This window comes from Oncorhynchus mykiss, chromosome 19, assembly GCF_057628025.1.
Source record: "Oncorhynchus mykiss isolate SJ-2025 chromosome 19, ASM5762802v1, whole genome shotgun sequence".
Taxonomy (NCBI): Eukaryota; Metazoa; Chordata; class Actinopteri; order Salmoniformes; family Salmonidae; genus Oncorhynchus; species Oncorhynchus mykiss.
In genome coordinates, this window is record NC_143040.1 from 72,373,845 (window position 1) to 72,445,933 (window position 72,089).

The following is a 72,089-nucleotide window of genomic DNA, read 5'->3' on the forward strand; positions in this document are numbered from 1 at the left end:
TAAATACACTGGCACAGAGAGACAGGAAACACAGGGATAAATACACTGGCACAGAGAGACAGGAAACACAGGGATAAATACACTGGTACAGAGAGACAGGAAACACAGGGTTAAATACACTGTTACAGAGAGACAGGAAACACAGGGATAAATACACTGGTACAGAGAGACAGGAAACACAGGGATAAATACACTGGGACAGAGAGACAGGAAACACAGGGATAAATACACTGGTACAGAGAGACAGGAAACACAGGGATAAATACACTGGCACAGAGAGACAGGAAACACAGGGTTAAATACACTGGTACAGAGAGACAGGAAACACAGGGTTAAATACACTGGTACAGAGAGACAGGAAACACAGGGATAAATACACTGGCACAGAGAGACAGGAAACACAGGGATAAATACACTGGTACAGAGAGACAGGAAACACAGGGTTAAATACACTGTTACAGAGAGACAGGAAACACAGGGATAAATACACTGGGACAGAGAGACAGGAAACACAGGGATAAATACACTGGTACAGAGAGACAGGAAACACAGGGATAAATACACTGGTACAGAGAGACAGGAAACACAGGGATAAATACACTGGTACAGAGAGACAGGAAACACAGGGATAAATACACTGGTACAGAGAGACAGGACACACAGGGATAAATACACTGGTACAGAGAGACAGGAAACACAGGGATAAATACACTGGTACAGAGAGACAGGAAACACAGGGATAAATACACTGGTACAGAGAGACAGGAAACACAGGGATAAATACACTGGGACAGAGAGACAGGAAACACAGGGATAAATACACTGGTACAGAGAGACAGGAAACACAGGGATAAATACACTGGCACAGAGAGACAGGAAACACAGGGATAAATACACTGGTACAGAGAGACAGGAAACACAGGGTTAAATACACTGTTACAGAGAGACAGGAAACACAGGGATAAATACACTGGGACAGAGAGACAGGAAACACAGGGATAAATACACTGGTACAGAGAGACAGGAAACACAGGGATAAATACACTGGTACAGAGAGACAGGAAACACAGGGATAAATACACTGGTACAGAGAGACAGGAAACACAGGGATAAATACACTGGTACAGAGAGACAGGACACACAGGGATAAATACACTGGTACAGAGAGACAGGAAACACAGGGATAAATACACTGGTACAGAGAGACAGGAAACACAGGGATAAATACACTGGTACAGAGAGACAGGAAACACAGGGATAAATACACTGGGACAGAGAGACAGGAAACACAGGGATAAATACACTGGTACAGAGAGACAGGAAACACAGGGATAAATACACTGGTACAGAGAGACAGGAAACACAGGGATAAATACACTGGTACAGAGAGACAGGACACACAGGGATAAATACACTGGTACAGAGAGACAGGAAACACAGGGATAAATACACTGGTACAGAGAGACAGGAAACACAGGGATAAATACACTGGTACAGAGAGACAGGAAACACAGGGATAAATACATTGGTACAGAGAGACAGGAAACACAGGGATAAATACACTGGTACAGAGAGACAGGAAACACAGGGATAAATACACTGGGGAAAATAAGTGACACCTGGAGGGGGTGGAGACAGTAACGAGGACAGGTGAAACAGATCAGGGCGTGACATAAGAACTTCATTAGAGTGGTCAAATGAGATCACTTGTGAGAAGGGTAGCCTAATAAATGCACTGAATAAAGTTGAAGTCGGAAGTTTACATTCACTCAGGTTGGAGTCATTAAAACTTGTTTTTCAACCACTCCACAAATTTTTTTGTTAACAAACTACTGTTGTTAACAAACTACTGTAGATTTGTCAAGTCGGTTAGGACATCTACTTTGTGCTTGACACAAGTCATTTTCCCAACAATTGTTTACAGACATATTATTTCACTTATAATTCACTGTATCACAATTCCAGTGGGTCAGAAGTTTACATTCACTAAGTTGACTGTGCCTTTAAACAGCTTGGATAATTCCAGAAAATCATGTCATGGCTTTAGAAGCTTCTGATAGGCTAATTGACATAATTTGACTCAATTGGAGGTGTACCTGTGGATGTATTTCAAGGCCTACCTTCAAACTCAGTGCCTCTTTGCTTGACATCATGGGAAAATCTAAAGAAATCAGCCAAGATCTCAGAAAACAATTTGTAAACCTCCACAAGTCTGGTTCATCCTTGGGAGCAATTTCCAAACACCTGGAGGTACCATGTTCATCTGTACAAACAATAGTACGCAAGTATAAACACCATGGGACCACGCAGCCGTCATACCACTCAGAAAGGAGACGCATTCTGTCTCCTAGAGATGAACGTACTTTGGTGCGAAAAGTGCAAATCAATCCCAGAACAACAGAAAAGGACCTTGTGAAGATGCTGGAGGAAACAGGTACAAGTATCTATATCCACAGTAAAACGAGTCCTATATCGACATAACCTGAAAGGCCACTCAGCAAGGAAGAAGCCACTGCTCCAAAACAGCCATACTAAAGCCAGACTACAGTTTGCAACTGCACATGGGGACAAAGATCATACTTTTTGGAGAAATGTCCTCTGGTCTGATGAAACAAAATTAGAGCTGTTTGGCCATAATGACCATCGTTATGTTCGGATGAGAAAGGGGAGGTTTGCAAGCCAAAAAACACCGTCCCAACCATGAAAGATGCCTACAGAAATGTGTGTTGAGTCACAGACACCTTGTGTAATATTCACTGAGCGATTAGTCAAAACACTGTTAACAATCAATGGCAAGAGGCAAGGAAAACTAAGAATCCTAGGATTACTCTACACTGATGACCTGAACTACAAAACTAAACAAATTAAGAAATGCTGGGAAGCTGCAATGGAAGGAGGAGAGGGATTGTAGGGGGGAGGGGACTTCCCCACTGAGGCCCATTCTGAAAACAGGGTCGGTTTTGTGGAACATTTAAAGTTGTAAACACAACTCAAGTGGAACATTTCAATCGTATGAAGGAGACATGAGATCCAAGACCAAAAGAGACATGAGAAAAAGAGAGATGGAGAGATGAGAGCCAAGGAGAAAAGTAGAGATGAGAGCCAAGTAGAGATGGAGAGATGAGAGCCAAGGGGAAAAGGAGAGAGAGATGAGAACCAAGGAGAAAAGGAGAGATGAGAGCCAAGGGGAAAAAGGAGAGATGAGAGCCAATGGGAAAAAGGAGAGATGAGAGCCAATGAGAAAGGAGAGATGAGAGCCAAGGGGAAAAAGGAGAGATGAGAGCCAAGGGGAAAAAGGAGAGATGAGAGCCAATGGGAAAAAGGAGAGATGAGAGCCAATGAGAAAGGAGAGATGAGAGCCAAGGGGAAAAAGGAGAGATGAGAGCCAAGGGGAAAAAGGAGAGATGAGAGCCAATGAGAAAGGAGAGATGAGAGCCAAGGGGAAAAAGGAGAGATGAGAGCCAAGGGGAAAAAGGAGAGATGAGAGCCAAGGGGGAAAAGGAGAGATGAGAGCCAATGAGAAAGGAGAGATGAGAGCCAAGGGCAAAAAGGAGAGATGAGAGCCAAGGAGAAAAAGGAGAGATGAGAGCCAAGGGGAAAAAGGAGAGATGAGAGCCAAGGGGAAAAAGGAGAGATGAGAGCCAAGGGGAAAAATGAGAGATGAGAGCCAATGAGAAAGGAGAGATGAGAGCCAAGGGGAAAAAGGAGAGATGAGAGCCAAGGGGAAAAAGGAGAGATGAGAGCCAAGGGGAAAAAGGAGATATGAGAGCCAATGAGAAAGGAGAGATGAGAGCCAAGGGGAAAAAGGAGAGATGAGAGCCAAGGAGAAAAAGGAGAGATGAGAGCCAAGGGCAAAAAGGAGAGATGAGAGCCAAGGGCAAAAAGGAGAGATGAGAGCCAATGAGAAAGGAGAGATGAGAGCCAATGAGAAAGGAGAGATGAGAGCCAAGGGGAAAAAGGAGAGATGAGAGCCAATGAGAAAGGAGAGATGAGAGCCAAGGGGAAAAAGGAGAGATGAGAGCCAAGGGGAAAAAGGAGAGATGAGAGCCAATGAGAAAGGAGAGATGAGAGCCAAGGGGGAAAAGGAGAGATGAGAGCCAATGAGAAAGGAGAGATGAGAGCCAAGGAGAAAAGGAGAGATGAGAGCCAAGGGGAAAATGAGAGATGAGAGCCAAGGAGAAAACAAGAGATGAGATGAGAGCCAAGGAGAAAAGGAGAGATGAGAGCCAAGGAGAAAAGGAGAGATGAGAGCCAAGGAGAAAATGAGAGATGGAGAGATGAGAGCCAAGGAGAAAAGGAGAGATGAGAGCCAAGGAGAGATGGAGAGATGAGAGCCAAGGAGAAAAGGAGAGATGAGAGCCAAGGAGAGATGGAGAGATGAGAGCCAAGGAGAGATGAGAGATGAGAGCCAAGGAGAGATGGAGAGATGAGAGCCAAGGAGAAAAGGAGAGTTATGATCCAAGGGGGAAAAGTGGGAGAAAAAAAAATAGAGATGAAGGAATCTCAGGAGTTAATACGAGTCTTCAGACAGGTAAGAATCACATTTACTCCTCATCCTCCTCCTTCAATCTGGGTTCCTTTAATGGGTGGCAGCATCATGTTGTGGGGGAGTTTTGCTGCGGGAGGGACTGGTCCACTTGACAAAATAGATGGCATCATGAGGAGGAAAATTATGTGGATATATTGAAGCAACATCTCAAGACATCAGTCATGAAGTTAAAGCTTGGTCGCAAATGGGTCTTCCAAATGGACAATGACCCCAAGCATACTTCCAAAGATGTGGCAAAATGGCTTAAGGACAACAAAGTCAAGGTATTGGAGTGGCCACCACCTAGAAAATATGTGGGCAGAACTGAAAAAGTGTGTGCGAGCAAGGAGGCCTACAAACCTGACTCAGTTACACCAGCTCTGTCAGGAGGAATGGGCCAAAATTCATCCAACTTATTGTGGGAAGCTTGTGAAAGGCTACCCGAAACGTTTTACCCAAGATAAAAATGTGAAGGTAATGCTACCAAATACTAATTGAGTGTATGTAAACTTCTGACCCACTGGGAATGTGATGAAAGAAATAAAAGCTGAAATAAATAATTCTCTCAACTATTATTCTGACATTTCACATTCTTAAAATAAAGTGGTGATCCTAACTCACCTAAGACAGGGAATGTTTACTAGGATTAAATGTCAGGAATTGTGAAAAACTGAGTTTAAATGTATTTGGCTAAGGTGTATGTAAACTTCCGACTTCAACTGTATGTAGAGAGATTAAGTTGAAGACTATTGTATGTTCGTTATTAAGGAAGCAATTGAGTCTACTGCTTGTTTGTTCTCTTTGTTCAGAGAAGGAAGCTTGTGGTGTTCTTCCGAGAATGTCTTGTTGAAGGGCATTCCCCTTGAGACAGAGTGTGTGTGTGAGAGCGAGAGAGAGTGCGTGCCAACACTGGGTCAGCCAGCACTATAATAGACAGGCACTAAGACCCAACACTATTCTGTGGTTCCAGAGGAGGCTTCCCAGATCAAAACAGACTGGGAGAATTCCCACTATTCCACCTGTTCTATAGAGAAAGATAGAAGTTCTGCGTATTCCCGGCGAGATAACCGCTTTGCAGGTAATTTAGAAGTTGTATTTTTCTGGTTGATCCGATTATTGAGAGATTATAATAGGTGTTTATTGTCATAGGTACCTTATTGTTACTTACATTTTCTAGATATTGATCTATTCTCATCATAAGATATAGATGACTACTGTCTATTCATTTCATCAAGTATTTTGTGGTCCAAAAAAAAAAAAAAAAAAAAAAAAACAGTCAGTTAGAAATGAATGAGTGTCGTCATGAGACTCTTTCAGAGGTAGTTTGCGTCCTTGTCCTGTGCTTAACGTTGCACTCTGCTTAAATGTTGACCCTGATTTCGACTCTATTACAGCATGGCAATGGAATGCATCAATAACTGTTGCAAAAGCTTCCTAGGCAAAGACAAGGCAATCAAACAGCAAGGTACATTGTTAACTTTATAAAAAAAAATGTTTTTAAATATTGTCAACTATACTGGATTATTCCGTGTGTTATAGCCTTATATCCTTCTGACAATTGTTTGTTAAATAAAATAGATTTCAGAACAAAATACCATTTTGTTTTACTTTCAAGTAAGTTGTTCATTTTTCCATTTCAAATAGTCAAATATAGGATATTGCCCAAATTACATGTGATACGTGATTGGTATGTGATGAATGTCCTGTACTCTGTAGAGTTCACATTGAAAATGCCCCCTGGTAGTTGAATTATCTCTTTCAATAAGTGGGATATAAACTATACTAAACTATACTGAACAAAAATATAAACACAACATGTAAAGTGTTGGATCCGATGTTTCATGAGCTGAAATAAAAGATCCCAGAAATGTTCCATAAGTCGCCTGCAACTTCGTTTTTAGAGAATTTGGTAGTATGTCCTACTGGCCTCACAACTGCAGACCACGCGTAACCACGGCAACCCAGGACTTCCACATCCGCCTTCTTCACATGCGGGATCGTCCTAGACCAGCCACCGAGACAGCTGATGAAATGGAGGAGTATTTCTGTCTGTAATGAAGCCCTTTTGTGGGGAAGAAAAAGTCATTCTGATTGGCTGGGCCATCGCTGGCTCTGCCCAGTCATGTAAAATCCATAGATTAGGGCCTAATGAATTTATTTCAATTGACTGATTTCCTTAAATCAACTGTAACTCAGTAAAATCATTGAAATTGTTGCGTTTTGATATTTTTGTTCAGTATATTTTAACTGATCTATCTATGTATGTCCTACTCTGTAGTGATAACGGTGAAGATGTCCCCTGCCAGAGCCATCTCAAGTGACCCCAGGAAGAGTGTAGGGGTATCGGAGGACTATCTCCTCTCTAAACTCCCCCCGGGTGGGAAAGACGTTCCCTTTGTCATCCCCACGTTCAAACCTTCCTACATCCAACCGCCAGGCTCACGTTACCTCGGCAACCAGACACCGTGGCTACACAGTACGAACCAATCAATCAATGTCTTTTATTGTGTGTTTTTTTTTTTAAACCGACCACACAGCTTTTCTTCCCATATAAAACTATATTTTATTACTAGAGGTTCTAAGTGTTCAGGTTTTACTATATATTGTCTTCCACATTGCCATATTTTCCTAGTCTTCTTATATGCTCCTTCCCTATCAAGTTGTTTTGGTACTTCTCTTATACACCAGGCATAACTCTATAGCCATCTCTATCAAATCAAATCAAATCAAATTTATTTATAAAGCCCTTCGTACATCAGCTGATATCTCTCAAAGTGCTGTACAGAAACCCAGCCTAAAACCCCAAACAGCAAGCAATGCAGGTGTAGAAGCACGGTGGCTAGGAAAAACTCCCCTAGAAAGGCCAAAACCTAGGAAGAAACCTAGAGAGGAACCAGGCTATGTGGGGTGGCCAGTCCTCTTCTGGCTGTGCCGGGTGGAGATTATAACAGAACATGGCCAAGATGTTCTATCCTGCCCTGTATCCATAGTGACAATAGTGGTCGGTGGATCGTTTGTCCAGATCGATCTGCAATAGGTTAACTGGCAATCATACCACACATACAATCATTCAAATATGCACACGTTTTCTATCTAACTCCACATAGAACATAGAGGACTAGCTGATAGGCAGCGGGAGAAGGCCAGGTGAGGCATTACGCAATTAAGAACGGTCGAAACACGAGAGAGACAGCTCAACAACAAAAAGCTCCCCTATTGATCTTGTTTAAGCCTTACACATTTCATTTACTATATATGCATAGGGTGTTTACATAGGGTGTTTACATAGGGTGTTTACATAGAGTGTTTGCCTTACATAGGGTGTTTGCCTTACATGCCATTGACTCGGTTTCACTTCCTTGTCCTGCCGTTTGCTACACTGGTGTCAGAAGTGAGAATGGCGGTCGTGCGGCCTTTGGAACGCACGGTTCTAGCGGGCTGAGTAGTCGAAGCACCGCGACGTGCCTTCAAGTACAGAGGGGGCAGTGTAGCAGAACTCGCTATAGGAGCCACGTTACCCAACTGGGGTGATGTATAGGGTGTTTTTGTTGTTGTTGTTGTTTAGCCTTTCACATCCGGTGACCCGAGTTATATTCCTTGCCTCAGCGTTCGCTACAATACCAAAAGGCTAAAACATCTCTTGGTCGTTAGGTGTTGTTTAGTATTACTACAAAAGGGTACAGTTATTTTTCTCACTGGCTCGCATCACTTTTCCCCAAAAACTAATTCCCTTATACAGTTAATTACATTTTTTATGGCGTTAGGGGACAGTAAAACTACCTTGACAACAACACCACATTCCAATTAATATTTGCATTATTGTTTTGTTTTTTCAAGTGAGTGCAATTCTACTCTAGACTTTTCCAAAAAAACTATTAACTGTAAACTGCAGGGAAAACACCATTTAAATAATGGCATTATTTGAATGTTTCGTTCCATTTTGGATCAGTTCTGTGTCTACTCTCGACAGATTATAAGGTCTAGAAAGGCACAGTAACAGGACCGTCTGTCTGTATTTTTTAAACTTCTGATACTGTTGCGTTGTCTGTTGCGGACCATCATTCTCCCGAGTCGTCCTATACAGTGTAGACACACAGACCTGTGGATCCAGCAGGCTCAGTTATTCAGGGGTAGTTTAACTTCCGTCCTGCCTCTTCTCTGATCCGAGCGGCTATTCCTCGACCTAGAACCTAAATATAACGTTTCAATACAGCCTAAATATTTGTCGTTTAACTTTTAAATGGCCACACCAGTAGAAATCAAAAAAAATGTCAAGCTTAGTCAAAGTATGACGTATTTGGTCTTGAAGTGACACCGGGAACTGTCAGCTTTGTGCAAATTCTTGCCAAACGTGAGTCTTTACCTATGAAATAACGCGTACATTATTTTTTTTTAGCTCACAGTACATTTCGTTTCAGAGCTGGAGTTTATTTGAATGGTACCACCCACTGGCATGGCGTTGTTTATTAATTAATCAGGGGCACCTGCAAAGTCGGCGAGTCGCGACTGAGTTGAGCAACATAACAGATCTTCTTTGGCTACAGCAAAGATGGGAGATGAATGAATTTAGTTCACTCAGGCCTTTTACCGTTCAATATTTTTTAAAGGGGCGGGTCTCCCATAGACACCAATGTAATAGTAGCTGGGGTCTGGTCTACTTAGTTGAATTGACTTTCATTGAACCAGGGGGGGAAAAAAACAGCTGGAGTGGTGTGTCTCGCTTCCTCTTCCTTCTCCGGCTACATTTTTTAGCCGTGGTCTACACTTGGCTCCTTCACTTTTTTTTTCACTAGCAAATTATAATAATCCTTTGGATAATTTGTCAAGTTACACTTATTTTTTTCAGCTAGTCTGTATTAAAAAAAAAGATATACACTGAGGATAGGAAACGCTAAGAACACTTGCTCTTTACATGACATAGACTGACCAGGTGAATCCGGGTGAACGCTATGATCCCTTATTGATGTCACTTGTTAAATCCACTTCAATCAGCGTAGATGAATCGGAGGAGACTGGTTAAAGAAGGATTTTTAAGCATTGAGACATGGATTGTGTGTGTGTGTGTCATTCAGAGGGTGAATGGGCAAGACAAAGTATGTACGTGCCTTTGAATGAGGTATGGTAGTCGGTGCCAGGCGCACACTGGTTGTGTCAAGAACTGTAACGCTGCTGGGTTTTTTCCCCCCACGCACAACAGTTTCCCGTGTGTATCAAGAATGGTCCACCAAAGGACATCCAACCGACTTGACAAAACTGTGCAACTCAATATAAGGAAGGTGTTCTTAATGTTTTGTACACTCAGTGTATATGACCATTTTATAAATGGTAAAATTGTGTGTGATATGATTGCATTTTGGAACACCACCCCAAGATGAATGATTTTGACCAGGGTCAAACTATCACAATAATGTACCAACTGTGCATTGATTATGTTGATAAACTCTGTGTGTACCCCAGGTTTAGGTGATGTGTTCTGTAACTTCTGACCTGTGACCTCTAAACTTTGTGTACCCCGGTGTCAGCCAGTAGCGCCTATGCAGAGAGGAAGGCTGAGCTGTCAGGGGACAGTCATATCATCTATAACCCTGACTCCTCCCCCAACATGTGTCCCGGGACAACACCACACAGCACCCTGAAAAAGACTCCCCGTGGATCAGGTGTGTACTGTGATGTCGCCCTAACACTAACCCTGTACTGTAAAATCACACTAACCCTGTACTGTAAAATCACACTAACCCTGTACTGTAAAATCACACTAACCCTGTACTGTAAAATCACACTAACCCTGTACTGTAAAAATGAAAATGCGATGGAATCTAAAAAAAATGTGTATTCGGTACATTAAAAAAAAAAGTTAATTTTGTTGGCACTATATCATGCACATATTTTTCTTTTTTAAACCTGCAGATTTTTGAATATTAGCATAAAAGTCTGGTACTGTTTTGCAATGTTTTTGTATCCGAGCTTCCGTTTTTGGATTTTTCAACATTTTCGACAGTTTGCGGTTATCTACCATTCCCATTATTTTAGCATTATGGATATAGTGTGAGGCGAGACCAGGACCTCTGAATCAGGTGTATAACTAGAATATCAGAAAAATAAAATAGAAAATCATTACACTAAGAAAGGTTCACAGCGTATGTTTTAAATGTAGATGTTCTTGTGTCTTTTAAGTACCGTTAACTGTTGGCTTGGCTTTCAGGTGGGAATATGAAGACTGGAACACAGAGTCTGAGTAAATCTATGTTTAATCTGTCTAACCCCAGCCTTCACAGCCACATACAGGTGAGGTTTTATGTTTATTGTCATATTGATTTAACTCAGCACCTGTGAAGCCACAGTAAACCAAGCCTAACGCCTAACCTAAGAGCTGTCGTACCTATTTCTGAACCTCTTAAATCATTGTGCGTCACTTGTACCGTCGGTGTTTTCATTGACCGTTACTCAACGCGCTGTCTGGTAAAAGACGGAGCAAATCTCTGTTGATTGTGTTAAATGAAGTGGAAATCAATCAAAACCATTTATATGTAGTCTTTTACAAAGGGTTTGGTTAGGGCTGTCCGGGTGGGGTTCTCTTCGCTGCATTAGTAAAGGATATCGCGTAGTTCTGTGTCGTATTCGCGTGTCATCAACAACCCATTGGTTACCAGGTATATATATATATCGATAGTGAAGCCGTTATGAATACTCCGTATCTCGTGTCTCGCCCCCAAAACCACAAAGAAACATTACAAGCTCTCGTACGGAACCTCGTCATAAATAACGCGATAAACTCCAGTGCTGCGCGTGCTTCCGTCTGAACGAATTAGTACTCCCGAGTTGTATTCCAAATGGTATTATATTGACCTATGGGCCCTGGTCAAAAGTAGCGCAAGTAGTTGTTTGGCTGTCTTTAGTGTGTTGTATTGTTTTTACAACGCCTTGTTGGGGAAACTACCTTTTTACAGCTGTTGCTGTGTTTAGTGTAGTGTAATTATGCATACAGGAAGATAATAAAACAGAGGCTGTTTGAGTATCCTGTTCACGTCCTGTTGACTTTCTCTTGATATCATGCAATGTTGTCTCTGTGTTTTGTTGCGACATTTGCGTCCAGTGGTTTACGTTGTGTGTTTATCCCGATGCAGCGGTATGACAGTGTGTCCAACGTCCAGAGTAGCAGTGCTTCGTCCTCTACGAGGGACTCCCTGGGGAGCAGCCGTAGTCTTGGTAACCATTACACCATTACACGCAGGCGCACGCACGCACGCACACACACACGCAGGCACACACACACATACGCACACATACACACACACACACACACCAGGGTTTGACATAAACCACATTTCAATTATGGTAATGAACAGAACAGAACATGCAACTCATGTAATGAAGCAGTCAATTTCAAACATATGTCAAAATGCAATTCACGTGAAAACACCATTCTAAACTGCACACCTGAAAAAACACCATTCTAAACAGCACACCTGAAAAAACACCATTCTAAACAGCACACCTGAGACTACACCATTCTAAACAGCACACCTGAGACTACACCATTCTAAACAGCACACCTGAAAAAACACCATTCTAAACAGCACACCTGAGACTACACCATTCTAAACAGCACACCTGAGACTACACCATTCTAAACTGCACACCTGAAAAAACACCATTCTAAACAGCACACCTGAGACTACACCATTCTAAACAGCACACCTGAAAAAACACCATTCTAAACAGCACACCTGAGACTACACCATTCTAAACAGCACACCTGAAAAAACACCATTCTAAACAGCACACCTGAGACTACACCATTCTAAACAGCACACCTGAGACTACACCATTCTAAACAGCACACCTGAGACTACACCATTCTAAACAGACCACCTGGAAAAAACACCATTCTAAACAGCACACCTGAGACTACACCATTCTAAACAGACCACCTGGAAAAAACACCATTCTAAACAGCACACCTGAGACTACACCATTCTAAACAGCACACTTGAAAAAACACCATTCTAAACAGCACACCTGGGAAAACACCATTCTAAACAGCACACCTGAAAAAACACCATTCTAAACTGCACGCCTGAAAAAACACCATTCTAAACAGCACACCTGAGACTACACCATTCTAAACAGCACACCTGAAAAAACACCATTCTAAACAGCACACCTGAGACTACACCATTCTAAACAGCACACCTGGGAAAACACCATTCTGAACAGAGGACGTGATAGCTGTTCCATATGTGACAGATTAAAATCTATGTTAGAAACTTAGAAAGTGGGGGAATCTAAAGATGCAACACCTAGGATGGGTTGATAATATGTCTAGGATTGTGCCTTTTGGTTTCTGGACAACGAAAGAAAGGTGATATGAAAACCAATAAACTCTTAGTTTTTTTCCCCAAAAAGTTGTATTTGTCAGTCTCCATAGAATAACCCCTTTTGGGTTCCATGTAGAACTCTTTTGGGTTCCATGTAGAACACTCTGTGGAAAAGGGTTTTTACATGAAACCAAAAAGGGTTCTACCTGGAACCAAAATGGGTTCTACCTGGAACCAAAATGGGTTCTACCTGGAACCAAAAAGGGTTCTACCTGGAACCAAAATGGGTTCTTCAAAGGGTTTTCCTATGGGGAAAGCCAAAGAACCATTTCAGTTTCTAGATAGCACCATTTGTTTATAAGAGTGTTAAACAGGAGAGAAATGGCAGAACAGTGGGTCCAATAGGTAAGTAAATGGAAATATAATTACTCCTGTCTATACAGAAATAAATTAAATCATTCATTAAATCATTCAAAATACAATGTAGAACCTTTTCCACAGAGGGTTCTACATGGAACCCAAAAGGGTTCTCCTATGGGGATAGCCGAAGAAACCTTTCGGAATCCTATTTTTCTTGGAGTGTAGGCTACGACGTTGTGTTTTCCGTTGAGCTAACGTATGTCTCTGTTGTGCTTGTCTTGTAGAGTCCATCACGTTGTCAGGCGATGAGAGGGAGCTGGGGATGGTGTGTGTCCGGCTGAGTTACCAGGAGGCCCTGGAGCAGGTGTGGATCACGTTGGTACAGGTACGGTTTCAGGCCGGGAGGAGGGGTGAGGATGAGGGATTTGGGGACTAAAAGGCCCATTGTACCTGCCTTCTAGGTGGCTGAATGGGGCCTCTGTCTCAGACTGTTGCAACAGAAACCAGGGCCCAGAATCTCCATCTCAATATCTCCTCTCTCTTCACAAGTCACTGCTCTGTTAACTTCTGAGAGGTTCCTCACTCAAGAGGAATAATGATGAGCAAATATTTCCTATCCAAGCAAAACTTAAAATGGTCATAGACTTCTGATCATATAACAAAACAATCACAATGTAGATACACTAACAAGTAAATGGCGACACAAGTCCCTGTATAATAAATACACTACGATACCGAGCCCTCCAACTCTGTAGCCAGCCGCCCAACTCTGTAGCCAGCCCTCCAACTCTGTAGCCAGCCGTCCAACTCTGTAGCTAGCCCTCCAACTCTGTAGCCAGCCGTCCAACTTTGTAGCCAGCCGTCCAACTCTGTAGCCAGCCGTCCAACTCTGTAGCCAGCCGTCCAACTCTGTAGCCAGCCCTCCAACTCTGTAGCCAGACCTCTAGATCTGTAGCCAGCCCTCCAACTCTGTAGCCAGCCCTCCAACTCTGTAGCCAGCCCTCCAACTCTGTAGCCAGCCCTCCAACTCTGTAGCCAGCCCTCCAACTCTGTAGCCAGCCCCCCAACTCTGTAGCCAGCCCTCCAAATCTGTAGCCAGCTCTCCAACTCTGTAGCCAGCTCTCCAACTCTGTAGCCAGCCCTCCAACTCTGTAGCCAGCCCTCCAACTCTGTAGCCAGCCCTCCAACTCTGTAGCCAGCCCTCCAACTCTGTAGCCAGCCCTCCAGCTCTGTAGCCAGCCCTCCAGCTCTGTAGCCAGCCTTCTAGCTCTGTAGCCAGCCTTCTAGCTCTGTAGCCAGCCTTCTAGCTCTGTAGCCAGACTTCTAGCTCTGTAGCCAGACTTCTAGCTCTGTAGCCACACCTCCAACTCTGTAGCCACACCTCCAACTCTGTAGCCACACCTCCAACTCTGTAGCCAGACCTCTAGCTCTGTAGCCAGACCTCTAGCTCTGTAGCCAGACCTCTAGCTCTGTAGCCAGCCCTCCAGCTCTGTAGCCAGCCCTCCAGCTCTGTAGCTAGCCCTCCAACTCTGTAGCCAGAACTCTAGCTCTGTAGCCAGATCTCTAGCTCTGTAGCCAGCTCTTCAACTCTGTAGCCAGCCCTCCAACTCTGTAGCCAGACCTCTAGCTCTGTAGCCAGCTCTTCAACTCTGTAGCCAGATCTCTAGCTCTGTAGCCAGATCTTCAACTCTGTAGCCAGCCCTCTAACTCTGTAGCCAGATCTCTAGCTCTGTAGCCAGATCTTCAACTCTGTAGCCAGATCTCTAGCTCTGTAGCCAGACCTCTAGATCTGTAGCCAGACCTCCAACTCTGTAGCCAGCCCTCTAACTCTGTAGCCAGACTTCTAGCTCTGTAGCCAGACCTCTAGATCTGTAGCCAGACCTCTAGCTCTGTAGCCAGACCTCCAGCTCTGTAGCCAGCCCTCCAACTCTGTAGCCAGAACTCTAGCTCTGTAGCCAGATCTCTAGCTCTGTAGCCAGCCCTCCAACTCTGTAGCCAGACCTTCAATGATTCTTTCTCTCCTTCTCTCAGTGTAAGGATGTGTCCCTCGTTCAGAACAGCAGTGAGCAGCAGAAGATGAGCTTTAGAGGCATCATCACTATGACCAAACCAGTACAGTTCAAGAGCTCCGTCAAGGAAGTTTCTCCGGTAAGTTATTTAACACATCCCAACCACATCTTAGCCTGGTATCAGATCTGTTGGCGCTGTCATACCAACTCCTATGATCAGTGATGTAGGAAAGACAACGCAAACAGATCTGGTACCAGGCTAAGATGTGGTTGTACTGTACAATACTATAACTCCAGTCACATCCAGACTGTCGTCAGCCTGGTGGTCCCATACCTCGTTGTGTTTGTTGGCCCATAGCAAACGTCTATAGTTGTTTGGAGTTGAAAAGACAGCACAAAGACATCTGGAACCAGGCTACTGTAGGATGACCTCACCTATCTAAAACACAGGAACCAGGCTACTGTAGCATGACCTCACCTATCTAAAACACTGGAACCAGGCTACTGTAGCATGACCTCGCCTATCTAAAACACAGGAACCAGGCTACTGTAGCATGACCTCACCTATCTAAAACACTGGACCACTGGAACCAGGCTACTGTGGGATGACCTCACCTATCTAAAACACTGGGCCACAGGAACCAGGCTACTGTAGCATGACCTCACCTATCTAAAACACTGGACCACTGGAACCAGGCTACTGTGGGATGACCTCACCTATCTAAAAACACTGGACCACAGGAACCAGGCTACTGTAGCATGACCTCACCTATCTAAAACACTGGACCACAGGAACCAGGCTACTGTAGCATGACCTCATCTATCTAAAACACTGGACCACAGGAACCAGGCTACTGTAGCATGACCTCACCTATCTAAAACACTGGACCACTGGAACCAGGCTACTGTAGCATGACCTCACCTATCTAAAACACTGGACCACAGGAACCAGGCTACTGTAGCATGACCTCATCTATCTAAAACACTGGACCACTGGAACCAGGCTACTGTAGCATGACCTCACCTATCTAAAAACACTGGACCACAGGAACCAGGCTACTGTAGCATGACCTCACCTATCTAAAACACTGGGCCACAGGAACCAGGCTACTGTAGCATGACCTCACCTATCTAAAACACTGGACCACTGGAACCAGGCTACTGTAGCATGACCTCACCTATCTAAAAACACTGGACCACAGCAACCAGGCTACTGTAGCATGACCTCACCTATCTAAAACACTGGACCACTGGAACCAGGCTACTGTAGCATGACCTCACCTATCTAAAACACTGGACCACTGGAACCAGGCTACTGTAGCATGACCTCACCTATCTAAAAACACTGGACCACAGCAACCAGGCTACTGTAGCATGACCTCACCTATCTAAAACACTGGGCCACTGATGGTCAGTTAACTAATAGCTTCACATCCAATCCAAGTAGAAGTTCTGATAACAGTATTCTCCTAGACATTGGTGCTCGGTTTGATAGGCAACGTGTGTTGAATAGAGAGGAAAGGTCTCTGGCAGCTGATCTCATTCCTTCCTCTCCCATGGCCATTATATTACCTGCTCAGGGCCTGTATCCACAAAGTGTCTACGAGTAGGAGAGCTGATCTAGGATCAGTTGAGCCTTTCAGTTCATAATGAATGAGATGATATGGACAGATCCTAGATCAGAATGAATGAGATGATATGGACAGATCCTAGATCAGAATGAATGAAAGATGATATCGACAGATCCTAGATCAGAATGAATAAGATGATATGGACAGATCCTAGATCAGAATGAATGAGATGATATGGACAGATCCTAGATCATAATGAATGAGATGATATGGACAGATCCTAGATCAGAATGAATGAGATGATATGGACAGATCCTAGATCAGAATGAATGAGATGATATCGACAGATCCTAAATCAGAATGAATGAGATGTTATGGACAGATCCTAGATCAGAATGAATGAGATGATAGGGACAGATCCTAGATCAGAATGAATGAGATGATATGGACAGATCCTAGATCAGAATGAATGAGAGGATATGGACAGATCCTAGATCAGAATGAATGAGATGATATGGACAGATCCTAGATCAGCACTCCTTCACTAAGATGCTTTGTGGATACATGCCCAGATCTGACCACCGCCAAGGAAGATAGAGAGAGAGAGAGATCTCCTCAAAGCTCTTATATTCCTTAACCACATCACTGGCTTTTTCATAGTTGTCACTTTATTCTCTTGTCTGGCGTAGTGTTTCTGTTGTTGAGCTGTTGCAGCCCTGAAGACTCAGACTGATTTATTAGGCCTAGAATGAGTTAGTACTAGTGAATAAAGTGTTATAGGGAATCTAAGTGAGAACGGGGTTCATTCATTTGCTCTGTTGAGGCTCTTTGCTCCGCCAGGAGCGACAAGGAGGTGGATAAAATAAGTCAAGAAACAAAGTGGTTCTCTTGTAGCAGACTATCGGGACAGAGCCAGAGTGGAATACTGTCTAAGGGCTGTATTCAAGCCTTACAGACTCTACAATATAAATGCAAAGGTCATTTCAGATTCGCCACGTTTTTTTACCGTGAATGCTGTCTACACTTAAGCTGGAACATCGGCTTTTACATTTCAACCACGCTGTTCAGCTGAACTCCCACGACGGGGATTGAATTGAGCCCTTATCTTCTATCTCTGCTCCCTCCCTCCCAACCCTCTCTCTCTCTCCCCTCTCTCTCTCTCTCCCCTCTCTCTCCCCTCTCTCTATCTCTCCCCTCCCTCCCTCCCTCCCTCCCTCCCTCCCTCTCTCTCCCTCTATCTCTCTCTCTCTCTCTCCTTCCTCCCTCTATCTCTCCCCTCCCTTCCTCTCTCTCTCTCTCCCCTCCCTCCCTCCCTCCCTCCCTCCCTCCCTCCCTCCCTCCCTCCCTCCCTCTCTCTCCCCTCCCTCTATCTCTCTCTCTCTCTCTCCTTCCTCCCTCTCTCCCTCCCTTTCTCCCTCCCTCCCTCCCTCCCTCCCTCCCTCCCTCCCTCCCTCCCTCCCTCCCTCCCTCCCTCCCTCCCTCCCTCTCTCTCCCCTCCCTCTATCTCTCTCTCTCTCTCTCCTTCCTCCCTCTCTCCCTCCCTCCCTCTCTCTCTCTCCTCCCTCCCTCCCTCCCTCCCTCCCTCCCTCCCTCCCTCCCTCCCTCCCTCCCTCCCTCCCTCTCTCTCCCCTCCCTCTATCTCTCTCTCTCTCTCTCCTTCCTCCCTCTCTCCCTCCCTCCCTCTCTCTCTCTCCTTCCTCCCTCTCTCCTTCCTCCCTCTCTCCTTCCTCCCTCTCTCCCTCTCTCCCTCCCTCCCTCCCTCCCTCCCTCCCTCCCTCCCTCCCTCCCCTCCCCTCCCCTCCCTCCCTCCCTCCCTCCCTCTCTCTCTCTCTCTCTCCCTCCCTCCCTCCCTCCCTCCCTCCCTCCCTCCCTCCCTCCCTCTCTCTCCCCTCCCTCTATCTCTCTCTCTCTCTCTCCTTCCTCCCTCTATCTCTCCCCTCCCTTCCTCTCCCTCCCTCCCTCCCTCCCTCCCTCCCTCCCTCCCTCCCTCCCTCCCAGGACACAGTCTTCATGGAGACCTTTGTGTTTACGTTGCGGCTGCAGCAGCTGCGTTGCAGTGCTCTGGTATTCCGGCTGCAGACCCACCACCCCAGGAAGAGAACGGTGGCAGAGTGTGTCCTCTCCCTCAGACAGCTGGGCCCTGAGGAGACACAGCACTGGATGGAGCTCAGCCCCCCCTCCAAGACCACAGTAAGTATGGATATATATATATATATATACAGCATAGAAATAGAATGTGTAGAATGTACATTCCAACTCAGTGTCCTCCCTGAGATTGGAAGGTTGTGGAGTTCGATCCCTGGCCGAGTCGTTTAGATTACGTTAATTTTATTGGTCAATTGTGCATAAAGGTCCAACCGAAATTTGTCTTCCACTTATAACCCAACCCTTCCAAAAGACACATAGAGGTTTTGGAAAGGCGTGGGGGGGGGGGGGGGGGGGCAGCTACGTGGTTAAGTGCCTTGCTTAAGGGCACAACGGCAGGCAATGGCATCTAGGATATGATACCAGCAACCCTCTGGTTTCCAGCTCACTTCCCGCTAGATTTATCCCGCCAGACCCGAGATTCGAACCGGCAACTATCCGGTTTCTGAATAGCCTCTCTAACCGCTACACCAAAGACTCTAAAAATGGGACCCGCTTCGTTCCTGCTTGGCACTCAGCATTAAAGAGATTAATTGGGGGTAAGGCCCTGCGATACACAAGCATCCTGTCCAGGGGGTGTCCTGTACATCAAGCTGTCTCACTACAGAAACAGGAGATGGACTAGTGTCCTGTCCAGGGGGTGTCCTGTACATCAAGCTGTCTCACTACAGAAACAGGATATAGACTAGTGTCCTGTCTAGGGGTGGACTGTACATCAAGCTGTCTCAGTATAGAAACAGGATATAGACTAGTGTCCTGTCCAGGGGGTGTCCTGTACATCAAGCTGTCTCAGTATAGAAACAGGAGATAGACTAGTGTCCTGCCTAGGAGGTGTCCTGAACATCAAGCTGTCTCAGTATAGAAACAGGAGATGGACTAGTGTCCTGTCCAGGGGGTGTCCTGAACATCAAGCTGTCTCACTACAGAAACAGGAGATAGACTAGTGTCCTGTCCAGGGGGTGTCCTGTACATCAAGCTGTCTCAGTATAGAAACAGGAGATAGACTAGTGTCCTGTCCAGGGTGTGTCCTGAACATCAAGCTGTCTCAGTATAGAAACAGGAGATAGACTAGTGTCCTGTCCAGGGTGTGTCCTGAACATCAAGCTGTCTCAGTATAGAAACAGGAGATAGACTAGTGTCCTGTCTAGGGGTTTGTAAACATCTATAAACACCCAGTGCACCTGAGCTCAATTTCGAGTCTCATAGCAAAGGGTCTGAATACTTATGTAAATAAGGTATTTTAGTTTTTTTTTAATTTGTAATATATTTTGCAAAAATCTCTAAAAACCGCTTTGCTTTGTCATTATGGGATATTGTGATGTCATTATGGGGAATTGTGATCTCATAATGGGGCATTGTGATGTCATTACGGGGAATTGTGATGTCATTATGGGGTATTGTGATGTCATTATGGGGAATTGTGATCTCATAATGGGGCATTGTGATGTCATTACGGGGAATTGTGATGTCATTATGGGGTGTTCTGTGTAGATTGATGAGGATTAAAATATATATATATATAATCCATTTGAGAATAAGGCTGTAAACGTAACGTAAACAAAAAAAATGGAAAAAGTCAAGGGGTCTGAATACTTTCCGAAGGCACTTTTCCGAACGTGTAGGTAAATCACATTCTGCCTGTAGTGTGGTGTTGTCATCGTCTACAGGTCTCTGGCCAAGAGGAAATGCCTGTAGAATGGGACAAGCCTATGACTTAGTAATTCAAATATGTAGTCTATTCTCTGTGCCTATGTGCTCTGCATATCTTCCTATTATAACTCCTTATCTCCTTATCAGAACAGTGTGTAAAGAACAAAACCAAGTCATGAAACACTGTTTTTATTTGTTGATACATTGCAGGCTGTTGGCATATTGAGGAACATGCCAATATTGATATATTGACGGAGCCTCTCTGGGGTTGCATAATCCGGGAGTAGGGAATTTTTTGAGAAGTTTAAAGGAAACAAAAACTGGAGGTGAAAGGTTTATTGGAAAAAGCCATCAGGCTGGGGTTGGTTGATGGATGGTGGAATTGTGAGGCCTGGAAACTAGGTCAAACCTCAAACAATTCAAGGGAGAAAGTGAGAGAGGCACAGAGAGAGAGAGAGAGAGACAGAGAGAGAGAGAGAGAGAGGCACAGAGAGAGAGACAGAGAGAGAGAGAGGCAGAGAGAGAGAGAGAGGCACAGAGAGAGAGAGAGAGAGAGAGAGAGAGAGAGGCACAGAGAGAGAGAGAGAGAGAGAGAGAGAGAGAGGCACAGAGAGAAACACAGAGAGAGAGAGAGACACAGAGAGAGAGAGAGAGAGAGAGAGAGAGAGAGAGAGAGACAGAGAGAGAGACAGAGAGACAGAGAGAGAGACATACACAGAAAGAGACACAGAGAGACACAGAGAGATAGAGACAATATTAGAGAGACATATTTCCCTCAGATTACACAGAGCCACAAAGATTTCGAAAACAAACCCAATTTTGATAAACTCCCATATCTACTGGGTGAAATACCACAGTGTTCCATCACAGCAGCAAGATTTGTGACCTGTTGCCACAAGAAAAGGGCAACCAGTGAAGAACAAACACCATTGTAAATACAACCCATATTGATGTTTATTTATTTTCCCTTTTTATACTTTCACTATTTGCACATCGTTACAACACTGTTTATAGACATAATGCAGTATGTGTAGTAGGATTCGATCTTCATCCTGTATTGACCTGTTGACTGTTTGATGGTTGTAGCAGGATTTCATAAGTTACTGTCCCACTCCTTGAAAGAGTTCTAGCCTTTATACTGTCCCACTCCTTTCAAGGAGTTCTAGTCTTTATACTGTCCTGCTCCTTGAAAGAGTTCTAGTCTTTACTGTCCCTGTTATGGTGAGTGAATGAGGACCCAAAAGCGAACTAACTTAAACAGAGCTTCTTTAATAACAAAACATAGGTAGGCTCAGATAGACCGGCAGATTCCGACAGGACAGGACAAGGTTACAGCAAACATGACGATAGTCTGGCTCAGGCATGAAACACAAACTAACAAACAAGAATCCGACAAGGACAGGAGCAGAAACAGAGAGAGATATAGGGACCTAATCAGAGGGAAAAAGGGAACAGGTGGGGAACGGGGTGAATGGGTAATTAGGAGGAGACAAGGCACAGCTGGGGAAAAAGAGGGGGAGAAAAGGTAACATAACAACGACCAGCAGAGGGAGACAGGGTGAAGGGAAAGGACAGAGACAAGACAACATGACAGTACCCCCCCACTCACCGAGCGCCTCCTGGCGCACTCGAGGAGGAAACCTGGCGGCCACGGAGGAAATCATCAATCAGCGCACGGTCCAGCACGTCCCGAGAGGGAACCCAACTCCTCTCCTCAGGACCGTACCCCTCCCAGTCAACTAGGTACTGATGACCACGGCCCCGAGGACGCATGTCCAAGATCTTACGGACCCTGTAGATAGGTGCGCCCTCGACAAGGATGGGGGGGGGGGGGGGAAGACGAGCGGGGGCGCGAAGAACGGGCTTAACACAGGAGACATGGAAGACAGGGTGGACGCGACGAAGATATCGCGGAAGAAGAAGTCGCACTGCGACAGGATTAATGACCTGAGAGATACGGAATGGACCAATGAACCGCGGGGTCAACTTGCGAGAAGCCGTCTTAAGGGGAAGGTTCTGAGTGGAGAGCCAAACTCTCTGACCGCGACAATACCTAGGGCTCTTAGTTCTACGCTTATTAGCAGCTCTCACAGTCTGCGCCCTATAACGGCAAAGTGCAGACCTGACCCTCTTCCAGGTGCGCTCGCAACGTTGGACAAAAGCCTGAGCGGAGGGGACGCTGGACTCGGCGAACTGAGATGAGAACAACGGAGGCTGGTACCCGAGGCTACTCTGAAAAGGAGATAGCCCGGTCGCAGACGAAGGAAGCGAGTTGTGGGCGTATTCTGCCCAGGGGAGCTGTTCTGACCAAGACGCAGGGTTGCGAAAAGAAAGACTGCGTAAGATGCGACCAATAGTCTGATTGGCCCGTTCTGCTTGACCGTTAGACTGGGGGTGAAAGCCGGAAGAGAGACTGACGGAAGCCCCAATCAAACGGCAAAACTCCCTCCAAAATTGAGACGTGAATTGCGGACCTCTGTCCGAAACGACGTCTGACGGAAGGCCATGAATTCTGAAAACATTCTCGATGATGATTTGTGCCGTCTCTTTAGCAGAAGGAAGCTTAGCAAGGGGAATGAAATGAGCCGCCTTAGAGAACCTATCGACAACCGTAAGAATAACAGTCTTCCCCGCTGACGAAGGCAGTCCGGTGACAAAATCTAAGGCGATGTGAGACCACGGTCGAGAGGGAATAGGAAGCGGCCTGAGACGGCCGGCAGGAGGAGAGTTACCGGACTTAGTCTGCGCGCAGACCGAACAAGCAGCCACGAAACGACGCGTGTCATGCTCCCGGGTGGGCCACCAGAAACGCTGGCGAATGGAAGCAAGCGTACCCCGAACGCCAGGGTGGCCGGCTAACTTGGCAGAGTGAGCCCACTGAAGAACGGCCAGACGAGTAGGAACGGGAACGAAAAGAAGGTTCCTAGGACAAGCGCGCGGCGACGGAGTTTGAGTGAGTGCTTGCTTTACCTGCCTCTCAATTCCCCAGACAGTCAACCCGACAACACGCCCCTCAGGGAGAATCCCCTCGGGGTCAGTGGAGGCTACTGAAGAACTGAAGAGACGAGACAAAGCATCAGGCTTGGTGTTCTTAGAGCCCGGACGATAAGAAATCACGAACTCGAAACGAGCGAAAAACAGCGCCCAACGCGCCTGACGCGCATTAAGTCGTTTGGCAGAACGGATGTACTCAAGGTTCCTATGGTCAGTCCAAACGACAAAAGGAACGGTCGCCCCCTCCAACCACTGTCGCCATTCGCCTAGGGCTAACCGGATGGCGAGCAGTTCGCGGTTACCCACATCATAGTTACGTTCCGACGGCGACAGGCGATGAGAAAAATACGCGCATGGGTGGACCTTGTCGTCAGAGAGGGAGCGCTGAGAAAGGATGGCTCCCACTCCCACCTCTGACGCGTCAACCTCGACAACGAACTGTCTAGAGACGTCAGGTGTAACAAGGATAGGAGCGGATGTAAAACGATTCTTGAGGAGATCAAAAGCTCCCTGGGCGGAAACGGACCACTTAAAGCACGTCTTGACAGAAGTAAGGGCTGTGAGAGGAGCTGCCACCTGACCGAAATTACGGATGAAACGACGATAGAAGTTCGCGAAGCCGAGAAAGCGCTGCAGCTCGACGCGTGACTTAGGGACGGGCCAATCAATGACAGCTTGGACCTTAGCGGGATCCATCTTAATGCCTTCAGCGGAAATAACAGAACCGAGAAATGTGACGGAGGAGGCATGAAAAGTGCACTTCTCAGCCTTCACAAAAAGACAATTCTCTAAAAGGCGCTGGAGGACACGTCGAACGTGCTGAACATGAATCTGGAGTGACGGTGAAAAAATCAGGATATCGTCAAGGTAAACGAAAACAAAGATGTTCAGCATGTCTCTCAGGACATCATTGACTAATGCCTGAAAGACAGCTGGAGCGTTAGCGAGGCCGAAAGGAAGAACCCGGTATTCAAAGTGCCCTAACGGAGTGTTAAACGCCGTCTTCCACTCGTCCCCCTCCCTGATGCGCACGAGATGGTAAGCGTTACGAAGGTCCAACTTAGTGAAAAACCTGGCTCCCTGCAGGATCTCGAAGGCTGAAGACATAAGAGGAAGCGGATAACGATTCTTCACTGTTATGTCATTCAGCCCTCGATAATCTATGCAGGGGCGCAGAGACCCGTCCTTCTTCTTGACAAAAAAAAACCCCGCTCCGGCGGGAGAGGAGGAGGGGACTATGGTACCGGCGTCAAGAGCTACAGACAAATAATCTTCGAGAGCCTTACGTTCGGGAGCCGACAGAGAGTATAGTCTACCCCGGGGGGGGGTGGTTCCCGGAAGGAGATCAATACTACAATCATACGACCGGTGTGGAGGAAGAGAGGTGGCCCTGGACCGACTGAACACCGTGCGCAGATCGTGATATTCCTCCGGCACCCCTGTCAAATCACCAGGCTCCTCCTGTGAAGAAGAGACAGAGGAAACAGGAGGGATAGCAGACATTAAACATTTCACATGACAAGAGACGTTCCAGGAGAGGATAGAATTACTAGACCAATTAATGGAAGGATTATGACAAACTAGCCAGGGATGGCCCAAAACAACAGGTGTAAAAGGTGAACGAAAAATTAAAAAAGAAATGGTTTCACTATGATTACCAGAAACAGTGAGGGTTAAAGGTAGCGTCTCACGCTGAATCCTGGGGAGAGGACTACCATCCAGGGCGAACAAGGCCGTGGGCTCCTTTAACTGTCTGAGAGGAATGTCATGTTCCCGAGCCCAGGTCTCGTCCATAAAACAGCCCTCCGCCCCAGAGTCTATTAAGGCACTGCAGGAAGCTGACGAACCGGTCCAGCGTAGATGGACCGACAAGGTAGTGCAGGATCTTGAAGGAGAGACAGGAGTAGTAGCGCTCACCAGTAGCCCTCCGCTTACTGACGAGCTCTGGCCTTTTACTGGACATGAAGTGACAAAATGACCAGCGGAACCGCAATAGAGACAGAGGCGGTTGGTGATTCTCCGTTCCCTCTCCTCAGTCGAGATGCGGATACCTCCCAGCTGCATGGGCTCAGCACCCGAGCCGGCAGAGGAAGATGGTAGTGATGCGGAGAGGGAGGCGACGGAGAGCGCGAGCTCCTTTCCACGAGCTCGGTGACGAAGATCAACCCGTCGCTCAATGCGAATAGCGAGTTCAATCAAGGAATCCACGCTGGAAGGAACCTCCCGGGAGAGAATCTCATCCTTTACCTCTGCGCGGAAACCCTCCAGAAGACGAGCGAGCAAGGCCGGCTCGTTCCAGCCACTGGAGACAGCAAGAGTGCGAAACTCAATAGAGTAGTCTGTTATGGATCGATTGCCTTGACATAGGGAAGACAGGGCCCTGGAAGCCTCCTCCCCAAAAACAGATCGATCAAAAACCCGTATCATCTCCTCCTTAAAGTCCTGATACTGGTTAGTACACTCAGCCCTTGCCTCCCAGATTGCCGTGCCCCACTCACGAGCCCGTCCAATAAGGAGAGATATGACGTAGGCGACACGAGCAGTGCTCCTGGAGTAAGTGTTGGGCTGGAGAGAAAACACAATATCACACTGGGTGAGGAACGAGCGGCATTCAGTGGGCTCCCCAGAGTAACACGGCGGGTTATTGATTCTGGGCTCCGGAGATTCGAAAGCCCTGGAAGTGGCCGGTGGATCGAGGCGGAGATGGTGAACCTGTTCTGTGAGGTTGGAGACTTGGGTGGCCAGGGTCTCAACGGCATGTCGAGCAGCAGACAATTCCTGCTTGTGTCTGCCTAGCATCGCTCCCTGGATCTCGACGGCTGAGTGGAGAGGATCCGAAGTCGCTGGGTCCATTCTTGGTCGGATTCTTCTGTTATGGTGAGTGAATGAGGACCCAAAAGCGAACTAACTTAAACAGAGCTTCTTTAATAACAAAACATAGGTAGGCTCAGATAGACCGGCAGATTCCGACAGGACAGGACAAGGTTACAGCAAACATGACGATAGTCTGGCTCAGGCATGAAACACAAACTAACAAACAAGAATCCGACAAGGACAGGAGCAGAAACAGAGAGAGATATAGGGACCTAATCAGAGGGAAAAAGGGAACAGGTGGGGAACGGGGTGAATGGGTAATTAGGAGGAGACAAGGCACAGCTGGGGAAAAAGAGGGGGAGAAAAGGTAACATAACAACGACCAGCAGAGGGAGACAGGGTGAAGGGAAAGGACAGAGACAAGACAACATGACAGTCCCACTCCTTGAAAGAGTTCTAGTCTTTACTGTCCCACTCCTTGAAAGAGTTCTAGTCTTTATACTGTCCCGCTCCTTGAAAGAGTTCTAGCCTTTATACTGTCCTGCTCCTTGAAAGAGTTCTAGTCTTTATACTGTCCCACTCCTTGAAAGAGTTCTAGTCTTTATACTGTCCCACTCCTTGAAAGAGTTCTAGTCTTTATACTGTCCCACTCCTTGAAAGAGTTCTAGCCTTTATACTGTCCCACTCCTTGAAAGAGTTCTAGCCTTTATACTGTCCCACTCCTTGAAAGAGTTCTAGTCTTTACTGTCCCACTCCTTGAAAGAGTTCTAGTCTTTATACTGTCCTGCTCCTTGAAAGAGTTATATTCTTTACTGTCCCACTCCTTGAAAGAGTTCTAGTCTTTATACTGTCCTGCTCCTTGAAAGAGTTCTAGTCTTTATACTGTCCTGCTCCTTGAAAGAGTTCTAGTCTTTACTGTCCCACTCCTTGAAAGAGTTCTAGTCTTTACTGTCCCACTCCTTGAAAGAGTTCTAGTCTTTATACTGTCCCGCTCCTTGAAAGAGTTCTAGCCTTTATACTGTCCTGCTCCTTGAAAGAGTTATAGTCTTTATACTGTCCCACTCCTTGAAAGAGTTCTAGTCTTTACTGTCCTGCTCCTTGAAAGAGTTCTAGTCTTTATACTGTCCCGCTCCTTGAAAGAGGCAGCTCTAGCCTTTAGCTCGGACGTTGAACCACATGGTTCTACGTACCGTCACTGTGGGGATGACGTCGTCCATGCACTTATTAATGAACCCGGTGAATGATGTGGTGTACTCCTCGAAGTTATTGTATGAATCCCGGAATATATTCCAGTCTGTGCTAGCGAAACAGTCCTGTAGCGTCCGCTTCATTGGACCACTTCTGTGTCGAGCGTGTCACTGGTACTTCCTGTTTCAGTGTTGTGCTTGTAAGCAGGAATCAGGAGGATAGAATTATGGTCAGATTTGCCAAATGGAAGGGCCTCTTGAGTGTCTAAGACACTGCATCGCAGTGCTAGCTGTGCCACTAGAGATCTAGGTTCGAGTCCAGGCTCTGTTACAGCCGGCCGCGTCTGGGACATCCATGAGGCGGCGCACAATTGGCCCAGCGTCATCCGGGTTAGGGAAGGGCTAAATAGTTCTGATTGATCATAAGGGCTCCCGAGTGGCGCAGCGGTCTAAGGCACTGCACCTCAGTGCTAGAGGCGTCACTACAGACCCTGGTTCGATCCGGGGCTGTATCCCAACCGGCTGTGATCGGGAGTCCCATTGGTCTAGCATCGTCCGGGTTAGCAGAGGGTTTGGCCGGGGTAGGCTGTCATTGTAAAGTAAGAATTTGTTCTTAACTGACTTGCCTGGTTAAATATAAATATGGAGAGTGGTACTCAGTGATGTGTTGTGTTGGATTTTCCCCAAATATAATGCTTTGTATTCAGGACATAAAGTACATTTCAGTTTTCATTTAGTAAATTAGGTTAGTATTGTGGATGTTGTTGATCCATCCTCAGTATTCTTTTATCACAGCCATTGAACTCTGTAACTGTTTTAGATTCACCTTATGGTGAAATCCCCGAGCTGTTTCCTTCCTCTCCGGCAACTGAGTTAGGAAGGACGCCTGTATCTTTGTAGTGACTGGGTGTATTGATACACCATCCAAAGCGTAATTAATAACTTCATGCTCAAAGGGATATTCAATGTCTGCCTTTTTTTATCTACCAATCGGTGTCCTTCTTTGCGAGGCATTGGAAAACCTCCCTGGTCTTTGTGGTTGAATCTGTGTTTGAAATTCACTACTTCGACTGAGGGACCTTACAGATAATTGTGTGTGTGGAGTACAGAGATGAGATAGTCATTCAAAAATCACCTTCATTATTATTGCACACAGAGTGAGTCCATGCAACTTATTATGTGACTTGTTAAGCACATTTTTTACTGCTGACCTTGTTTAGGCTTGTCATATCAAAGGGGTTGAATACTTATTGACTCAAGACATTTCAGGTTTTTATTTTTATTAATTTGTAGAAATAATTCCACTTTATGGGGTACTGTTTATTTATTTATTTATTTTACCTTTATTTAACCAGGTAGGCTAGTTGAGAACAAGTTCTCATTTACAATTGCGACCTGGCCAAGATAAAGCAAAGCAGTTCGACACATACAACGACACAGAGTTACACATGGAGTAAAACAAACATACAGTCAATAATACAGTATAAACAAGTCTATATACGATGTGAGCAAATTAGGTGATATAAGGGAGGTAAAGGCAAAAAGGTCATGGTGGCAAAGTAGATACAATATAGCAAGTAAAACACTGGAATGGTAGATTTGCAATGGGAGAATGTGCAAAGTAGAAATAAAAATAATGGGGGTGCAAAGGAGCAAAATAAATAAATAAATTAAATACAGTAGGGAAAGAGGTAGTTGTTTGGGCTAAATTATAGGTGGGCTATGTACAGGTACAGTAATCTGTGAGCTGCTCTGACAGTGTGAAGGCCAGTGGGTGTGAATAGTTTCTGAAGGCACTGTAGCTTCCTAACCAAGTACAGCCATTTGGGATAGGGACCAGTATGCTCAGCAACATGAATTTAGTATAATTTTTTTTCAACTGTAGAAATGTGAACCTACTGTCTCCAGCGTCTGATGTTCTCACTCCTTCTTCAGGTGTGTCACGCTGAGCTGCACCTGGCCACCTGTTTCCAGCCTGTTAACGGACGCATCCAACTGCAGGTCCTCGCTGCCCAGAACCTCCCTGCTCCACTCAGCCAGGGTAGGGGTCTACATAGTCTGTTATATATCTGTTATAACCTCCCAGCTCCACTCAGCTAGGGTAGGGGTCTACATAGTCTGTTATATATCTGTTATAACCTCCCAGCTCCACTCAGCTAGGGTAGGGGTCTACATAGTCTGTTATATATCTGTTATAACCTCCCAGCTCCACTCAGCTAGGGTAGGGGTCTACATAGTCTGTTATATATCTGTTATAACCTCCCAGCTCCACTCAGCTAGGGTAGGGGTCTACATAGTCTGTTATATATCTGTTATAACCTCCCTGTTCCACTCAGCCAGGGTAGGGGTCTACATAGTCTGTTATATATCTGTTATAACCTCCCAGCTCCACTCAGCTAGGGTAGGGGTCTACATAGTTTGTTATATATCTGTTATAACCTCCCTGTTCCACTCAGCCAGGGTAGGGGTCTACATAGTCTGTTATATATCTGTTATAACCTCCCTGCTCCACTCAGCTAGGGTAGGGGTCTACATAGTCTGTTATATATCTGTTATAACCTCCCAGCTCCACTCAGCCAGGGTAGGGGTCTACATAGTCTGTTATATATCTGTTATAACCTCCCTGTTCCACTCAGCTAGGGTAGGGGTCTACATAGTCTGTTATATATATGTTATAACCTCCCAGCTCCACTCAGCCAGGGTAGGGGTCTACATAGTCTGTTATATATCTGTTATAACCTCCCTGTTCCACTCAGCTAGGGTAGGGGTCTACATAGTCTGTTATATATCTGTTATAACCTCCCAGCTCCACTCAGCCAGGGTAGGGGTCTACATAGTCTGTTATATATCTGTTATAACCTCCCAGCTCCACTCAGCCAGGGTAGGGGTCTACATAGTCTGTTATATATCTGTTATAACCTCCCTGTTCCACTCAGCTAGGGTAGGGGTCTACATAGTCTGTTATATATCTGTTATAACCTCCCAGCTCCACTCAGCCAGGGTAGGGGTCTACATAGTCTGTTATATATCTGTTATAACCTCCCAGCTCCACTCAGCCAGGGTAGGGGTCTACATAGTCTGTTATATATCTGTTATAACCTCCCAGCTCCACTCAGCTAGGGTAGGGGTCTACATAGTCTGTTATATATCTGTTATAACCTCCCTGCTCCACTCAGCCAGGGTAGGTGTCTACATAGTCTGTTATATATCTGTTATAACCTCCTTGTTCCACTCAGCCAGGGTAGGGGTCTACTTCCTCTGATCCCAACGTGTATTATATGTAGCAAGAGTATGGGTTTGAGGCCAGGGCTCTGTGCAGGCCTGTCAACTTCTTCCACACCGATATCGTCAAACCAGTTCTGTATGGCCTTGCTTTGTGCACGGGGGCATTGTCATGCTGAAATAGGAAAGGGCCTTCCCCAAACTGTTGCCACAAAGTTGGAAGCACGGAATCATCTAGAATGTTATTTTATGCTGTAGTGTTGAGTTCCCTTCTCTGGAACTAAACCATGAAAAATAGCCCCAGACCTTTACAGTTGGCACCATGCATTCGGCCAGGTAGCGTTCTCCTGGCATCCGCCAAACCCAGATTTGTCCATCAGACTGCCAGATGGTGAAGCGTGATTCATCACTCCAGAGAACGTGCTTCCACTGCTCCAGAGTCCAATGGGGGCGAGCTTTACACCACTCCAGCTAATGCTTGGCATTGTGCATGGTGATGTTAGGCTTGTGTGCGGCTGCTCATCCATGGAAACCCATTTCATGAAGCTCCTGACGAACAGTTATTGGACTGACGTTGCTTCCAGAGGCAGTTTGGAACTCAGTAGTGAGTGTTGCAACCGAGGACAGATGGTTTTTACACCCTAAGTGTTTCAGCACTCGGCGGTCCCGTTCTTTGAGCTTGTGTGGCCTACCACTTCACGGCTGAGCCGTTGTTGCTCCTAGAGGTTTCCACTTCACAATAACAGCACTTACAGTTGACCGGGGCAGCTCTAGCAGGGCAGAAATTTGACGAACTGACTTGTAGGAAAAGCCACGTTGAACGTCACTGAGCTCTTCAGTAAGGCCATTCTACTACCAATGTTTGTCTATGGAGATTGCATGGCCGTGTTCTCGCTTTTATACACCTGTTAGTAACATGTGTGGCTGAAACGGGACAAATCCACTAATTGAAGGAGTGTCCACATACTTTTGTATATATAGTGTATGTCATTCTTTGTAACAGAGAAAAATGTGTTTTAATGAACAGGATGTGGATATTTAACCAGTTCTAAAATGAGTTAAGGTTAGGTTTAGGGTTAGTCGGAGAGCTTCAACCTGGAACCATTTTAAAATCTGCCAGCTGTATACACACTGTCTACTAAGTAACCATTTCCCTCGTGCTTTTCTATTTCCCTTGTGCTTTTCTATTTCCCTTGTTCTTTTCTATTTCCCTTGTACTTCCCTCGTCCATCAACCAGCGTTCTTTGTGAAGATATTGATGCAGCTGCAGGGCACGGTGGTGATGAAGAAGAAGACTCACACCCTGAAGTCCTCCGGAGGTCAGCTGACCTGGACTGAGTCTTTCTACTTCCCCTTCGCTCTGGACCAGGGCTTCCTGCTGTCAGTCAAACTCTACAGCCGCAGTTCTGTCAGACGGAAACACTACCTAGGACAGGTGAGACGAAAGGCCTAGGGCTCTGTTCAATCCGAATAGCGGGAGTTCAGCTTTACAGCGAGATTGAAATTTAAAGGCGATGTTCCAAGTTCAGCGGAGACTGTTTTCATGGTAGACGCTGCAACGTAAAATGACCTTTACATTTCTACCCCGGGAAGCTGTAACGCTTCAGATTTTCCAGATTAAATAGAGCCCCTAGATTTAATCAGACCAAGCATTAACCCGGCAATAGCCGACACCTGCCACCTGCATAGCGGATGTTTTTATCGGTGTCGGTGTGGAACTGTGTCGGTGTGTAAAATCAGTGAGCAGTTGCTCCGGTGATCATTGTCATGAAGCCACACCCTCCTCACATTGTCATGAAGCCACACCCTCCTCACATTGTCATGAAGCCACACCCTCCTCACATTGTCATGAAGCCACACCCTCCTCACATTGTCATGAAGCCACACCCTCCTCACATTGTCATGAAGCCACACCTTCCTCACATTGTCATGAAGCCACACCCTCCTCACATTGTCATGAAGCCACACCCTCCTCACATTGTCATGAAGCCACACCCTCCTCACATTGTCATGAAGCCACACCCTCCTCACTTGAGATAGAAGTTTAGAACGAGAAAGTGTAGGCTACGTAGAATTAATGACATTCAGATTGAAAAATCATTGAAACAAAAAAAGAATGAATGAATATTTCATAATTTCTATCAGCCTACTCAAGGTGTAGATTACAAGGCTAAGGAATTTCTCTCAATGCGACTGCGGGCAGCCAATTGCAAATGTCTGCTTAAGGCCGGGAGCCGTTGTGGATTTGACACGCAGTTTCGTCTGTTACGTCCCCACAAGACAAACTCAAAATGTCGCTCACAACAAAGGGAACTAACAAACAACTAACAGACAACCAAAACAGAAAGGGTTACTGAAAAGCACCCATGTGGGTCTCCACTGAAAGTGGACAAGCAACTAGGAAATGTGCCCTAAAACATTCCCAGAATGGATTCCCACTAAATGTGGCTAGGGAAGGGAAGGCAAAAAGAAATTCCACACCAATAGAAACCACATTTAAAGGAAACAGAAAACCACACACTAATTAAGGATAGAGAGTCAATAGAAACCTGATCTAAAGGAAACAGGGAAAACCACACACTAATTAAGGATAGAGAGTCAATAGAAACCTGATCTAAAGGAAACAGAAAACCACACACTAATTAAGGATAGAGAGTCAATAGAAACCTGATCTAAAGGAAACAGAAAACCACACACTAATTAAGGATAGAGAGTCAAAAGAAACCTGATCTAAAGGAAACAGAAAACCACACACTAATTAAGGATAGAGAGTCAATAGAAACCTGATCTAAAGGAAACAGAAAACCACACACTAATTAAGGATAGAGAGTCAATAGAAACCTGATCTAAAGGAAACAGAAAACCACACACTAATTAAGGATAGAGAGTCAATAGAAACCTGATCTAAAGGAAACAGAAAACCACACACTAATTAAGGATAGAGAGTCAATAGAAACCTGATCTAAAGGAAACAGGGAAAAACACACACTAATTAAGGATAGAGAGTCAATAGAAACCTGATCTAAAGGAAACAGAAAACCACACACTAATTAAGGATAGAGAGTCAATAGAAACCTGATCTAAAGGAAACAGAAAACCACTGTAACGGTTTTCTTTATGAGAAGGAGAGTCGGACCAAAATGCAGCGTGTAGATTGCGATCCATGTTTTAATGAACAAACGTAAAACACGAATCAATGCAAACACTACAAAATAAAGAACGTGATGAACGTAACGAAAACCTAAAACAGCCTATCTGGTGAAAAACACATAGACAGGAACAATCACCCACAAACACACAGTGAAACCCAGGCTACCTAAATATGGTTCCCAATCAGAGACAATGACGAACACCTGCCTCTGACTGAGAACCATATCAGGCTGAACATAGAAATAGACAAACAAGACATGAAACATAGAATGCCCACTCAGATCACACCCTGACCAATCAAAACATAGAAAATACAAAGTAAACTATGGTCAGGGCGTGACAGTACCCCCCCCCCAAGGTGCGGACTCCGGCCGCAAAACCTGAACCTATAGGGGAGGGTCTGGGTGGGCATCTGTCCGCGGTGGCGGCTCTGGCGCTGGACGTGGACCCCACTCCATGACAGTTTTAATCCCCCTCCTAAACGTCCCTAAATAGGTTACCCACCACAATGATAACATGGGACAGAGGGACAGCTCGGGACAGAGGTAACTCGGGACAGATGGGTAGCTCAGCACTGAGAGGAAGCTCAGCACTGAGAAGAAGCTCAGCACTGAGAAGAAGCTCAGCACTGAGAAGAAGCTCAGCACTGAGAGGAAGCCCAGGCAGGTAGTAGAAACTACCAGAACCTGGCTGGCTGGCGGTTTCAGCAGATCCTGGTCGACTAGCAGATCTGGAAGAATCTGGTCGACTGGCGGATCTGGGAGAATCTGGTCGACTGGCGGATCTGGGAGAATCTGGTCGACTGGCGGATCTGGGAGAATCTGGTCGACTGGCGGATCTGGGAGAATCTGGTCGACTGGCGGATCTGGGAGAATCTGGTCGACTGGCGGATCTGGGAGAATCTGGTCGACTGGCAGATCTGGAAGAGTCTGGACTACTGGCAGATCTGGAAGAGTCTGGTCGACTGGCAGATCTGGAAGAGTCTGGACGACTGGCAGATCTGGAAGAGTCTGGACGACTGGCAGATCTGGAAGAGTCTGGTCGACTGGCAGATCTGGAAGAGTCTGGACGACTGGCAGATCTGGAAGAGTCTGGACGACTGGCAGATCTGGAAGAGTCTGGACGACTGGCAGATCTGGAAGAGTCTGGACGACTGGCAGATCTGGAAGAGTCTGGACGACTGGCAGATCTGGAAGAGTCTGGACGACTGGCAGATCTGGAAGAGTCTGGACGACTGGCAGATCTGGAAGAGACTGGTCGACACAGACTGGCTGCTCTGGCTGCTCCATGCTGACTGGCAGCTCTGGCTGCTCCATGCTGGCAGACTGCTCTGGCTGCTCCATGCTGACTGGCAGCTCTGGCTGCTCCATGCTGACTGGCTGCTCCAAGATGACTGGCAGCTCTGGCTGCTCCATGCTGACTGGCTGCTCCATGCTGACTGGCTGCTCCATGCTGACTGGCAGCTCTGGCTGCTCCATGCTGACTGGCTGCTCCATGCTGACTGGCTGCTCTGGCTGCTCCATGCTGACTGGCTGCTCCATGCTGACTGGTGGCCCTGGCTGCTCCATGCTGACTGGCGGCCCTGGCTGCTCCATGCTGACTGGCGGCCCTGGCTGCTCCATGCTGACTGGCGGCCCTGGCTGCTCCATGCTAACTGGCAGCTCTGGCGGCTCCTTGCAGACTGGCAGCTCTGGCGGCATCCTGCAGACAGGCAGCTCTGGCGGCTCCTTGCAGACTGGCAGCTCCTTACAGACTGGCAGCTCTATGCAGACTGGCAGCTCCTTGCAGACTGGCAGCTCCTTGCTAACTGGCAGCTCTATGCTAACTGGCAGCTCTATGCTAACTGGCAGCTCTATGCTAACTGGCAGCTCTATGCTAACTGGCAGCTCTATGCTAACTGGCAGTTCTGAACAGGCGGGAGACTCCGGCAGCGCTGTAGAGAAGGAAGGCTCTAACAGCGCTAAACAGGCGGGAGACTCCGACAGCGCTGGAGAGGAGGGCTCCGACAGCGCTGGACAGGCGAGGCGCACTATAGGCCTGATGCGTGGTGCTGGCACTGGTGGTACTGGGCCGAGGACACGCACAGGAAGCCTGGTGCGGGGAGCTGCTACCGGAGGACTGGGGTGTGGAGGTGGTACTGGAAAAACCGGACCGTGCAGGCGCACTGGAGCTCTTGAGCACCGAGCCTGCCCAACCTTACCTGGTTGAATACTCACGGTCGCCCTGCCAGTGCGGCGAGGTGGAATAGCCCGCACTGGACTATGCAGGCGAACCGGAGACACCGAGCGCAAGGCTGGTGCCATGTAAACCGGCCCAAGGAGACGCACTGGGGACCAGCTGCGTAGAGCCGGCTTCATGGCATTAGGCTCGACGCTCAATCTAGCCCGGCAGACACGCGGAGCTGGAATATACCGCACCGGGCTATGCACCCGCACTGGAGACACCGTGCGCACCACTGCATAACACGGTGCCTGTCCGGTCTCTCTAGCCCCCCGGTAAGCACAGGGAGTCTGCCCAGGTCTCCTACCTGGCATAGCCATACTCCCTGTTAGCCCCCCCCCAAGAAATTTTTGGGGCTGCCTCTCAGGCTTCCATCCGCGTCGCCGTGCTGCCTTCTCATACCAGCGCCTCTCTGCTTTCACCGCCTCCATTCTACGGTAACCTTCCTCGCACTGCTCCAGCGAATCCCAGGCGGGCTCCGGCACTCTCCCTGGGTCGGCCGCCCACCTGTCGATCTCCTCCCAAGTAGTATACTCCATACTGTACTCCTCCTTGGGCTGTTCCTGTTGTTTCTTCTCCCGCTGCACCTTAGTGCGGCTACACTCCCCTGGTTTAGCCCAGGGTCCTCTCCCGTCGAGGATTTCCTCCCATGTCCAGAAATCCTTATTGCGCTTCTCCTCGCGCTGCTCCTGCCTGTTGACACGCTGCTTGGTCCGTTGGTGGTGGGTGATTCTGTAACGGTTTTCTTTATGAGAAGGAGAGTCGGACCAAAATGCAGCGTGTAGATTGCGATCCATGTTTTAATGAACAAACGTAAAACACGAATCAATGCAAACACTACAAAATAAAGAACGTGATGAACGTAACGAAAACCTAAAACAGCCTATCTGGTGAAAAACACATAGACAGGAACAATCACCCACAAACACACAGTGAAACCCAGGCTACCTAAATATGGTTCCCAATCAGAGACAATGACGAACACCTGCCTCTGACTGAGAACCATATCAGGCTGAACATAGAAATAGACAAACAAGACATGAAACATAGAATGCCCACTCAGATCACACCCTGACCAATCAAAACATAGAAAATACAAAGTAAACTATGGTCAGGGCGTGACAACCACACACTAATTAAGGATAGAGAGTCAATAGAAACCTGATCTAAAGGAAACAGAAAACCACACACTAATTAAGGATAGAGAGTCAATAGAAACCTGATCTAAAGGAAACAGAAAACCACACACTAATTAAGGATAGAGTCAATAGAAACCTGATCTAAAGGAAACAGAAAACCACACACTAATTAAGGATAGAGTCAATAGAAACCTGATCTAAAGGAAACAGAAAACCACACACTAATTAAGGATAGAGTCAATAGAAACCTGATCTAAAGGAAACAGGGAAAAACACACACTAATTAAGGATAGAGTCAATAGAAACCTGATCTAAAGGAAACAGAAAACCACACACTAATTAAGGATAGAGTCAATAGAAACCTGATCTAAAGGAAACAGAAAACCACACACTAATTAAGGATAGAGTCAATAGAAACCTGATCTAAAGGAAACAGAAAACCACACACTAATTAAGGATAGAGAGTCAATAGAAACCTGATCTAAAGGAAACAGGGTAAAACACACACTAATTAAGGATAGAGAGTCAATAGAAACCTGATCTAAAGGAAACAGAAAACCACACACTAATTAAGGATAGAGAGTCAATAGAAACCTGATCTAAAGGAAACAGAAAACCACACACTAATTAAGGATAGAGAGTCAATAGAAACCTGATCTAAAGGAAACAGAAAACCACACACTAATTAAGGATAGAGTCAATAGAAACCTGATCTAAAGGAAACAGAAAACCACACACTAATTAAGGATAGAGTCAATAGAAACCTGATCTAAAGGAAACAGAAAACCACACACTAATTAAGGATAGAGTCAATAGAAACCACATTGAAAGGAAACAGAAAACCACACACTAATTAAGGATAGAGTCAATAGAAACCTGATCTAAAGGAAACAGAAAACCACACACTAATTAAGGATAGAGTCAATAGAAACCACATTGAAAGGAAACAGAAAACCACACACTAATTAAGGATAGAGTCAATAGAAACCTGATCTAAAGGAAACAGAAAACCACACACTAATTAAGGATAGAGTCAATAGAAACCTGATCTAAAGGAAACAGAAAACCACACACTAATTAAGGATAGAGAGTCAATAGAAACCTGATCTAAAGGAAACAGAAAACCACACACTAATTAAGGATAGAGAGTCAATAGAAACCTGATCTAAAGGAAACAGAAAACCACACACTAATTAAGGATAGAGAGTCAATAGAAACCTGATCTAAAGGAAACAGGGAAAAACACACTAATTAAGGATAGAGTCAATAGAAACCTGATCTAAAGGAAACAGGGAAAAACACACACTAATTAAGGATAGAGAGTCAATAGAAACCTGATCTAAAGGAAACAGGGAAAAACACACTAATTAAGGATAGAGAGTCAATAGAAACCTGATCTAAAGGAAACAGAAAACCACACACTAATTAAGGATAGAGAGTCAATAGAAACCTGATCTAAAGGAAACAGAAAACCACACACTAATTAAGGATAGAGAGTCAATAGAAACCTGATCTAAAGGAAACAGGGAAAACCACACACTAATTAAGGATAGAGAGTCAATAGAAACCTGATCTAAAGGAAACAGGGAAAACCACACACTAATTAAGGATAGAGAGTCAATAGAAACCTGATCTAAAGGAAACAGAAAACCACACACTAATTAAGGATAGAGAGTCATAAGAAACCTGATCTAAAGGAAACAGAAAACCACACACTAATTAAGGATAGAGAGTCAATAGAAACCTGATCTAAAGGAAACAGAAAACCACACACTAATTAAGGATAGAGAGTCAATAGAAACCTGATCTAAAGGAAACAGGGAAAAACACACACTAATTAAGGATAGAGAGTCAATAGAAACCTGATCTAAAGGAAACAGAAAACCACACACTAATTAAGGATAGAGAGTCAATAGAAACCTGATCTAAAGGAAACAGAAAACCACACACTAATTAAGGATAGAGAGTCAATAGAAACCTGATCTAAAGGAAACAGAAAACCACACACTAATTAAGGATAGAGTCAATAGAAACCTGATCTAAAGGAAACAGAAAACCACACACTAATTAAGGATAGAGTCAATAGAAACCTGATCTAAAGGAAACAGGGAAAAACACACACTAATTAAGGATAGAGAGTCAATAGAAACCTGATCTAAAGGAAACAGGGAAAAACACACACTAATTAAGGATAGAGAGTCAATAGAAACCTGATCTAAAGGAAACAGAAAAACACACACTAATTAAGGATAGAGAGTCAATAGAAACCTGATCTAAAGGAAACAGGGAAAAAACACACACTAATTAAGGATAGAGAGTCAATAGAAACCTGATCTAAAGGAAACAGGGAAAAACACACACTAATTAAGGATAGAGAGTCAATAGAAACCTGATCTAAAGGAAACAGGGAAAAACACACACTAATTAAGGATAGAGAGTCAATAGAAACCTGATCTAAAGGAAACAGGGAAAAACACACACTAATTAAGGATAGAGAGTCAATAGAAACCTGATCTAAAGGAAACAGAAAACCACACACTAATTAAGGATAGAGAGTCAATAGAAACCTGATCTAAAGGAAACAGAAAACCACACACTAATTAAGGATAGAGAGTCAATAGAAACCTGATCTAAAGGAAACAGAAAACCACACACTAATTAAGGATAGAGAGTCAATAGAAACCTGATCTAAAGGAAACAGGGAAAAACACACACTAATTAAGGATAGAGAGTCAATAGAAACCTGATCTAAAGGAAACAGGGAAAAACACACACTAATTAAGGATAGAGTCAATAGAAACCTGATCTAAAGGAAACAGAAAACCACACACTAATTAAGGATAGAGAGTCAATAGAAACCTGATCTAAAGGAAACAGAAAACCACACACTAATTAAGGATAGAGAGTCAATAGAAACCTGATCTAAAGGAAACAGGGAAAAACACACACTAATTAAGGATAGAGTCAATAGAAACCTGATCTAAAGGAAACAGAAAACCACACACTAATTAAGGATAGAGAGTCAATAGAAACCTGATCTAAAGGAAACAGAAAACCACACACTAATTAAGGATAGAGAGTCAATAGAAACCTGATCTAAAGGAAACAGAAAACCACACACTAATTAAGGATAGAGAGTCAATAGAAACCTGATCTAAAGGAAACAGGGAAAACCACACACTAATTAAGGATAGAGTCAATAGAAACCTGATCTAAAGGAAACAGAAAACCACACACTAATTAAGGATAGAGAGTCAATAGAAACCTGATCTAAAGGAAACAGAAAACCACACACTAATTAAGGATAGAGAGTCAATAGAAACCTGATCTAAAGGAAACAGGGAAAAACACACTAATTAAGGATAGAGTCAATAGAAACCTGATCTAAAGGAAACAGGGAAAAACACACACTAATTAAGGATAGAGAGTCAATAGAAACCTGATCTAAAGGAAACAGGGAAAAACACACACTAATTAAGGATAGAGAGTCAATAGAAACCTGATCTAAAGGAAACAGAAAACCACACACTAATTAAGGATAGAGAGTCAATAGAAACCTGATCTAAAGGAAACAGAAAACCACACACTAATTAAGGATAGAGAGTCAATAGAAACCTGATCTAAAGGAAACAGGGAAAACCACACACTAATTAAGGATAGAGAGTCAATAGAAACCTGATCTAAAGGAAACAGAAAACCACACACTAATTAAGGATAGAGAGTCATAAGAAACCTGATCTAAAGGAAACAGAAAACCACACACTAATTAAGGATAGAGAGTCAATAGAAACCTGATCTAAAGGAAACAGAAAACCACACACTAATTAAGGATAGAGAGTCAATAGAAACCTGATCTAAAGGAAACAGGGAAAAACACACACTAATTAAGGATAGAGAGTCAATAGAAACCTGATCTAAAGGAAACAGAAAACCACACACTAATTAAGGATAGAGAGTCAATAGAAACCTGATCTAAAGGAAACAGAAAACCACACACTAATTAAGGATAGAGAGTCAATAGAAACCTGATCTAAAGGAAACAGAAAACCACACACTAATTAAGGATAGAGTCAATAGAAACCTGATCTAAAGGAAACAGAAAACCACACACTAATTAAGGATAGAGTCAATAGAAACCTGATCTAAAGGAAACAGGGAAAAACACACACTAATTAAGGATAGAGAGTCAATAGAAACCTGATCTAATGGAAACAGGGAAAAACACACACTAATTAAGGATAGAGAGTCAATAGAAACCTGATCTAAAGGAAACAGGGAAAAACACACACTAATTAAGGATAGAGAGTCAATAGAAACCTGATCTAAAGGAAACAGGGAAAAAACACACACTAATTAAGGATAGAGAGTCAATAGAAACCTGATCTAAAGGAAACAGGGAAAAACACACACTAATTAAGGATAGAGAGTCAATAGAAACCTGATCTAAAGGAAACAGGGAAAAACACACACTAATTAAGGATAGAGAGTCAATAGAAACCTGATCTAAAGGAAACAGGGAAAAACACACACTAATTAAGGATAGAGAGTCAATAGAAACCTGATCTAAAGGAAACAGAAAACCACACACTAATTAAGGATAGAGAGTCAATAGAAACCTGATCTAAAGGAAACAGGGAAAAACACACACTAATTAAGGATAGAGAGTCAATAGAAACCTGATCTAAAGGAAACAGGGAAAAACACACACTAATTAAGGATAGAGTCAATAGAAACCTGATCTAAAGGAAACAGAAAACCACACACTAATTAAGGATAGAGAGTCAATAGAAACCTGATCTAAAGGAAACAGAAAACCACACACTAATTAAGGATAGAGAGTCAATAGAAACCTGATCTAAAGGAAACAGGGAAAAACACACACTAATTAAGGATAGAGTCAATAGAAACCTGATCTAAAGGAAACAGAAAACCACACACTAATTAAGGATAGAGAGTCAATAGAAACCTGATCTAAAGGAAACAGAAAACCACACACTAATTAAGGATAGAGAGTCAATAGAAACCTGATCTAAAGGAAACAGAAAACCACACACTAATTAAGGATAGAGAGTCAATAGAAACCTGATCTAAAGGAAACAGGGAAAAACACACACTAATTAAGGATAGAGTCAATAGAAACCTGATCTAAAGGAAACAGAAAACCACACACTAATTAAGGATAGAGAGTCAATAGAAACCTGATCTAAAGGAAACAGAAAACCACACACTAATTAAGGATAGAGAGTCAATAGAAACCTGATCTAAAGGAAACAGGGAAAAACACACACTAATTAAGGATAGAGAGTCAATAGAAACCTGATCTAAAGGAAACAGGGAAAAACACACACTAATTAAGGATAGAGAGTCAATAGAAACCTGATCTAAAGGAAACAGGGAAAAACACACACATAAAAGGCTTTGTTTCAGTACTTAATAAACAGCGAGAGCCAACAGAAGGTGTTACTCTCTCAAGAACTAACTGATGCCCAGGTCAGCAAGTCTTAAATACCAACTAGGCTAACTGATGCCCAGGCCAACAGGTCTTTAATACCAACTAGGCTAACTGATGCCCAGGTCAGCAAGTCTTAAATACCAACTAGGCTAACTGATGCCCAGGTCAGCAGGTCTTAAATACCAACTAGGCAGACTGATGCCCAGGTCAGCAAGTCTTAAATACCAACTAGGCAGACTGATGCCCAGGTCAGCAAGTCTTAAATACCAACTAGGCTAACTGATGCCCAGGCCAACAGGTCTTTAATACCAACTAGGCTAACTGATGCCCAGGTCAGCAAGTCTTAAATACCAACTAGGCTAACTGATGCCCAGGTCAGCAGGTCTTAAATACCAACTAGGCAGACTGATGCCCAGGTCAACAGGTCTTAAATACCAGCTAGGCTAACTGATGCCCAGGTCAGCAAGTCTTAAATACCAACTAGGCTAACTGATGCCCAGGTCAGCAAGTCTTAAATACCAACTAGGCTAACTGATGCCCAGGTCAGCAAGTCTTAAATACCAACTAGGCTAACTGATGCCCAGGTCAGCAAGTCTTAAATACCAACTAGGCTAACTGATGCCCAGGTCAGCAAGTCTTAAATACCAACTAGGCTAACTGATGCCCAGGTCAGCAAGTCTTAAATACCAACTAGGCTGACTGATGCCCAGGCCAGCAAGTCTTAAATACCAACTAGGCTGACTGATGCCCAGGCCAGCAAGTCTTAAATACCAGCTAGGCTAACTGATGCCCAGGTCAGCAAGTCTTAAATACCAACTAGGCTGACTGATGCCCAGGCCAGCAGGTCTTAAATACCAGCTAGGCAGACTGATGCCCAGGCCAGCAAGTCTTAAATACCAGCTAGGCAGACTGATGCCCAGGTCAATAGGTCTTAAATACCAACTAGGCAGACTGATGCACAGGCCAACAGGTCTTTAATACCAGCTAGGCTGACTGATGCCCAGGCCAACAGGTCTTTAATACCAGCTAGGCAGACTGATGCCCAGGCCAGCAAGTCTTAAATACCAACTAGGCAGACTGATGCCCAGGCCAGCAAGTCTTAAATACCAACTAGGCTGACTGATGCCCAGGCCAGCAGGTCTTAAATACCAGCTAGGCAGACTGATGCCCAGGCCAGCAAGTCTTAAATACCAACTAGGCTGACTGATGCCCAGGCCAGCAAGTCTTAAATACCAGCTAGGCTGACTGATGCCCAGGCCAGCAAGTCTTAAATACCAGCTAGGCAGACTGATGCCCAGGTCAATAGGTCTTAAATACCAACTAGGCAGACTGATGCACAGGCCAACAGGTCTTTAATACCAGCTAGGCTGACTGATGCCCAGGCCAACAGGTCTTTAATACCAGCTAGGCAGACTGATGCCCAGGCCAGCAAGTCTTAAATACCAACTAGGCAGACTGATGCCCAGGTCAGCAAGTCTTAAATACCAGCTAGGCTGACTGATGCCCAGGCCAGCAGGTCTTAAATACCAACTAGGCAGACTGATGCCCAGGTCAGCAAGTCTTAAATACCAACTAGGCAGACTGATGCCCAGGTCAGCAAGTCTTAAATACCAACTAGGCAGACTGATGCCCAGGCCAACAAGTCTTTAATACCAGCTAGGCAGACTGATGCCCAGGCCAGCAAGTCTTAAATACCAGTTAGGCTGACTGATGCCCAGGCCAGCAAGTCTTAAATTGAGTTCTAAGATTAGGCCAGTTACATAACTTTCATAACTGCTTCTACAGGTTCACCTTGGCTTCGACAGCCCAACACAGGAAGCAGCAGAGCAGTGGAGGGACAGCATTTCTCACCCTGAGAAGATGGTGGCTGTATGGCACAGACTCAGCGGATTCTGACACACCTGTATAAATTCACACAGTGTCCAAAAGGAGTTGACAGCCTCACCTGTATCGCCACCTGTACTGCCACCCAGTGGTATAAAGTACTTAAGTAAAAATACTTTAGTAGGTTTTGGAGGGTATCTGTACTGTATTTTACTATTTATATTGTTTGCCAACTTTTAATTTGACTTCACTACATTCCTAAAGAAAATAATGACCTTGTATAATTTTTGTAGATAAAGTATGTAGATTACTCATTTATGTTGCATAGACTTGTTTTGTGTATTGCCATATGTTCAGCTGATATAATATAATATTTTAGAGGACAGATATTTGGCGGCAAGTAGCCTAGTGGTTATTGGGCCAGTAACCGAAAGGTTGCAAGTTCGAATCCCCGAGCTGACAAGGTAAAAAAAAAAATCTGTCGTTCTGCCCCCTGAACAAGACAGTTAATTAACCCAATGTTCCCCGCTAGGCTGTCTATGTAAATAAGAATTTGTTCTTAACTGACTTAAATAATGGTATAATAAAAAATATAAAACATTCATGAAGTTCTGTTGCATGAATTGCAAGGAGTAATGGTACCCCAGAGGTGATGTGTTCTCATTGGTGGTCCTGATGAATCCCTGGTCTTCTGCATCTTCTCCGCTCACACTGTTTAGTGTTTCCCACATATTTAAGGGTCTCTAGTCAGTATGTAAAGTTGAGGGTTCTATTCAGTCTGTAAAGCTGAAGATTTAGGGCTCTATTCAGTCTGTAAAGCTGAAGACTTAGGTCTCTATTCAGTCTGTAAAGCTGAAGACTTGGGGCTCTATTCAGTCTGTAAAGCTGAAGATTTAGGGCTCTATTCAGTCTGTGAAACTGAAGACTTGGGTCTCTATTCAGTCTGTAAAGCTGAAGACTTGGGTCTCTATTCAGTCTGTAAAGCTGAAGACTTGGGGCTCTATTCAGTCTGTAAAGCTGAAGATTTAGGGCTCTATTCAGTCTGTGAAACTGAAGACTTGGGTCTCTATTCAGTCTGTAAAGCTGAAGACTTGGGTCTCTATTCAGTCTGTAAAGCTGAAGACTTGGGTCTCTATTCAGTCTGTAAATCTGAAGACGTAGGGCTCTATTCAGTCTGTAAATCTGAAGACTTGGGGCTCTGAAGACTTAGGGCTCTATTCAGTCTGTAAATCTGAAGACTTAGGGCTCTATTCAGTCTGTAAATCTGAAGCGTTACAGATTCTGAGATAGAAATGTAAGTGAGCCCGACATCTGCAGCGTTTACCATGAATGCTGCCTCCGCTAAAAAGAGGGAAAAACTGCCTTTAAATTTCAATCACATTGTAAAGCTGAACTTCTGCAATGTGGATCGAATAGAGCCCTTAACGTGTCTAATATTATAATCTTAATCTAGACATCTACTGTATATTTTCAGTATTATACGAATTGATTAACCGTCATTAGCATATAGTCATCGTACAAACTGAGTCTTTCATCCCATCTTATGTCATTTTATACATTTTATGTAAATGCCATGTACAGATTGTAAGGATACGCATGATTAAAACTACAGTAGGTTTATCTCAAACCCAAATCAATTACTTTTACAGTATCAGTCAAAGATTGGGACACCCCTACTCATTCCAGGGTTCTAGAACACCTACTCATTCCAGGGTTCTAGAACACCTACTCATTCCAGGGTTCTAGAACACCTACTCATTCCAGGGTTCTAGAACACCTACTCATTCCAGGGTTCTAGAACACCTACTCATTCAAAGCTTTTTCTTTATTTTTTACTATTTTCTACATTGTAGAATAATAGTGAAAACATCAAAACTATGAAATAACACATATGGAATCATGTAGTAACCCCCCAAAAAAGTGTTAAACAAATCTAAATATATTGTTTATATTTGAGATTCTTCAAAGTAGCCACCCTTTGCCTTGATGACAGCTTGGCACACTCTTGGTATTTCACTCATGAGTGTCATGAGGCGCAGGTGAAGTGAGACGATGGTGACAGGTGTGTGGAATAATCAGCAGCCCGATGACCTAGAGGCCGGAGAGGGACTACACGTGACATATATTGTGCACTAAAGACATGTGTTTGTGTCCTTGTCGGTGTGTGCTTCGGCAGTCATTGTTTACGTAATAAGTATTTGGTCTAGGTTAATGTTTACTCAGCCTGTAGGCATTCCAGACACACCTTGGCCATAAGCTTGTCTTATTACTCAACAGCACCTTTCAGTCAACACTACCTTTCACTCAACACTACCTTTCAGTCAACACTACCTCTCAGTCAACACTACCTTTCAGTACCTTTCAGTCAACACTACCTTTCAGTCAACACTACCTTTCACTCAACACTACCTTTCAGTCAACACTACCTCTCAGTCAACACTACCTTTCAGTACCTTTCAGTCAACACTACCTTTCAGTCAACACTACCTTTCAGTCAACACTACCTTTCAGTACCTTTCAGTCAACACTACCTTTCAGTACCTTTCAGTCAACACTACCTCTCAGTCAACACTACCTTTCAGTCAACACTACCTTTCACCCAACACTACCTTTCAGTCAACACTACCTTTCACTACCTTTCACTCAACACTACCTTTCAGTCAACACTACTTTTCAGTCAACACTACCTTTCAGTCAACAGCACCTTTCACCCAACAGCACCTTTCAGTCAACACTACCTTTCACCCAACACTACCTTTCACTCAACACTACCTTTCAGTCAACACTACCTCTCAGTCAACACTACCTCTCAGTCAACACTACCTTTCACTACCTTTCAGTCAACACTACCTTTCAGTCAACACTACCTTTCAGTCAACACTACCTTTCAGTACCTTTCAGTCAACACTACCTTTCAGTACCTTTCAGTCAACACTACCTCTCAGTCAACACTACCTTTCAGTCAACACTACCTTTCACCCAACACTACCTTTCAGTCAACACTACATTTCACTACCTTTCACTCAACACTACCTTTCAGTCAACACTACTTTTCAGTCAACACTACCTTTCAGTCAACAGCACCTTTCAGTCAACACTACATTTCACTACCTTTCACTCAACACTACCTTTCATTCAACACTACCTTTCAGTCAACACTACCTCTCAGTCAACACTACCTTTCAGCCAACACTACCTCTCAGTCAACACTACCTTTCAGTCAACACTACCTTTCAGTCAACACTACATTTCACTACCTTTCAGTCAACAGCACCTTTCAGTCAACACTACCTTTCAGTCAACACTACCTGTCAGTCAACACTACCTTTCAGTCAACAATACCTTTCACTACCTTTCAGTCAACACTACCTTTCATTCAACAGTACCACTCAGTCAACACTACCTTTCACTCAACTACACCTTTCTGAGAGTAAAGGGTCTGGCTAACACTGAGGACATGAGAATCTGTGTCCCATATTCACATGATGTACTGCCTAGTGTGATCTTTAGGGGGTTGTAAAAGACTTGGGTTTAAATACTTGCAGGGTTTGCTTTAGGGCGTCCAAACATATCAGATGAGAACAGACACCAAATGAGAACCCAGTGGTCACTGGTCCCGGGAGCATGTCCTCTTCTAATTGGCTAACGTTTCAGTGGGCCCGTCCAAAAGTCCAAATCATCTGAACATGTTGTTTGTGAAAACGGATAGACATGTTGAAGGTTAATAAGGATGCGTCATCTCCGCCGATCGACGTACGACTCCCCATTTCAGTAATTATTGGAAGTCACGGATAAAATCCACGTGCCGGTTTGGCCACTCTCTTATACCGTCTGCGGTGTTTGAACTTTTAACACTTCTCTATTGGTTTTCATTGCAACAGGCTAGCGCAATCAAGCACAGATACAGTATACGAAATGATTTCGATTGGTATTTAACACCAGGTCTTTGTGTGTAAACAGGTTCTCGTGTTGGCAATCAGACACTCGTTCCAACCTGTCGTCTACCTTCTCTTGTAAAGAAGGAGCTCAATCCATCGCTATGGATACGATGACGGACGATGATCTCGCTGTTTCCGAAGTGGCCAGAGTCATCCCGGGATACCAGGATCTACGTTAATTCCGTGTGTTCTGACTGTGGCTAGAGGGAGAACAATTATATGCCTTGAGATTGGGTTTTGGCTAGAGGGAGAACAGCTACAGTGGGGCAAAAAAATATTTAGTCAGCCACCAATTGTGCAAGTTCTCCCACTTATAAAGATGAGAGAGGCCTGTAATTTTCATCATAGGTACACTTCAACTATGACAGACAAAATTTGAAAAAATCCAGAAAATCACATTGTAGGATTTTTAATGAATGTATTTGCACATTATGGTGGAAAATAAGTATTTGGTCAATAACAAAAGTTTATCTCAATACTTTGTTATATACCCTTTGTTATCAATGACAGAGGTCAAACGTTTTCTGTAAGTCTTCACAAGGTTAACTTTTGTTATTGACCAAATACTTATTTCTCTTCATTTTCTCATTTCAAATTGTGGTTGTTTGCAGAAAAAGTTTGGGAACCCCTGACATAACAGCAGGGCCAGATTAGAGACCAGGCACGTGCCCTAGGGCCCCAATCTTCAGGGAACCCCCGCCCCCCAAAAATCGAATAGTACTTGAACACATCACAAACCATAGTAAAATGTGTGGTAAATGAGCGTTAAGACACCAACCTTTTATTTCAGCCTCATAGTAAAAAAAAAGTGTAGAAAAGCATGAGATTAGCTATGAAACTCATTCTGTTTCTCTGCCCCATGACAAAATGTGTAGACTAGAATTAGCATGAGATTAGCTATAAAACTCATTCTGTTTCTCTGCCCCATGGCAAAATGTGTAGACTAGAATTAGCATGAGATTAGCTATAAAACTCATTCTGTTTCTCTGCCCCATGGCAAAATGTGTAGACTAGAATTAGCATGAGATTAGCTATAAAACTCATTCTGTTTCTCTGCCCCATGGCAAAATGTGTAGACTAGAATTAGCATGAGATTAGCTATAAAACTCATTCTGTTTCTCTGCCTATGGAAACATTTGTAGAAATGCAGGAAGTTAGCTGTTTTCCTAAATAACTGTATGTAAATTCCTGAAAGCGTGGCCTCTTTCCCAGGCCGTTTATATGGTCCAAAACACACGAACAGCTGCGACAACAGAAACCAACGGTATCAGATGGCCTAGCAAAATAGCTGTGTTATTCTGTTACACAACCCCGTACAACAAATGTCAATAAAGACTTGCAGTCCCCTCGTAACAGATCACTCTATTTCCTGTGACCTCACAACCAGTTTGAGTAGTCAGTCCCACTGGTGAAAAGAGAGTCTGATGAACATTGTGTTCCTCTTGAGTTCAAAGACAACCAGTCTGACAGGAAATCAACAAAGGCTGAAGGTGTAACAGTGGTGTCCAACATCCTCAGGGCAGGTCCACATGTTGAGGAAGGAATCAGACTTCATGTCCCTCTAGTATAGCAAATAGAGGACCTGTGAATAAAATGAGAAACAAAGTATGCAATCACAGTGGCATTCACAGTGGCAATCACAGTGGCAATCACAGTGGCATTCACAGTGGCAATAACAGTGGCAATCCCAGTGGCAATCACAGTGGCAATCACAGTGGCATTCACAGTGGCAATCACAGTGGCAATCACAGTGGCAATCACAGTGGCAATAACAGTGGCAATAACAGTGGCAATCACAGTGGGAATCGCAGTGGCAATCGCAGTGGCATTCGCAGTGGCAATCGCAGTGGCATTCACAGTGGCATTCACAGTGGCAATCACAGTGGCAATCACAGTGGCAATCACAGTGGCATTCACAGTGGCATTCACAGTGGCATTCACAGTGGCAATCACAGTGGCATTCACAGTGGCATTCACAGTGGCAATAACAGTGGCAATCACAGTGGCAATCACAGTGGCATTCACAGTGGCAATCACAGTGGCATTCACAGTGGCATTCACAGTGGCAATCACAGTGGCAATCACAGTGGCAATCACAGTGGCATTCACAGTGGCATTCACAGTGGCAATCACAGTGGCATTCACAGTGGCAATCACAGTGGCATTCACAGTGGCATTCACAGTGGCAATCACAGTGGCATTCACAGTGGCAATCACAGTGGCATTCACAGTGGCAATCACAGTGGCAATCACAGTGGCATTCACAGTGGCAATCACAGTGGCATTCACAGTGGCAATCACAGTGGCAATCACAGTGGCATTCACAGTGGCAATCACAGTGGCAATCACAGTGGCAATCACAGTGGCATTCACAGTGGCATTCACAGTGGCATTCACAGTGGCATTCACAGTGGCAATCACAGTGGCAATCACAGCGGCATTCACAGTGGCAATCACAGTGGCATTTACAGTGGCATTCAACTTTCTGGGTGGTGGTTAAAAAAATAGTGACACTCGTGATTAAAATGCACTATGCAGAAATCGATCCACCATTTCCTGATTGCTAAAATTCTCATACGTCGCCTAATTTCAGTTTATGACAAAATAAGCAAGTACAGTGTAGAGAATAATTGTTCCATCTAAACTGCTGTGAAAAATATTGTAATTTTCAGCTGGTGTACAAAAACCCAAAGGTAAAAAATAAACAAAAATGAAACTGAAAAAATGGGAAGCATAGACATAGCACACACAGAACAGATCTACCTCATCTTAGGCTGGCTTTCAATGAGAATGACAGATCTAGCTCTACCACTTCTTAGGCTGGCTTTCAATGAGAATGACAGATCTAGCTCTACCACTTCTTAGGCTGGCTTTCAATGAGAATGACAGATCTATATCACACAAAAAATAAAAATTGCTCAAATATTTTTTATTGTGGCTAGGTACTTTTTTGTAGAAAAGACTAATTTGCAATTCTTATATGAACATAAAAGAACAGACAGATACAAAATGACCCAGAGTTATAGGTAGAAAATAAATCATCAGGATCCTACGCAGCTTCGTTTTGGAATAGAGTATTCTGTGTAATATCTTGAATTGTATGAGGCGATGTCTGGAGTTAATGGAGCGTGTGTGGACCTTCTCCCAGCTATTACCCCAGTCTGCTATAGACTTGGAAGTGCCTAGCTCTTCCTCCCATTTTGCCTTCATGGCATCTGTAGGCGATGTGCTAACAGATTTAAAAGCGTCATATAGACGAGATATCAGTATGCATCCGTCAAACATGAAAGGTTTAGTATTCCCAAATGTCAGAAGGTGTTTTCTAACATAGTCTTCTAATCTGTAGGTATCTGAAGAAGTAGTGACTTCTGGGAAGATTATAGGGTTCCCTCAGCAAATCAAACGAGACTATGGTGTTGATCCCTAGCGCTCCCCATCGCTCAAAAGGTGTTATCAAGGTTATAAGGGGGCAAAGGAGGGATTCCTGACAATAGGAAGCATGAATGACATGGGTCTAAGGTCAAACTGGACCTTATTTTGCTTTGCAGATACGGACTGTGCTATGTATAATAGGATTGTTACTATAAAAAGTGACATCTCTAAATTGACAGGGGGACAAAATCACAGCGCCAATAAAGAAGGGGTGGCAATCCTCACGCTCCATATGAAGCCAGCTAGACGACAGAAGTGCTTCATCCAGCCAGAACGTAACAGCGCTAACCGTAGCTAACTGTAGAATATCAGCGCTAACTAACAGCGCTAACCGTAGCTAACTGTAGAATATCAGCGCTAACTAACAGCGCTAACCGTAGCTAACTGTAGAATATCAGCGCTAACTAACAGCGCTAACCGTAGCCAACTGTAGCCTATCAGCGCTAACGAACAGCGCTAACTGTAGGATATCAGCGCTAACCGTAGCCAACTGTAGCCTATCAGCGCTAACGAACAGCGCGGAGGTTAGCGGTCCAATAGTATAATATAACATCTGGCAGAGACAATCCTCCTTCCATCTTGGATTTACAGAGGTTTGTTTTTTTTACCTCTCCTGTGTGTTTTAGAATCCCAGATGAATGGATTGATATTAGTATTCATTATGGATCCCCATTAGTTCCTGCCAAGGCAGCAGCTACTCTTCCTGGGGTTTATTATGGATCCCCGTTAGTTCCTGCCAAGGCAGCGGCTACTCTTCCTGGGGTTTATTATGGATCCCCATTAGTTCCTGCCAAGGCAGCGGCTACTCTTCCTGGGGTTTATTATGGATCCCCGTTAGTTCCTGCCAAGGCAGCGGCTACTCTTCCTGGGGTTTATTATGGATCCCCATTAGTTCCTGCCAAGGGCAGCGGCTACTCTTCCTGGGGTTTATTATGGATCCCCATTTAGTTCCTGCCAAGGCAACGGCTACTTTTCCTGGGGTTTATTATGGATCCCCATTTAGTTCCTGCCAAGGCAGCGGCTACTCTTCCTGGGGTTTATTATGGATCCCCATTAGTTACTGCCAAGGCAGCGGCTACTCTTCCTGGGGTTTATTATGGATCCCCATTTAGTTCCTGCCAAGGCAGCGGCTACTCTTCCTGGGGATTATTATGGATCCCCATTAGTTCCTGCCAAGGCAGCAGCTACTCTTCCTGGGGTTTATTATGGATCCCCATTAGTTCCTGTCAAGGCAGCAGCTACTCTTCCTGGGGTTTATTATGGATCCCCATTAGTTCCTGCCAAGACAGCAGCTACTCTTCCTGGGGTTTATTATGGATCCACATTAGTTCCTGCCAAGACAGCAGCTACTCTTCCTGGGGTTTATTATTGATCCACATTAGTTCCTGCCAAGGCAGCAGCTACTCTTCCAGGGGTTTATTATGGATCCCCATTAGTTCCTGCCAAGGCAACAGCTACTCTTCCTGGGGTTTATTATGGATCCCCATTTGTTCCTGCTAAGGCAGCAGCTACTCTTCCTGGGGTTTATTATGGATCCCCATTAGTTCCTGCCAAGACAGCAGCTACTCTTCCTGGGGTCCGAACACATAAAGCACTTGATAATTGAGTCCAGTTGTTTTATAAAATGACTTAGGTATGAATACCGGGATGTTCTGGAATAGGTAATGCAGTTGTGGGGGAGGAAGACTATTTTAATGGCATTAATTCTTCCGAGTCGGGAAATTGGGAGAGTTCTCCAAAATTGTTTGTTTGCCTTGAGTTTATGCATCAGAGAGGGGACATTATTTTTAAATAGAGATAAGTATTGCTTGGTAACTACAATTCCTAGATAGGTACATTTATCTGAAGACGAAACTTCTTCCATTTAAGTTATAACACATTTCTATGTTAATTTGGTCAGGTTGCCCAAATAGTTACAAATTGCAGCTTTAATTTGTAAACCCAAAGTAATGACATGTGGAATAAATTGTTTTGGTACAAATCCACAATGAGTGAAACACCTTGAGGAAAAAGACTCCAATCTTGACAACAAGGTCCTCTCTGTGACAAGTGAAAGCAAGCCTCAATTTTCACATTCGCGTTGGGAGACAAAATATCTTCTGTGTCTGGCTTGGCAGTTAGCCTGAATATCTGGTAAGTCTGTGTTAAAATATGTGCTGGATCAGTCTACTGCCCAGGCTATAGCCAACACTCGGGGCTCCTGAGTGGCGCAGCGGTCTAAGGCACTGCAGCTCAGTGCAAGAGGCTTCACTACAGTCCCTGGTTCGATTCCAGGATGTATCACATCCGGATGTGATTGGGAGTTCCAATCTGGCAAAGCACAATTGGCCCAGCGTCGTCCGGATTTGGACGGGGTAGGCCGTCATTGTAAAAAATAATTTGTTCTTAACTGACTTGCCTTGTTAAATTAAAACCGCTCAATAACATTATTTCTCATTTTTGATTTCGTAGCTTGGTGTTCCACAGAAACAGCAACAGAAAAGGTAGTGTCAGAGTGGTGTAGTTCTGCATCACACTTAGACAAAGGTTGTGCAAGATGGAGAAGGATTGGTTCTAAGGGGTGGGCTAGATGGTGATGAATTGAGAGATCAGTAAATATGAACTCAGCAACAAACAAAAAAGAAACAGCCCTTTTTCAGGACCCTGTCTTTCAAAGATAATTCTTAAAAATCCAAATAACTTCACAGATCTTCATTGTAAAGGGTTTAAACACTGTTTCCCATGCTTTGTTCAATGAACCATAAACAATTAATGAACATGCACCTGTGGAACGGTCGTTAAGACACTAACAGCTTTCAGAAGGTAGGCAATTAAGGTCCCAGTTATGAAAACTTAGGACACTAAAGAGGCCTTTCTACTGACTCTGAAAAACACCAAAAGAAAGATGCCCAGGATCCCTGCACATCTGCGTGAACACGCCTTAGGCATGCTGTAAGGAGGCATGAGGACTGCAGATGTGGCCAGGGCAATAAATTGCAATGTCTGTACTGTTAGACATCTAAGACAGTGCTACAGGGAGACATGATAGACAGCTGATCGTCCTCGCAGTGGCAGACCACGTGTAACAACACCTGCACAGGATTCGTACATCTGAACATCACACCTGCGGGACAGGTACAGGATGGCAACAACTGCCCAAGTTAGAACAGGAACGCACAATCACTCCATCAGTGCTCAGACTGTCCACAATAGGCTGAGAGAGGCTGGACTAAGGGCTTGTAGGCCTGTTGTAAGGCAGGTCCTCACCAGACATCACCGGCAACAACGTCGCCTATGGGCACAAATCCACTGTCGCCGGACCAGACAGGACTGGAAAGAAGTGCTCGTCATTGACCAGACGCGGTTTTGTCTCACCAGGGGTGATGGTCGGATTCACGTTTATCGTCGAAGGAATGAGCGTTACACCGAGGCCTGTACTCTGGAGCGGGATCGATTTGGAGGTGGAGGGTCCGTCATGGTCTGGGGCGGTGTGTCACAGCATCATCGGACTGAGCTTGTTGTCATTGCAGGCAATCTCAACGCTGTGCGTTACAGGGAAGACATCCTTCTCCCACATGTGTTACCCTTGCTGTAGGCTCATCCTGACATGACTCTCCAGCATGACAATGCCTCCAGCCATACTGCTCGTTCTGTGTGTGATTTCCTGCAAGACAGAAATGTCAGTGTTCTGCCATGGCCAGCGAAGAGCCCGGATCTCAATCCCATTGAGCACGTCTGGGACCTGTTGGATCAGAGGGTGAGGGCTAGGGCCATTCCCCCCAGAAATGTCTTGGAACTTGCAGGTGCCTTGGTGGAAGAGTGGGGTAACATCTCACAGCAAGAACTGGCAAATCTGGTGCAGTCCGTGAGGAGGAGATGCATTGCAGTACTTAATGCAGCTGGTGGCCACACCAGATACTGACTGTTACTTTTGATTTTGACCCCCCCCCCCCCCCCCCCCCCCTTTGTTCAGGGACACATTATTACGTTTCTGTTAGTCATATATCACCAGGAACATATATAGCCCTTGGTTCACTCCAGACCTGACTGCCCTTGACCAGCACAAAAACATAATGTGGCAGAGTGGGAGTAAAATGTTGTGCGAGTCGCTCTCTTTCCACAAGGGGGCACTCCTTCCCCATGGATGGCTCATTTCTGGCCTTCATTGCAGATTCCTGCTTGAAGTTCACTAGTCCCTATGAGGTGCTTGTTGATATTGGTTATGGATTCCTGTAGGCGAATGGTTTCATTCCTGTGAATTTGATTGAATTATGAATTGTCTCTCAGAGCTGTCCCTTTTCCAGCTGGGTTACGAGGTCCTGTGGTACCGGTACTGGTCCCGAAGACTGACGGGTATGACAACCTTCGTGCTAGCGTTTTTCCCCCGGGTTTATTTTTAATGCGTGGAGTCCAGCGCTGGGTGCTAAGCGGTTACCGGGACGCATTTTACCGCCTAAACCGAGCCTTTCGTTGTGACAGAAGTATATCAATTGGGCTACAGTGTTTTAGGCTAACCGTGGTGCATATATACACAGTTTTGTCAATCCAAAGTTTCACAGTGTTTATGTATGTCAAAATATTTGCATCTTACACTTGTGGGTGCAATGACAAAGTGTCCCTTCTCCATATTCAGACATAATGGTCGAGAGTGTTGGAAAGGGAAAAATAAAAATGATTTCTCAGTCCTCAAGATGGCAACCCGCTCCTTCAGATGGATCAACCAATGGCACCTGGCGGGAGGCTCGCTGTCTGCTTCAACCAAGGTCGTCCATGCGCAATGTTGCTCTGGATCATGCAACAGTGGCGAAACTGTGGAGCAGTGTGCATTTTCTCTGACTTCGGGCGATGTATGTTCCCAGTTGCCGCACCTCGGATGCGAATCTGCTATCCGAGGGGGTAGGGGGTTGTTCCCCCTGGGTGGTTGCCCAGATGTGGGAGAGGCTCGGCAGGGCTGACGTAGATATTTACGCATTACGAGACACTGCCCTGTTGGGAACAGTCGCTTCCGACCCTCCTTCAAGCCAGTGGTTCTGAATCAGAAGTTGGAGAGGGTGTGCCTGGAGGGCTACTAAAGAGGAGAATGCCAGTGGTTCTGAATCAGAAGTTGGAGAGGGTGAGCCTGGAGGGTTACTAAAAAGGAGAATGCCAGTGGTTCTGAATCAGAAGTTGGAGAGGGTGCGCCTGGAGGGCTACTAAAGAGGAGAATGCCAGTGGTTCTGAATCAGAAGTTGGAGAGGGTGCGCCTGGAGGGCTACTAAAGAGGAGAATGCCAGTGGTTCTGAATCAGAAGTTGGAGAGGGTGTGCCTGGAGGGCTACTAAAGAGGAGAATGCCAGTGGTTCTGAATCAGAAGTTGGAGAGGGTGCGCCTGGAGGGCTACTAAAGAGGAGAATGCCAGTGGTTCTGAATCAGAAGTTGGAGAGGGTGTGCCTGGAGGGCTACTAAAGAGGAGAATGCCATTGGTTCTGAATCAGAAGTTGGAGAGGGTGCGCCTGGAGGGTTACTAAAAAGGAGAATGCCAGTGGTTCTGAATCAGAAGTTGGAGAGGGTGCGCCTGGAGGGTTACTAAAAAGGAGAATGCCAGTGGTTCTGAATCAGAAGTTGGAGAGGGTGCGCCTGGAGGGCTACTAAAGAGGAGAATGCCAGTGGTTCTGAATCAGAAGTTGGAGAGGGTGCGCCTGGAGGGCTACTAAAGAGGAGAATGCCAGTGGTTCTGAATCAGAAGTTGGAGAGGGTGCGCCTGGAGGGTTACTAAGGCGGAGAATGCACTTCCACTTACTTCATATTTGATGGTAGAATAAGTCCATGTTCAAAATAGGTCTTGATGCAGTGTCTTTTCTTAATTTTGCCACAAAAAACTCAGAAGAAAAACAACAAAAATAGTATTTACATCAAATAAAATCATTATTCCTTCAAAGTAGATTATTTCACAAATGCACAGCCTACTCTTAATTTGAAAATAAAATATCCTTGTTTCGTCTTCTTATTTCTAACAAAAAAAAATAACAGAGGTTATTCTACAGAGGCTCTTAAAGGTAGTTTAGTTTGGCTAGTCAATTAAAACGTTGAAGACAAAATAAATCTATCAATAATCCTGCTGTATTCAGTCTCTTTAAACAAGACAAGGCATCAAGAGTTAACCAACAGGAAGCCAAGGTAATGTACACAATCCTCTATTCAAAGACTAAACCCTTAATATAATTAAGTTAATATATATATATATATATATATTGTCTCCCTATTTCACTCAATCCTAAAAAGACTAGGCTTCTCATTCTTATGTACCTGAACTTGTCCAAGTGTGACTCCCAGCTAACACATAAAGTTCTGAGAACCATATGTTTCCTAGAGTTTGGTGAGAGTGGGGTTGTCCTTTGGTTATTTTGCATACAATCTTTCCACAACTTTCTGGGAATGGTGCAGGATAGTTGCTTGGCATTGGAACATTCTCAGCACTTTGGCAAGGAACTTGTCCCCCCCCAAAAAATAATAATAATAATAATCCTGGTATTTCGTTACTTTAACAGAACGCTTTCATTTCAATGTTGTAGGAACATTCTCCAACTGGTTTGACATTGGGAATGCTCTCAAATAGTTCAGAGAACGTTAAGAAATCATAGAATGTAAAAAATAAAAATTCATATTTAAAAAAAACATTCTGCTTAAGGTTTCCTCGTGGTTCTATTTGAAGTCATGTTCTTAAATTGTTACGAGAACGTTAAGAAGACCTATAAAAACTACAAGAAAACGCCTAAGAATGTTATTTTTTTAAAAACATAGATTCCATTCTTAGCGTCAACAAAACTCTATCCTCTATCTTGTTAAGTGTGTTCAGGTGTTTTTCGCCACGCCCACTAATTGGCCACACCTGATCTTAATTAATAGGGCTTGTTTCCTTTGAAATGGGGTCTGTTTGAATACACTAAAATGAACAGCTTTGTATGAGTTTAAAAAAAAAAAAACATAAAACTTGGCATGCTAGCTCCATCCTGGTGGCACAGTGGACTAATTCCATGGATAGAGAACAGAAGATTGATGCCGTGCCACTTTAAAAAAAGAGGTGTTTGCATGAGTAATGCCTAAGCGAATAAATGTCAATGTGTCCTATCTGTGCTTGAAGTTTAAAATACTTAACCCAAACTAAGCTAGCAGTGTTATTAAAAAGTGTTTTTGAAACATGTTCTCAGAATGTTATTTAATTACCTTCAACATAACCGAATCATTTCCAATCTCAGAATGTTAAAACCTCCCAGGTAACCTTTAAGGGAAAACATAGTAAAATGTTCTCAGAACCTCCCTGCAACCTAAAAATATATGTTCCCAGAAAAGTGTCACTTCCTTTCTCATAACGTATTTAAAAACAAAACGTTATGTTTTACCAGTCTGGAAACTTACACGACTTTGTTCCCAGAAACAATGGGAAACCAAAAACTTGGAATCACACAACTACTATAGCAGGGCTGGACACCATCCTCTGTAGTTTAGTGAACTACTATAGCAGGACAACATCCTCTGTAGTTTAGTGAACTACTATAGGAGGACACCATCCTCTGTAGTTTAGTGAACTACTATAGCAGGACAACATCCTCTGTAGTTTAGTGAACTACTATAGCAGGACAGCATCCTCTGTAGTTTAGTGAACTACTATAGCAGGGCTGGGCAACATCCTCTGTAGTTTAGTGAACTACTATAGCAGGACAACATGCTCTGTAGTTTAGTGAACTACTATAGCAGGACAACATCCTCTGTAGTTTAGTGAACTACTATAGCAGGACAGCATCCTCTGTAGTTTAGTGAACTACTATAGCAGGGCAGGGCAACATCCTCTGTAGTTTAGTGAACTACTATAGCAGGGCAGGACAACATCCTCTGTAGTTTAGTGAACTACTATAGCAGGGCTGGACAACATGCTCTGTAGTTGAGTGAACTACCATAGCAGGACAACATCCTCTGTAGTTTAGTGAACTACTATAGCAGGACAACATCCTCTGTAGTTTAGTGAACTACTATAGCAGGGCTGGACAACATGCTCTGTAGTTGAGTGAACTACCATAGCAGGACAACATCCTCTGTAGTTTAGTGAACTACTATAGCAGGGCAACATCCTCTGTAGTTTAGTGAACTACCATAGCAGGACAACATGCTCTGTAGTTTAGTGAACTACTATAGCAGGACAACATCCTCCGTAGTTTAGTGAACTACTATAGCAGGGCTGGACACCATCGTCTGTAGTTTAGTGAACTACTATAGCAGGACAACATCCTCTGTAGTTGAGTGAACTACTATAGCAGGGCTGGACACCATCCTCTGTAGTTGAGTGAACTACCATAGCAGGGCAACATGCTATATAGTTTAGTGAACTACCATAGCAGGGCAACATGCTCTATAGTTTAGTGAACTACCATAGCAGGGCAACATCCTCTATAGTTTAGTGAACTACCATAGCAGGACAACATCCTCTGTAGTTTAGTGAACTACCATAGCAGGACAACATCCTCTGTAGTTTAGTGAACTACCATAGCAGGGCAACATCCTCTGTAGTTTAGTGAACTACCATAGCAGGACAACATCCTCTGTAGTTTAGTGAACTACCATAGCAGGGCAACATCCTCTGTAGTTTAGTGAACTACCCCATCAGGGCTGTGCAAACAATGGTTACAATGTCTTTAAATATACATTTCACTCTATACACACAATGTTAACCAGTGGATTTATAAATAAAAAAGACAGGTTGCATTGTAGCATAGTCTGACTTTGAAAAAACACATTTCGATTGCCTGGGCCTGACTCCCCAGTGGGTGGACCGGCTCCCAAATGGGTGGGCCTATGCCCTCCCAGGTCCACCCATGGCTGCGCCCCTGCCCAGTCATGTGAAATCCATATATTATATAATAATAATGCATTTATTTAAATGGACTGATTTCCTTTTATGAACTGTAAGTCAGTAAAATCATTGACATTTTTGCATGTTGTTTATTTTTTTATTCAGTGTATATAGTTTTAGAGGACGACTAAACTGTTTTTATTAACACATACCTTGTTTTCCATGAACATGTGTTCGCTCTCTCAGACAGGAGAGGACGGTTTCCACTAGATAACACTGCCGCAAAGTCAGATTCCACAGAGCAGAGAGGAGCGTGAGCGAAGAAAGAAATCAAGGTTTGATCCGAGCGTTCTGACCATCACAATGGCAGTCAAGCCCTCAAGCTAACTGGCTAAATTTCACTAGCTACTTTATTTTTTTTATTTTACCTTTATTTAACCAGGCAAGAGAACAAATTTCTTATTTTCAATGACGGCCTAGGAACAGTGCCTGCTGGTGTTGGAGATTTTCCAGTCGTCTGATGATTTTCAGTAACCTATACTGTTCTTTTTTAAGTAGAAAGAATAATCAATATAAGCTTAAATATTAGACATGGGTAAGCAGAATGAAAGCTAAACCCATGTGTGTGTACAAAGCTAGATCAACATCGAATTGACTATTGGACATGTAAAGAACAGAACGTTAGCAGAATCTGTGTAGATGAGGCAAGGTAAACTAACAAGACGTGACTGGTCTGGGCCATATCTGATCTTGTGAAGGCTACTGGACACGCATATAAGTTAACCATACATTGATAATGTAGGTCTGAACTTTTAAAGACCTTTGGACAGGAACATTAGCCAAGGGGCATGTCATGCCACCAATAGAATCTATGCGCCAATATCTGAGCCAATAAGATCATGGAAACTATGTAACAAAGCAAATGGGGGTGATGACATCATTATGTAAAGGTAAAACTGTATAAAAGCCAAGCGCTAAGAATGAGGAGGCAGTTCTTCCATGGAGATGCTCGGCTTTTGTTGTTCTCTGTAATAAAAGTCTAATTGAATTCACAAGCTGCGGTATCTGAGTAGTATTTATTTGACATATTTTCCACAACACTGGCAATCATTTAATTAGGTTTTTTTGACGACGCTTACTGACACCAGCCATATTCAACGGGTGTTGAGCTGAAATTGTGGGCGGTACTATGAACAGTATAGGTTACGTATGTCCAATAAGAAACACCTGCTTTCTTTTCTGTTGCAAAACATTTTTCTAAATGCTCTATGAAGTTAACTAATGAATATGTCTGGTCAGAGAGGAAGAGGCGAAGCGAGAGGGATAACTGGGCCCAAAATCTGTCTTCTCCGACAGGTGGCGTCAATGAGAGAGTGTAGAATTTGGTTAAAGTGATACTTGGGGATTTTGAGGCTTTTGTTGCGTTTCAAAAAAGACACTTACCTTTAGGGGAATCCCGTCAACATCTTGGACATCGTCCCAAACGATTAGAAAACAAGGGACGTTCGCAACGTAAGCACCTCAGCCTTCGTTTTTGATCGAGTTTGCGAGTGTACAATTATGTTCACTTCGGGGCCTGAAATGCCCCATAATTCAATTCGCGATGATCGTACATCCGCTAAGAAAAGTCAGCCGAAACTTAAAGCCTCAACGTGAATATGGATAAGTCAACATACAGGTGTAAGTAAAAACGAATGTAAAGTGGTTAGAAATTGTGCTACTAATGCACATTATGGCACAAACACATCTCGTAAAAGTAATAATGTTTTTGTTTGGTTATCTTTTGGAAATTGTAGAAATAAAACATTTCCCTTCTTCAGAAGTTCCAGCTAGGCAGGCTAAAGATTATTAATTTTCTAGCTATCATACAGTAGACGTAAATTAATAATCATATAGTTAATATAAGTAGACATGCACTCATAATTGACTGTACCGCATGTCAAGCAACCGGTGGCTGAAAACACAACGAGGGAGTGACGAAGTTCCGGGCAAGGCCGGTCCGTTTAAAAAAACATTCCTTCCTCTCTCCCCCTTGCAAGTATATACTCATCAGACGTCATGATAAATCATCAGAAGTGTCCACTTAATTTGAGGGCTGAGGGGATAAGGTGTGTCTTTGGAATGCAAGCCCCTGACTCTTCCCAGATGAACTTGTGGATACTGTTTTTTATGTCTTTGTGTCCGGTATGAAGAAAGTTAGTGGTAGTTTTGCGAGCCAATGCTAACTAGCGTTAGCGCAACGACTGATAATCTATGGGTGTGTGCTCGCGTGCAAAAAAAAATGTAAATGCTTATTTGATGATTTGATCGAATATAAGTTTTGTAACGCTTAGGTTTTTACGAGTGTAATTTACTGATGATATAAGTAGAACACGTGACATCCCGGCAACTTTGAGAAAATCACAATAAAGGAGTTGCGCTTATTGTTCACACGCGTATCTGCCCTCTCATTGGCTAGAATGGTCCCACCGATCTTGCCGCTGGGGTCTGGTAAACGCGTTCAGTACTGCTGCTTTGAAATGGGTTTGACTAGATAGCACAGCCACAAAGTCATTGTGGCTAGTGTTCATACAATTTTATTTATTTATTTTATTTCACCTTTATTTAACCAGGTAGGCAAGTTGAGAACAAGTTCTCGTTTACAATTGCGACCTGGCCAAGATAAAGCAAAGCAGTTCGACACATACAACGACACAGAGTTACACATGGAGTAAAAGAGAGATCAAAATCTAATTTTAGTTGTGACATACTGTGTAAACAACAGTGAAATGTTTACTTACAGGCCCTTTTCCCACAATGCAGAGAGAAAGAAAATAGAGAAATAATAGAAAAGTGATAACACGTAACAATAAATACACAATGAGTAACGATAACTACCAGTACTGAGTCAATGATAACATGGATCTATACACAGAGTACCAGTACTGATTCAATGATAACATGGCTCTATACACAGAGTACCAGTACTGAGTCAATGATAACATGGCTCTATACACAGAGTACCAGTACTGAGTCAATGATAACATGGCTCTATACACAGAGTACCAGTACTGAGTCAATGATAACATGGCTCTATACACAGAGTACCAGTACTGAGTCAATGATAACATGGCTCTATACACAGAGTACCAGTACTGAGTCAATGATAACATGGCTCTATACACAGAGTACCAGTACTGAGTCAATGATAACATGGCTCTATACACAGAGTACCAGTACTGAGTCAATGATAACATGGCTATATACACAGAGTACCAGTACTGAGTCAATGATAACATGGCTCTATACACAGAGTACCAGTACTGAGTCAATGATAACATGGCTATATACACAGAGTACTAGTACTGAGTCAATGATAACATGGCTGTATACACAGAGTACCAGTACTGAGTCAATGATAACATGGCTGTATACACAGAGTACCAGTACTGAGTCAATGATAACATGGCTGTATACACAGAGTACCAGTACTGAGTCAATGATAACATGGCTCTATACACAGAGTACCAGTACTGAGTCAATGATAACATGGCTCTATACACAGAGTACCAGTACTGAGTCAATGATAACATGGCTCTATACACAGAGTACTAGTACTGAGTCAATGATAACATGGCTCTATACACAGAGTACCAGTACTGAGTAATGATAACTTGGCTCTATACACAGAGTACCAGTACTGAGTCAATGATAACATGGCTCTATACACAGAGTACCAGTACTGAGTCAATGATAACATGGCTCTATACACAGAGTACCAGTACTGAGTCAATGATAACATGGCTCTATACACAGAGTACCAGTACTGAGTCAATGATAACATGGCTCTATACACAGAGTACCAGTACTGAGTCAATGATAACATGGCTCTATACACAGAGTACCAGTACTGAGTCAATGATAACATGGCTCTATACACAGAGTACCAGTACTGAGTCAATGATAACATGGCTCTATACACAGAGTACCAGTACTGAGTCAATGATAACATGGCTCTATACACAGAGTACCAGTACTGAGTCAATGATAACATGGCTCTATACACAGAGTACCAGTACTGAGTCAATGATAACATGGCTCTATACACAGAGTACCAGTACTGAGTCAATGATAACATGGCTCTATACACAGAGTACCAGTACTGAGTCAATGATAACATGGCTCTATACACAGAGTACCAGTACTGAGTCAATGATAACATGGCTCTATACACAGAGTACCAGTACTGAGTCAATGATAACATGGCTCTATACACAGAGTACCAGTACTGAGTCAATGATAACATGGCTCTATACACAGAGTACCAGTACTGAGTCAATGATAACATGGCTCTATACACAGAGTACCAGTACTGAGTAACGATAACATGGATCTATACACAGAGTACCAGTACTGAGTCAATGATAACATGGCTCTATACACAGAGTACTAGTACTGAGTCAATGATAACATGGCTCTATACACAGAGTACTAGTACTGAGTCAATGATAACATGGCTCTATACACAGAGTACCAGTACTGAGTCAATGATAACATGGCTCTATACACAGAGTACCAGTACTGAGTAACGATAACATGGATCTATACACAGAGTACCAGTACTGAGTCAATGATAACATGGCTCTATACACAGAGTACTAGTACTGAGTCAATGATAACATGGCTCTATACACAGAGTACCAGTACTGAGTCAATGATAACATGGCTCTATACACAGAGTACCAGTACTGAGTCAATGATAACATGGCTCTATACACAGAGTACCAGTACTGAGTAACGATAACTTGGCTCTATACACAGAGTACCAGTACTGAGTCAATGATAACATGGCTCTATACACAGAGTACCAGTACTGAGTCAATGATAACATGGCTCTATACACAGAGTACCAGTACTGAGTCAATGATAACATGGCTCTATACACAGAGTACTAGTACTGAGTCAATGATAACATGGCTCTATACACAGAGTACCAGTACTGAGTAACGATAACTTGGCTCTATACACAGAGTACCAGTACTGAGTCAATGATAACATGGCTCTATACACAGAGTACTAGTACTGAGTCAATGATAACATGGCTCTATACACAGAGTACCAGTACTGAGTAACGATAACTTGGCTCTATACACAGAGTACCAGTTTGTAAGTAATATTGTACATAATTGTTGCTGTTACCATCTCTTATGACCGAAAAGAGTTTCAGGAAATCAGAACAGCGATAAACTCACCTCAGATTAGACAAAGATTTTTTTCTTTAATGAGTCCTACGTGAAGGATATACTGCTTCTCCGAGACTAGGCCCAAATCCCCGTCATCTGTTACCAACAGATGCATATCATGTGAAATCCATAGACTAGGCCCAAATCCCCGTCATCTGTTACCAACAGATGCATATCATGTGAAATCCATAGACTAGGCCCAAATCCCCGTCATCTGTTACCAACAGATGCATATCATGTGAAATCCATAGACTAGGCCCAAATCCCCGTCATCTGTTACCAACAGATGCATATCATGTGAAATCCATAGACTAGGCCCAAATCCCCGTCATCTGTTACCAACAGATGCATATCATGTGAAATCCATAGACTAGGCCCAAATCCCCGTCATTTGTTACCAACAGATGCATATCATGTGAAACCCATAGACTAGGCCCAAATCCCCGTCATCTGTTACCAACAGATGCATATCATGTGAAATCCATAGACTAGGCCCAAATCCCCGTCATCTGTTACCAACAGATGCATATCATGTGAAATCCATAGACTAGGCCCAAATCCCCGTCATCTGTTACCAACAGATGCATATCATGTGAAATCCATAGACTAGGCCCAAATCCCCGTCATCTGTTACCAACAGATGCATATCATGTGAAATCCATAGACTAGGCCCAAATCCCCGTCATCTGTTACCAACAGATGCATATCATGTGAAATCCATAGACTAGGCCCAAATCCCCGTCATTTGTTACCAACAGATGCATATCATGTGAAACCCATAGACTAGGCCCAAATCCCCGTCATCTGTTACCAACAGATGCATATCATGTGAAATCCATAGACTAGGCCCAAATCCCCGTCATCTGTTACCAACAGATGCATATCATGTGAAATCCATAGACTAGGCCCAAATCCCCGTCATCTGTTACCAACAGATGCATATCATGTGAAATCCATAGACTAGGCGCAAATCCCCGTCATTTGTTACCAACAGATGCATATCATGTGAAATCCATAGACTAGGCCCAAATCCCTGTCATTTGTTACCAACAGATGCATATCATGTGAAACCCATAGACTAGGCCCAAATCCCCGTCATCTGTTACCAACAGATGCATATCATGTGAAATCCATAGACTAGGCCCAAATCCCCACAGTACATTAATTTCCAATGGAACGCTGTGTTTGCCTTGCAAAGACAGTTGCAGTGAAAAATGGTGCATGTTGCGTTTGATATTTTTTGATCGGTGTACACGTCACTAAGAGTAACGCCTAGATCACACCAAACAATAATTTTTTTCATTTTTGGTACACCAGAACAGTACATTCATTTCCAATGGAACGCTGTGTTTGCCTCGCAGTGTTGCGTTGCAGAGACAGTTGCAGTGCACTCTGTGTGGTGCATAGGTTGGATTTATCGAACCTATGCATCAAACTGTGTGCATCAAACTGTGTGCATCAAACTGTATGCTTCAAACTGTATGCTCAAACTGTGTGCATTCAAACTGTATGCATAGACGGCTTGGCAGAAATGGTAGCAGAAGGTGAATGTTGAGGACCATTTTGCGCAACATTCCTCTCTCGGTGTGATCCAGGTGTCAAGTGACTATAGGAGTGTATAGCCTGCTGAAAACATTCCCTTTGGACAGTAAGATGAAACGACTTAATATTCACCATCTGCCTGCCTTTGGGTTGCCGTTCTCTGTCGCGAGCAGATCCACAAACAAGATGTTGTATTTTACATTTGGCCGTATTTAACCCGAGGCGCTAAATACCTGCACTACAGCGCGATAGAAATACAAAGGAAAGGAGTACGTTTACATGCACACCAATGATTCGATATTATTAAACTTGGTAGAACGTTTATTTACATTCCCACCAGACCTGATTTCAGAAGTGATCATGTAAACAGGATTATTAGGGAAATTGTTATTTTTGTAAAGCATGTAAAACGTTTACGGCGAACTAATATATTCATGTGCCTATTATTGTCTGCATGTAACCGACGATACTCATTACTGTCCCTGATTTTTGCGGAGACTGGATTCACTTATACTCTGCATGTGTCGACTTAATCGGAATGTACCTTTATATGTCAAATAGAGAAGCCCTTTGTGGAAAGAGGGGATCATATATACATATTTGACTTGGTGCCACGGAGTTTTTCCTGCATTCCGATGTTCTGAGAGTTCTGTGCTGGCTGGGTGTGTACCAGATGACGCAGCAGCCAGGTGAGAGATAAACCATGCTTCGAGACCCGAGTTGAGGTAGAACAACTGACTGACTATGGAAGAAGATCAGAAGAACCCTATCCTCAAAGAGGGATTCCTTGTGAAACGGGTAAGATTAAATAAACCGTTATATGTCCACATGACGCGCATTTCATTTGACTATTATTCATAAATGTGTTATAACATTGTTTTAACTGAGTAGTTATAAAATGCATAGAATGCATTTTAATGAATATATATTTTCTAATTGTAACTCTAGGGCCATGTAGTTCACAACTGGAAGGCTCGCTGGTTTGTACTCTATCCAGACCAGTTGCTCTACTATAAATATGACGGAGGGAAGAGAGACTCCTGTCAACGCGGGAGGATCATGTTGACCGATTGTAAAATCTCTTGTCCGTTTCTGGAGTATGACAACCGCCCGGTGAGTTAATGTACAAGCCCCTTTTACGTTTACCTCGTCTGGAATCAGTGACATTATGGCTGTTGAACAGCAATCAAATCATAGAATTACATATTATACATATACTACATCATGGTTATAATGCTGATCTATGTGATTAGAACAGAATCATGATTATATTATAGAATTTATGATTATATTCTAGAATTATGATTCTATTCTAATAGAATAGCATTATATAGTGTATGCTGTTCATGTCTCTGAAACTGTTGCCCTGAGGATATATCGCTAGATGTGTCAATAGATTACGTGTTGTATTGTCGAAAACAGGCTGCGAAGTGGGAGTGTCTCACCTCTGTTGAGCCCAGCCCAGCTTTTTGCTTCCTGCTGAAATCATACTAGAGAATGCAAGGCCCGGGGACATCCCGTCATAAATAGCATTTTTTTTAATTAGAGTAGTTTCAACCTTAGACCACTTGACGCTATCATCGTAGATACAGTGCGCTTTTCATAGTTTTCAAAGGTGTGTTGGATACATCTCTCGATGCTGTTGGACGCATCATGATATCATCTTGGGGTTAAGATGTAATCTTCAGGAATTCAACATCATCTGTTGGTCTTCTTTGTTGTTTACTGTACCTCAGCTGGTGTTCAAACTGCAAACCAAGAGTTCTGCCGAGTACTTCCTGGAGGCGTGTTCTCGGGAGGAGCGTGACCAATGGGCAGCGGATATCGGTGCAGCGGTGGAGAAGCTCCGCCCAGCTGACTCTCCTACCCCGAGCCAGTCTAAAACCACTGGGCACCGGTCACTACAACTACACAGCGTCAGCCTGAAGTGAGACACTTTAGGAGCCTTGGCTGAAAGACTTTCCCCAACCATCAACACTGGTTAAAATGACCTTATTACAACCAGATTACATGGTTAGAAACTGGTTGTAATAACGTTGCCTGCTTGGTTGCATTTAGTCTATTAGTCACATGAGTGAAGTCTTTAGCTATTCCACAAAGACAGTCACACAGCTGGTCAATAGTGACGCTATTCCATAAAGACAGTCACACAGCTGGTCAATAGTGAAGCTATTCCATAAAGACAGTCACACAGCTGGTCAGTAGTGACGCTCTTCCATAAAGACAGTCACACAGCTGGTCAAGTGACGCTCTTCCATAAAGACAGTCACACAGCTGGTCAGTAGTGAAGCTATTCTTTAAAGACAGTCACACAGCTGGTCAGTAGTGACGCTCTTCCATAAAGACAGTCACACAGCTGGTCAAGTGACGCTCTTCCATAAAGACAGTCACACAGCTGGTCAATAGTGACGCTCTTCCATAAAGACAGTCACACAGCTGGTCAATAGTGAAGCTATTCCATAAAGACAGTCACACAGCTGGTCAATAGTGAAGCTATTCCATAAAGACAGTCACACAGCTGGTCAATAGTGAAGCTATTCCATAAAGACAGTCACACAGCTGGTCAATAGTGAAGCTATTCCATAAAGACAGTCACACAGCTGGTCAATAGTGACGCTATTCCATAAAGACAGTCACACAGCTGGTCATTAGTGACGCTCTTCCATAAAGACAGTCACACAGCTGGTCAAGTGACGCTCTTCCATAAAGACAGTCACACAGCTGGTCAGTAGTGAAGCTATTCTTTAAAGACAGTCACACAGCTGGTCAGTAGTGACGCTCTTCCATAAAGACAGTCACACAGCTGGTCAAGTGACGCTCTTCCATAAAGACAGTCACACAGCTGGTCAATAGTGAAGCTATTCCATAAAGACAGTCACACAGCTGGTCAATAGTGACGCTCTTCCATAAATACAGTCACACAGCTGGTCAGTAGTGAAGCCATTCCAGCTAAAGAGTTAGGGCCAAGGGGAAGAGCTAAGAGGTGAATTGTGTCTAGCTGACATGGTGTGTTGTCCTTCCTTCTCCCAGCCAGGTAGTGGACTCCATGTATGATGTCCACAGTGGCATCAAGCTGACCAGCCACAACGAACAGGGAAGCTCCTACAGCAACTGCTTCTCAGGTGAGACGCTCTGACACACAGCCTGACATACAGTGAGTGAACCAAACATTAAGAACACCTTCCTAATATTGAGTTGCTGCACCCCCTTTGTGTCCTCAGAATAGTCTCAATTTGTCAGGGACATGGACTCTACAAGGTGTCGAAAGCATTCCACAGGGATGCTGGCCCATGTTGACTCCAATGCTTCCCACAGTTGTGTCAAATTGGCTGGATGTCCTTTGGGTGGTAAACCATTCTTGATACACATGGGAATCTGTTGAGCATGAAAAACCCTGCAGCGTTGCAGTTCTTGACACAAACCGGGGCACCTGCTACCATACCCCCATTCAAAAGCACTTCAATCTTTTGTCTTGCCCATTCACCCTCTGAATGGCACACTTACACAATCCATGTCTCAATTGTCTCAATATTTAAAAATCCTTTGTCTCCTCCCCTTCATTCTACACTGATTGAAGTGGATTTAACAAGTGACATCAATAAGGGATCATAGCGTTCACCTGGATTCACCTGGTCAGTCTATGTCATGGAAAGAGTTCTTCATGTTTTGTATACTCAGTGTATATCCCACTTAACAGACATGTGTGTATGTGATCCCAGTTGAACATACTACTGCTGTTGGTGCTGTTGGTGGAGGGGATCTCTGAGATTGTTGTGGATGGATGTAATGACAGTGGTGCTGGTGGTGTGGATCCTCTCTCTCTCTCTCTCCTTCTCCCCCTTCTCTCTCCCTCTCTCTCTCTCTCTTCCCCACCTCTCTCGCTCATACTCTTTCTCCTTCCCTTTCCCTCTCTCTCTCTCTCTTCCCACCCTCTCTCGCTCATACTCTTTCTCCCTCTCTCTCTCCCTCTCTCTCTCTCTCTCCCCCCTCTCTCTCTCACACTCTTTCTCCCTCTCTTTCTCCTTCCCTTTCCCTCTCATACTCTTTCCCTCTCTCTCTCCCTCTCTCTCTCTCTCCTCTCTCTCTCTCTCTCTCTCTCTCTCTCTCTCTCCCCCCTCTCTCATACTCTTTCTCCCTCTCTTTCTCCTTCCCTTTCTTTCTCCTTCCCCCTCTCTCTCTCATACTCTTTCTCCCTCTCTTTCTCCTTCCCCCTCGCTCTCTCTCTCCCACCCCCCTCTCCCTCTCCCTCTCTCTCTCTCCCTCTCTTTCTCCTTCCCCCTCTCTCTCTCTCTCTCTCTCTCTCCCTCTCTCTCTCCCTCTCTTTCTCCTTCCCCTCTCTCTCTCTCTCTCTCTCTCTCTCTCTCTCTCTCTCTCCTCTCTCTCTCCCTCTCTTTCTCCTTCCCCCTCTCTCTCTCTCTCTCTCTCTCTCTCTCTCCCCTTCTCTCATACTCTTTCTCCCTCTCTTTCTCCTTCCCCCTCTCTCTCTCTCTCTCTCTCTCTCTCTCTCTCTCTCTCTCTCTCTCTCCAGGTTCTGCGGTGGTGGACTGGCTGGTGTTCAATCAGCTGGCTC

General features: G+C 44.2%; 2 protein-coding genes and 1 long non-coding RNA gene across 8 annotated transcripts in view; 2 read left to right on the forward strand and 1 right to left on the reverse strand.

Moving 5' to 3' along the window:
- The first annotated feature begins 5,448 nt into the window (after positions 1 to 5,448).
- LOC110498294 (tandem C2 domains nuclear protein) lies at positions 5,449 to 45,185 on the forward strand. 5 transcript variants are annotated; one of them, XM_090209669.1, is made up of 13 exons: positions 5,541 to 5,606; positions 5,923 to 5,993; positions 6,430 to 6,575; positions 6,807 to 7,004; positions 10,051 to 10,185; positions 10,731 to 10,813; positions 11,653 to 11,734; positions 13,491 to 13,591; positions 15,238 to 15,354; positions 18,785 to 18,976; positions 29,512 to 29,617; positions 32,037 to 32,233; positions 44,545 to 45,185. In XM_090209669.1, the coding sequence occupies exons 3-13, from the start codon at positions 6,443 to 6,445 to the stop codon at positions 44,653 to 44,655; spliced, it is 1,455 nt and encodes a 484-aa protein (XP_090065795.1). In that variant the 5' UTR covers positions 5,541 to 5,606; positions 5,923 to 5,993; positions 6,430 to 6,442; the 3' UTR covers positions 44,656 to 45,185. The 5 variants fall into 5 exon arrangements, with proteins under 5 accessions (XP_036811256.2, XP_036811257.2, XP_090065795.1 ...); XM_036955361.2 differs by lacking the exon at positions 6,430 to 6,575 and having other exon boundaries at positions 5,449 to 5,606; XM_036955362.2 differs by lacking the exons at positions 6,430 to 6,575; positions 6,807 to 7,004 and having other exon boundaries at positions 5,490 to 5,606.
- Positions 45,186 to 49,271: 4,086 nt separating this feature from the next.
- LOC149975326 (uncharacterized) lies at positions 49,272 to 69,294 on the reverse strand. 2 transcript variants are annotated; one of them, XR_016488696.1, is made up of 2 exons: positions 68,965 to 69,294; positions 49,272 to 50,103 (listed from the first exon to the last, which is right to left on the reverse strand). It is a non-coding gene; the product is annotated as an uncharacterized LOC149975326 (long non-coding RNA). The 2 variants fall into 2 exon arrangements; XR_016488697.1 differs by lacking the exon at positions 68,965 to 69,294 and adding an exon at positions 60,968 to 61,274.
- Positions 67,333 to 72,089, forward strand: part of plek2 (pleckstrin 2) — an 8,812-nt gene continuing 4,055 nt past the window's right edge. The window contains exons 1-5 of the mRNA XM_090209673.1: positions 67,333 to 68,317; positions 68,468 to 68,632; positions 69,256 to 69,446; positions 70,550 to 70,641; positions 72,048 to 72,089. The exon at positions 72,048 to 72,089 is cut by the window's right edge and continues 146 nt beyond it. Of these exons, the coding sequence (XP_090065799.1) occupies positions 68,264 to 68,317; positions 68,468 to 68,632; positions 69,256 to 69,446; positions 70,550 to 70,641; positions 72,048 to 72,089 (544 nt within the window). The 5' untranslated portion in view covers positions 67,333 to 68,263. The remainder of the gene's footprint in view (positions 68,318 to 68,467; positions 68,633 to 69,255; positions 69,447 to 70,549; positions 70,642 to 72,047) is intronic.

Excerpts from the sequence above, each read along its gene's own strand:
- LOC110498294 (XM_090209669.1), top strand. The coding sequence starts at position 6,443 with ATGTCCTACTGGCCTCACAACTGCAGACCACGCGTAACCACGGCAACC. Across the intron at positions 11,735-13,490 it reads GGGGAGCAGCCGTAGTCTTG|AGTCCATCACGTTGTCAGGC; the intron begins GTAACCATTACA and ends CTTGTCTTGTAG. Across the intron at positions 18,977-29,511 it reads GCCCCCCCTCCAAGACCACA|GTGTGTCACGCTGAGCTGCA; the intron begins GTAAGTATGGAT and ends CTCCTTCTTCAG.